Below are 71852 nucleotides of genomic sequence, written 5' to 3' on the forward strand. Positions count from 1 at the left end.
GTGCTAAGCAGCCAACTTTAGAAACCCATGGCTGAATCCAAAGACAGGAGGAGAAGAACCAACAAAAAATATCAAGCATGAAATGAAGCAACGGCCCAAGTTGAGTCCTTAGAGATACAGAAAGGACAAAGTGTGGGGAAAGCAGACCAGAAAGACATAAGTGGATATGTAAACGGGATCCCCAGTGGGGGCTAAAGGGACAGAGCCCCAGAAAGAACAAACTCCTTTCCTGTGACGGGAAACTAGGCACAATGGGCTTGCCTAAGAGACACACCTTGTCAAAACCAGCTCAACAAGAAAAACAGGGGCTAAGAGATGGTTCTGTCAGTTGTGTGACTGCTGTACATGCGGAGGACTTGAGTTCAGATCCCCAACACTACATTAAAACAAAACCAGACAAACAAAAATGCCAGGCACAGTTTTGTGCATCTGTAACCAGTACTGGCAAGAGTAGAGAGAGGAGACCCGGGGTCCCCTGGCCAGCTGGCTTACCTAGCCAAACTGGTGCACTCCATGTCCAGTGAGATGCTGCCTTTCAAAGAGTAAAGTGGTACTAGAGAGATGGCTCAGAGGTTAAGAGCACTGACTGGTCACTCAGAGGACCTGGGTTCGATTCCCAGCACCCACATGATGGCTCACAATCAACTGTAACTCCACTATCTATGGTACATAGACATACCACAGACAAAGCTATAATAATAGAATCATCATGGCACTAATGAAGGACAAACATGTAGAGCTATGGAAAAGAACAGAAACCTCAGACCTAAACCTACACTCATATGACAAAGTGGCCCTTGACAAAGACGCCGTGGATATCTAGTGGAGATGTATAGTCTCTGCTGGGGAGTGTCGTCCACAACCTGAAGAATAGAATGAGATCCCAAATTCTCAGTCTTTCTCTCTCTCTCTCATACATGTGTGTGTGTGTGTGTGTGTGTGTGTGAGTGTGTGTGTGCGTGAGTGTGTGTGTGTGTGTCTTTGAGTTTCATTGTCTCTCTCTGTCCCCCTCTCTGTGTCTCCCTGCCTCAATCTCTATCTCTATGTCTCTGTCTCTTTCTGTCTTAATCTCTGTATCTGTGTCTCTCAGTCTCTCTGTCTCTCTGTCTCTGCCCGTGCCCCCGTGTGTGTAAGACTTAATGGGTGAAAGGGGGACTAGCTGGGAAGAAGGGAGCTTCATCAGGAGTGAGAGGAGAAGAGAAGGCAATGAAGGTAAATGAAGAGAGGACATTATATACATGTATAAAATTTTCCCAAAAATAAAAATCAATTCAAAATGGCCTATAGACTTAATAGCACAACTTAAAATTATGAGACTACAGAAAGAAAATGTGTATGCCTCTCTGTGTGTGTGTGTGTGTGTGTGTGTGTATGTGTGTGTGCATGAGAGAGAGAGAGCGAGACAGACAGAGAGAGGGGGGGGATATGGGATATGGGTGTAGTGTCTTACATCTCTGCTCTGAGCAGCACTTGGGAAATGGTGGCAGGACATTCTGGAAGGCTAGCCTCAACTACATTCAAGTTCTAGGACAGACTGCACTACATGGGTAACAAACAAAAACACAGGAAGGATGACCCAAGACAATGATACAGGCAGAGGTAAGTCTTTAAGAGCACAGATGGCAAATGCAAATGTCTTTGCCAGTGTTCTACTTCTGTTAGGAGACATCATGACCATGGTAACTCTTTGTGGTAAGGAGCATGGTGGCACACAGTCCTGACGAAGTTGAGAGTTCTATATCAGGATCCACAAGCATCAGAGAGAGAGAGGGAGAGAGGGAGAAAGGGAGAGAGAGAGAGAGAGAGAGAGAGAGCGCTCCAGCCAGCCACTGGGCCTAACTTGGGCTTCTGAAACTTCGAGGCCAACCCCCAGTGACACACTTCCTCCAACAAGGCCACACCTACTCTCTAATAATTAGCATTCAAATATATTAGCCTATGAGGGCCATTCTTGGTCAAACCACTGTAGCAGACAAAGGAGAAAAGCTTTCACACAACATATGAAACAGCAAAAGAAAGGACAGTGGGGGTAGGAGAAAGCACCTATAATCTAGTCATTCAGTAAGGGGTTGATGCACGGGTGAAATCCTCCAGACAGATATTTTTCAAAAGAAGAAAGCATGAACAGCCAATGGCACCTGGAAAAGTGTTCAGTGTTAATCCGTAAAATGTAATCCCATGCTGGTGGTGTGGAGAGCTACCATGGAACATGTGTCAGCCCTTGGGCTTCACCGTCAGCACTGGACAAGGTGGGTATCAAAATGACAGTGGGGTATCATGTCACCCAAGTTAGAATGGCTGCTACAGAAAAGAGAAAACCAAATGCTGGCGAGCATGTGAGGAAAGCGAACTCACGTGTGTTGAGGGGGAATTAAATCAGTGCAGATATAATGGAAAAAGCAGATTCACTCAAAATACTTTAAATGGGACTGCCATATGCTTAGTAAAGCTGCTACTAGGTATGGAGCAAATTTAATAGCTCTACAGACACCCCATGTCTGTCCTAGAGCAATCCCCGATGATCCCGACCAACCACGTTATGAGGACACCCTAGTATGCACGCACAGTGTAATACCATCAGCTTTCAGAGGGAAAGAGACCCCATCCACGGCTGTGGAGATGCATGGCAGGAGCCATGTTCAGCAAGATAAGACCAGAACAAAGAGGGAAGTGCACAAGTGCACTGACTCCCTTGTGCGTGGACTCTGGAGCCATCGACCTGGCAGACGCAGAGCAGACCAGTGGCCACCAGGGACTGAGGAATTGGGGTGGGTCTCCCAAGGGGAGGGATGTTTTGAGGGGACAGGAGAGACGGGTACTGGAGTTCAGTTGAAAGTTGATGCTGATTGATTATTCATCCTCATTGCCAACTTGGCTAGATGAGGATCGCCATGGAAACACATCTCTGGACAATATCTGGTGTTTCCAGAAAGGTTTACCTAAGAAGGGAAGACAGAAACGAAAGTAATCCTCCATATGGGGAGTGCGTTTCAAAGCCTAGGGTTCTAGACTGGGCAAAAGGGAGAAAGCAGGCTCAGCACCCACCTTCCCCACCCCTGCTTCTGTGGACACAATGTGACCAGCCGCCTCACGCTCCGGCCACCATTCCTTCTCACAGTGATGGTCTGAGCCCTGGAATAGTACACCAGATAAACCATTCCTCCCTGAAGTTGCCTCTGTCGGGATTTTGATACAAGAGAACAACTGGTAAAGAGTACATTGTAAAGACCTCCTCAGCCCAGGGGTCCAGGCCACGAATGAGCTCAACTCAACTATTCCACCCTGCCCACCATTGTCACAAAGTAACTACAAACATGGAACTGGGTCTTTGACCCAAAAGAGTCAAGGTCCTGGGATGTTGCAAGGGAGCCACTGGGAGATGCCTCCTCACAGGAGGAGCCTTACGGGGAGAGAGAGATGTCAGGGGCAGAAGGTTAAGTCAAAGAAACAAAAGTGGAAGGCTCTTAGGTTCTGGAAGTAGGGAACTCCCAAATGAGGCAGGATCCCGGATCATTTGCAGACCCCGAGGCAGGACAAAAGGAAGGTGGTCCTCCCAGTCTTCGTCGACCCATGGAGATGCGTACTGAGATAGGGCCTGCTATGTGTGTACACACATCTCTCAGCCATTAAGGCATAAAAACCCAACAACCGGATTGTAAAGATGGGCAAAAGGCACGAACAGACTTTCCACAGCAAAGGAAACACAAATATAAACACATGAAAATTCTAGCCTCGTTAGTAATCAGAGAAATGCAAATTAAGACTACAATTAGATACTATTTTACACCCAGCAGATTGGCAAAAATTAAGGCGTCTGACAATATGGAATATTGGAGGAGTGGGAGCCGGTCAGAAGGATGAGCTCATACACTGGGAGGGGCTCGGGTGGGGGGACTCGGACCACCTTTGAATCATCCAGCCACCCACACACTCAAGACCCATGTCACAGGAAAGAGTGTATCTATTTACCAGGGCCCTGACCTCTGACCCCTGACCCCTGACCCCACCAGCAGCCAGCTAAGGAGTCCATGGCAGTGCTGTTCACAGCAGGAAAACTCTCGTCTAAATTAGGAAGCACTCACACTATGTAATGCCAAGCCTGGAGAGACTCCGAAGCTAGCTGCTTGCAGCACATGGCTGCAGCCCGGAAACAAAGCTGGATCTGGAAAAGCCAGTCTCAGAAGATGCAAATATTGTGGCATGAAGCAACACTAAACAATATATTGTTTTGCAGTAAACACATTTTACCAATATTGTCTGTGCAAAGTGATGCAAAACTGTCTGAAACCACACAAAAGCAAGGGGGTGACAGACATGAAATTGACGGGGCAGAAAGCAGGGTGGGGCTGGCAGCTCACAGCTGTGGGTGTCAGACACTCTAGGTCTTGGGTCAGGATATGGTTCACGGAAGGTTCCAGGACATCCTTACGTTTCGTATCTTAAATCTATGTCATGCACAGCCTTGTAAAGTTGTCAAATAGACTAGAGAAGCAAGCGGTCATGAGCTGCTGGGGCCTAGCTGGGCAGGGTTTATGAATGCTACCCCTAGCCATCACAGTGACCATGCCAGATGTGACTCCAAAATCCAAGGATGCTAGTTTGCTTCCTGTTGCTATGATAATACCATAACCAAAAGCAACTTGGAGAGAGTTTATGCTATCTTAAAGTATATAGTCAATTATGAAGGGAAGTCAGGGCAAGAACTCAAGGCTGGGACCTGGAGGCAGGACCTGATGCAGAGGCCATGGAAGGATGCTGCTGACTGACTTGCTCCCATGGCTTGCTCAGTCAGCTTTCTTATAGAACCCAGGACCACCAACCCAGGGGTGGCAACACCCACAGTAATGACAAAAGTGCCCTGGAGACTTACCTGTGTGCCAGTAAGAGGGAGGCACATTCTCAATTGAGGGTCCTCTTCTCAGGTGGATCTAGCCTACAACAACAACAAAAAAAATCAAACAAACAAACAAAACACCAAGTATGATGGGGAGGAGTCTTACTTGTATCATCATTCCAGTTGGCCCAAGAGACACTGCACATCTGAAAAGATGAGGATTCCCACATCACAACAGAAGCCTTCCTACCCTGGGGTCTCAAGGTCCTATGGAGGAGGAGGACCTGAAGGGTGTGTCTGCCTCCTCTCCACCAGTTCCAAAGTCTGGTTTCCCACTGAGGGGCCCAGCACAAATCTCTGAGCTCTGCTGATGAGCCACATTATGTGAGGTTCCTCCTCTATGTGAGCCTAACAGGGATGCTGATAAGCTCAGCTGCTGGGTGTCCCCGTCTGAGGAATCAATCAGCTGCCAAACTTCCGATTTGCCCTGCAGTGTGCTCTCCCCTCCCCTCCTGGGCATAGGTCTGGCTTCCTCATCCATTCATCACCGCAGCACCAGCATCCGCTCCCCTGGGTACATTGCAGACTGACACCCTGCATGCATCATCAACACGGGGTACCACCAGCTGGGTGACTCTCTTGAGAAAGACAGGTTGTGAGCTCACTAAGCAGGCAGTGCAGTGCCACGCCCGTCACCAGCTACCCTTCTGCCACAGAGCAGCAGAGGCAAAGCAGGTTCACCTGAGCAAAAGGAGAGGCACGAGCCAAGTCCAGAGGTCTCCTGCTGTAGCTAGAGAGGGCAAGAGCCTGACCTGACCCAGGGGCTGTGACAAGGCAGAGGGACAGGGATCCTCAACAGAACTGTACTTGGAGAGTTGAAGATGGTATGGAGATTTCCCAGACTCCCAAGGAAGACTGATCTAGGGGAGCAGGGTGGAGGAGGTATGAGAAGCCCAGAGGAAGGTGGTCCTAGGGAAGAGAGGAACGATTCTGTTGCGTGGTAAGCTGGATCAGTCACTAGGCCCCACTGTCTTTCTCAAGGGGCTTCAATATCTCCCTTCAAGATGGTGCCTGGTGACCCCCATGATGCGGCAGGAACGGCTTAGTAATAACTCACTTTGGTCAATACCAGGGAACAGGGATGACATCTGCCACTTGTAGGCTACACTAGGCTCCTCCACCATTCTCTCCTGTCATGATCTCTATGGTGTCAGAGAACAGCCCTTGCAGTCTGGGTCTCAGAGCAAAGAAGTTCAGGAGACCCACACTAAACCTATGGACCCAACACATAATCCAAACTTGGGGTCATTAGCTACTGCAGCAAGATGACCTGGGCTGGCATGGAGAAGGAAGCAAACACCACTAATCAGAAAGGGTCGTGGATGCTGATCTCAGGCAAACCTCCGTGTGTCTGGGTCTTCCCCCGCCAAAGCCAAAAGTGGATGGCCACAGACACATAAGATCTGTGGTATGGAGTTGGAAGCTCATGGAGTGTGCTTAAGTCATCATCCAGGGAGAGCTGAACTAGAGAAACCCACAGGCAGCCAGACATGCTTGGCTGTGCCCATGCATCTATCTTCCCACAGCAGCAAGAATATATGGAAGAAAATGCAGAGGGGGTGCATACTGGACATCCTGCCAGCCAGGAATGCTGTTCTAGAAATGTTTTCCTAGGAACAGCCACTAGACTGGGTTCCTTGGGGGAGTGCTGAGGTCTCAAGCCCAGAATGTCATATGACTCTGGTCTGGAAAGGACCCTCAGAAGCTCCAAATGGCATGGGCTGACAGAGCTCCAAGGTGAAGCTTCACAGAAGTCTGAGCACCCCTAGCCAGATACCCTCTGTGTCTGCTTTTCCTCCAATCCCTCTATCCACACTACTGACAGTGGGCATTGGTTACCAGAGCAGGCGACAAGTGCCGGGGCTCAGAGGATACCAAGACATGGTCCTAGAAACTTACGTACTTCGGTAGGATGCCGCAGCAACCTGCAGGCTGGACATACATGACGCAGGAAGTAACTGCTATGCCAGCTCAATTTCTCCACACACAGCTAGGGTGCCCCCATAGCAATGCCTGGAGGCTAACAGCAATCTGGGGTAGGACATTACACTCCCTGCTCCAACACACACAGACCCAAAACGCCCAAACTGTCTTCCTTCCTTGAAGGAAGAGAATGTGAAATAAGAAAAACACAGATCCTCAGACTCCCAGGTTAACAGCTAAGGCGGGAGCTGTCCACAGTGCTGAACCCAAGGCAGGAGACACATTCCACAGCCCAGTGCCCTAGCTGGGCTCATGGGACAGACACTTCATGCTGTAGAATGTTGCTGTTCAGAGTCTCACAGCAAGCAAGTGACACTGGGCTGAAGAGAGGTCCTTCCACACCTCCTTACCTTCCTCAAGCAGAACCAGCTGCTACCTCCTGAACCCCATGACCACAACCTCTCTCTGAGACTGTGACTCCCGTCAGCTAGGGCTTCAGTGGTGACCACAGAAGGAGAGTTGGCTCTTGCTGATGCTGAGGACAAGCTGGCAGGTAAAAAAGGTTAGGAGTGTGGTCTTACACCAACTTATATGTATATCCTGGGAACAGGGACCCTGGGGGAACGATCCTGCTTCCAATGGGAAAGTGGCACTTGTCTGCCCACTGTCGTGCACTGAGAAGAAATTCTACCTTCTAGGAGAACTAGCCAGGTCCTAGACCCTGCTCCTGGAACTGGCTATGGTGCCTCCAAGGACGCGGTATTCCCCGGGGTCTTACAGGGCTGGGCCCACACTTGTGCTTCTTTAACTGTAGCTCGGGTGTGAGCGAGAAAGCTTGTTTGCTGTCAGGGTGCTTTGGCATAGTTCTTGCTCTCACTGCCATGAGGTAAACAGACACATGGCCTGGCTTCTTCAGCAGGCCTGGACCCACAATGTGTTGGCAACACATGGGGGCATCAGGGCACGACCTGGCTATGTGGTCAGACCAAGTCGATGAACGCTGAAGCCACCTTAATGTTAAGATTATATCCCTGCTCTGGCTGACGTTTGAGGTGCTGCTGAAGGTGAGAGTATGGGTGGGTGTGGGCACGCTGGTAGCTGTCTGCAGGTGCCATCATCTTCCAAACTCAGTGAATGGAGGGAATGTCTTCCAGGTGAGGAAAGGACAGTTCACAGATGACCAAATGCCCAGCTCAGTGACATGCCTGGTGTCTTTGGGTTTCTATTGCTGTGAACACCATGAACAAAGAAACTTGGAGAGGAAAGGGGGTATCTGGTTTATACTTCTACATCATAGTCCATCACTGAAGGAAGTCAGGACAGGAACTCAAACAAGGCAGGAACCTAGAGACAGGAGCTAATATAGAGAGCATGGGATGCTGCTTACTGGCTTGCTCCTCATGGCTGTACTCACTATCTATCTATCTATCTATCTATCTATCTATCTATCTATCTATCTATCTATCTACCTACTACCTACCTACCTACCTACCTACCTACCTACCTAGCTAGCTAGCTACCTGCCTACATGTCTGTCTGTCTGTCTGTCTATCTATCTATCTATCTATCTATCTATCTATCTATCTATCTATCTAATCTAGGACCACCAGCCCCTGGTTGGCCCCACCCACAATGTGCTGGGCCCTCCCACGTAAATCACTAATTTAAAAATGCTCTATAGGGTTGACTACTGTCAGACCTTGCAAGGCATTTTCTCGGTCTAGATTTCCTCTCTGTAGCTTGTGTCAAGTTGACACAAAACTAGCCAGCACAGCAGGCCTCCTAGCAGTGCCGAGTAAGTTCCCAGGTAACACAATGAGAACCACCTACGACCATTCCTCTTCAGTGCATGGTGAGGTGATCACAGTGGGCACTTAAGCACTAGTTGCCTCCCTGGCCCATAGTTCCTCTGAACTGGTCCCTCAGCCAGTTTCTTTTATGCTTTCTCTGTGCCTTTCGCCCACCTCAAAAGATCCGTGGGAGGCCAGGAGGCTGGATGAATCCCAGTGTGGACACGCCTGCTCCCCGTCAGGTACCGCCCAGGGAAGGTGACACTCAGAACAGCATCTGCCTACTCCTGCTCCTGGCCCCATGCCTCAGACTGGGAGAGCATCCACCCTCTGGCACTAAAAAGGGTTCAGACAGACATAGCTTACACTTAGGTATAGGCTGCATTTTTTTTTTTCAACAGGACACAAACTACAGCTATCTGGGAAAGAGAGAACCTCAATTGAGAAAATGGACCCACCATATTGAGCTGTGGTTTTCTTGATGAATGACTGATATGGGAAATCTCATCCCTGGTCCTGTGGTCCTGGATGGTGCAAGGAAGAACGAGTCACGGGGATCAAGTCAGTAAGCAGCTTTCTCCATGATTTCTGCTTCAGGTCCTATGCTCGGGTTCCTGGCTTGAGCTCCTGCCCTGAGTTCCTTCAGGATGGACTATGAATTTTAAGATGAGATAAACCCTCTCACCCCCAAGTTGGTTATGGTCAGTGTTTCGTCACAGCAACAGAAAGCAAACTAGGACAGGGTAGCATTTGAGGAGGAACTGGGCGGGTAGTTGGACCTAGCGCAAACCAGGCTCAGTGTTGAGGACAAAGAGTTCTGAAGCCGGACCCCAGCCTGCCAGCACCAGAGTGCGACAACTCCTGTAAAGTGGCTACAGGGATGCTGGTAGCAAAAGAAACAGCAGCAGAGGGGATAGTGAAGACCATGCCTCCAGTCTGGGCATCCGGGCATCAGAGAACAGAGGCTCCTAGCTCACCCATCTGCTGAGGATGAGAATGATGTGGGAGAACACAGCCATAGTTCTCCTGGCTGGAGGTTGCCATGATCTCTCTTGGCTCTGTCGCAATCTGGGGCATGGTGGTCTGCACCAGCATGGCATCATTGTGACCACCCTCAATGCCATGGGCATGAGTGGCTTCCCAGAATCCTTGCCCCTTCCTAACCAAGCTACAGCATGGATGGCCTCCCTGATTCACAGCCAGGGCTCTCCTAGGGACTGGGGAGCAGCGTTTGCCTGCTGCCAGGACCTCGAACATGGCAGCTGTATCACTGTGGTAGTAGATTTCAGGGTATAGGAGGATGGAAAGGGGAGAAGTGGACATGGGACTCAAGCTGTCCCCCCTGATTGCCTCAGATCCCCCCTCCCCCAGACCCAAGCGGAGAATGGAAGGTTGACTGAGGGGCAGTACCGGGCTTATTCCAAAAGATGGGGTCACTTGTGCACAGATTCCTGGTGTTGCATTTAGGCTCCCTTGGCACAGTGCTGGGGCTCCAGGCTCCAGCCAGAGAGACAGCAGGGCAGAACTCTGGCTGGTGCTGAGGCTTTTTAATGAGACTGATCCATATCTGTGTGTGGCAGGCAGGGCTTTCGTGGCTGAACTCTGCTGTGTTTTCCAGGCACTGGAAGCAGCTGTTGGCTCCCCCAGAGCCTTGTGGGCTGGGATTCCAGGCAGGAGCCCCACCCCTGCCTCCTGCCACTGCCTCACCATACAGCCCGGAACAGCCACCTAGGAAAGCATAACCTGGCTGCCCCTACACATGGAAACACTTCCAGAAGGCTCCAAACCCTCCGTGCACAGCCAGCTTGGGGCAGGGACATATTGTTTCAGTTCTAGGGTTTCCCTGGGCTGTCCCGTTTCTTGCTCTTCCCATCTTGCTAGCCTTCTAGAACTTAAAAAAAAAAAAAAAAAAAAAAAAAGTAAAAGTCTATGGAGAAAATGTGGGTATCAGCAAGACCTGAACTCAAACACTCTAGACAGTGGCGGCACAAGCAGCCAAGTCCCACCCGACCAAGCAAACGTCAGTGTAACATTCACAGCCTCATGCCTTCCATTATCCAGCCCTGCCCCAAGAGAAGCTCTGAGGCTGAACCAGCTTCCCCCTGAAAAACCCTGGGCACACCCTCCAAGCGCAGCCCTGTGCTGAGAAGTCAGAGAGACTGGCCTGAGCTCACGCTGAGGAGTTTGGAGGCGGGGGGGGGCAGTCCCAAGCAAAGCTGAGAACTGTTTGTGTGAGAAGCCAGACAGATCCCGCAGAGAGGCCCCCAATGGCTAAGGGGTAATGAAACACACTGGGAGCCATGTTCCAACCTTGGAAAGCCTTTGAATAAGATATGAGCAGCTCAGAGACAGAGGGCTTATTTTTTTCTGTTCACCTGGGGCATTGTACAGTGCTTATAGGGAACCCTCTACTGTGGAAAGATCACTGTCATCAATAACCATCATCACTGCCATCACGATCATCACCACCAATACAAACCACCCCCCAGACATCAATACCATTACCATTTACTATCACCATCATCACCATCACCACTATCATCATTGCCAATAATTACCACTCATTATCAATCATTATCACCATCACCATCTCACCAATCATCATCACCACCATTATCATCACCACTATTATCATTACCAATCATTACCAATCATTACCAATCATTATCACCATCACCATCTCACCAGTCATCATCACCACCATCATCATCACCACCAGCCACCACTACTTCCTTTCTGACACCTCCATCACCACTGTCACCATTTTGTGCATTACTGCCCACACTAGAAGCACCACCTGCAGGTCTGTTCTACCATTTTCACTACCAGCACCTGCAGGAGTCAGCTTCACTTGTAGCCTGAGGCCTCTGTGGTGCTCTATTTCATAGCCCGGGGTCATGAGATAAAGAGGGGTTGAGCAGCATGCTCAGGGTCCCCGGCTTGGCTGGGGTTAGATCACCGTCCTGTGATTCAGGACAGCCCTCACTTATAAGGTAAACATCAACAGTTGCCTGGACTCCCCAAGATCTCTGAGGAAGTGTGCACGCTCCCATCTCTGGCCATCCTGAGTCCTTCTGAAACTCTCCTACAGGATCGGCCTCTGGTTCTGCTCACTGAAGGAGAACACGGTGCTAACCTGCCTCAGTGGCCCTTGCAGTTGCGCTGAGTTACAGGTACCGGCAAGCCAAGTCATTTGCATTCAATTTGCATACAGCTGCTGAAAAAAGCCAGACTCCCCACCACTTCAAAAGTGCATTGTTTCAGCCTTGAAAAGAGCCTTCCTACACACACACACACACCCCTCCCTCAATCTCCCTCAGGCAGAGACCCAGGCTGGGGCTCGTCCCTAATTCCCTGTGCCACCTCTTTGAAGAAAGGAGTTCCCACTCCTGGCTCAGCCCCAACCGCAGGGTTCACCTTGAACCGAAATCCCACTCAGTCTGGGCCGCTGCCTTCCCACCTGGGGCAGTCTTTGCCTAAGGTCACATGATGATGATAAGTGCTGGGCGGGCAAAGCTCTCCACCAGTGTGGACCTACCAGGACCTACCAGGAGTGCATCTCGCCAGCCCAGGGAGCGTCTGGGAGTCCTCTCTCCTCTAGAATGCCTTCCTCCCCAGCTGTCTCTCAACCACCCCTCCCACCCACCCATCCCATGTCTCTGTTCAGGATCTAGGCAGCTGCTACACAGTTGCAGGGTGTTGGCCTACGCACAAGAGACTGGAAAGGCTAGTCCTCTAGGTAGGGGTTTCAGAGGCTCTCTGCAGAGTGGGCCCCCCTCCCCGGAGGCTGATCTGATGAGTTCTAGGGATGGCTTAGGACTGGAGGTCTAGCCCTCAGGCACTCCACCTTCCTGCCCAACATATCCTTTCTACTTTCTGAGTGACTCCACCATTTCCTAGAGGAACCTTCTACCCTCCTGGCTGGCCCTGCTTATGTTTGCCTAAATCCTGCCCTATGAGTGAAAGCAGCCCATACACGAGTCTGCAAACACACATGGCCATCTACGACGCCCATGTTCTCATACACATGGCGCATATCTAAATACAGTCAGCTGCAGCGTGCTTACAAGCACATGTGACTGGACATGAAAACACACATGGGTGCACATGATACACACATGGGCACACACACAGGTCCCCATGCCAATCACACATAAGCCCACCATCATCCTACGCTCGCAGCCTGTACCTGTTCTCCAGGAGGTGAGGGGTGCCGCTGAGCATGCATTGTCTCAGAACCAGCCTCTACCTTTCTGGCCCCAGGGTCCACCCTGTGAGTTGGCTACTGTGGGGACAGAACAGGGTGGCAGTGACACTCATCAATGCTGGCCCTGTCAGGCCCTCAGGCTTTGGGGAGGAGGTAAGAGGCTACCTTCACCTTCCCACCCTGGAGGCCTTTGTGAATTGATTAGGCCATATTGACTTATCCTCCATCCTTCTGCTCCTGAGGCAAACATCTGTTTAGCCACTCTGTAGTGGTTTCTAGTAGGCATCAAGGACACATCTGATCCTGTCCACATAGCACAGAACACAGGAGCTGGGAACAAAGCATGCTCCCCAGCCAACCTCACTGAGCAGAAGGATGTCGGGATTGACGCCTAGGTACCAGTCCCTCACTCACCAACCAGTCTGCAGCGCACAAGCCACATGGCAAGCATAGGCAAGGCCTGGCTGACCCGTGCAATGGCTGTCAGCTCAGCATGGCGGGTGCTGACTGCTGACACCCCAGGTTCAGGAGCAACTGTGCCAGGCCCTTCTTGTCTGTGGTGCAGACCCACTCAGGCTAGGTTCACCCAGTCACGGCATTGTTGAAGACAACAGTCAGCCTCATACCAGTCTGTACACTCAGGAGCTCTGGATTGGAACTCTGTGTGAGGTGGGCGGGACAGAGCACAGGCAGGATTTGTCACATACAGTCTCAAGGGAGGGACCCAGGAGAGCAGAGCCCACTGAGATGGGACGACTCTCTTCCCCTGCACTGGGATTCTAATATTATTAAATACAGGATGACTGGTTCAAGTCTTTGCCTAGGGTTATTTTTCTGCTCAGCATTCTCCCAGGGAGGACAGATCGGGTGGGCCTCTCCTGGGACCTCTTCAAGACAGGAAAGGGTCCCAGCCTAAGATGGCTGAATTCAGACAGGTCGCCTCCCTGAACCCTGTGCCCACCCCCACAAGCTGTCTTTCGCAGCGCCTGGAGACACAATTCACATTTACATTTCTCAGCAGTCTGGGAGAGAATCTATAATAATCTGATCACCAAAATGAGATTCTCCAATGTTCTTTCTATACCCAGGGACACCGCACACCGCCCCGGCCTCAGCAAAATTCAGTTGCTGCTTATTTAACCTGCCTAGCCTCCAAATTAAAAGACGGCTTCCTAAGCCCTGAACACTTACACTCCCACCCTACCCCCATGGAGGTTACTACTCGGCTCCCAACTCTTCGAAGGGTCGACTGCCCGCAACCTCCCTGGGATGCCACCAGCCACCACTCCTGGATCCCAGAGTTCCAAGAGGGAATGCCAAGAGCGCCATGAAAGGAGTCAGGTAGAAGGAGGCCTCACCCCATACCCTCCAACCAAAGGGTTCCTGGGGAGAGGCCTGACCCAGGTGTTCCAAGCCCCAGTGACCTTTCCAACCAGCAGCCCAGGCACCCTCACTACAACAGCTCAGCCCCACAGGGCCTTTGTAGTACATGGTTTCCACATGCACACAGGGCTCCATTTTTCCAAGCTCCTGCCACTGAAGTACAGATTGGGCTGTTCCTTGTCCAGGAAACCTTCCCGGTTCCCAGAGCCAACAGAGAATTCCCTCCTTGGGCCTCTGTGCCATGAGCATCGGGCCCCACACTGAATGGCACCCAACAAAACTATGAGTCCTGTTGGGGCTTGTTTTATCTGGCTCTGAGAGGAAAATGGACACAGAGACAACTGTAGAATGATGTGCTCAGGGTAGACAGAAAGTGAGGCCAGAACTGGCTAAAATCTACAAGGCCACGGAACAGCACACAGTGCTCTCCACAGCTGCACAAAGAGGACAATGACAGTTCTCACCCTACTGGCAGGTCAAAGGTCAGGGGGTCATGACTCAGGCTGTCAGGAGCCAGCAGAGCTTCCTCCAATAGTACCCTGCAGAGCCACGTCAAGCAGTACCCTGTTCAGTACCCAGTGGTCTCCTCACAGTACCTAGCTTAGTATCCAGTAGAGACTCGTCAAACAGTACCCCATTCGGTACCCAGTGAACTCCTCAAACAGTACCATGCTCAGTACCCAGCACTCCCATACCAGCAGAGCCCGCTCACAGAGGCCCAAGTTCAGCAACCTGCCTTCCTGCACCTACTTTAGCCTTACCTCACTCTTCAGACTTTCTTTTGGAAGCAAATGGCCTTGAAGGACAGATTTGAAGGGTCCTACTTGCTACCACTTCTGCTGAACAGAGGTACCCAAAACTGATATCAGACACCGGCATTCATCTCTGGTAGCCATCCCTTCTCTCTCACTGTACCTGGGCCGGATGGCTCCCAGAAACCCTCACTACTCAGCCCATCTTCCAGGACACAAGGCCAGTTAGTTACCTGGTCAGCCTGTTAAGGACTGCAGGGGTCCCCCTCAGCCTGCAGGGTCTCAGCTTCCTGAGGTCAGGCGCCATGTTCCGATCTATGCTGATCTCAGGCCAAAGCTTAATACACAGTAAGGCTACACAAGTAACAGTTCTCACCTACTGGTATGTGGGAGGAAGGTCTTAGTACTTGATACCACTGTGTTTCAGTTCAGGGACGCCCCACTAGGCAACAAACTGGCGTACAAGTTTCCTTTCTCCTGTGAGTGTCATTGACTTTGACTTCCTGCTACTCAGTAAAAAAAAAAAAAAAAAAAAAAAAAAAAGCCCCCTCTCTTCCTGACTTCTAATAAAAAAAAAATTCTCAAAGTTGGCAGCTCACACTTGAAAGTCAGGCGTGCGCTTTTGAGATCACCCAGATCCAAGGCTCTCGTGGTAGGCGATGTGATTCCGACTGGCTCACCTTCCTTAGTGGGTTAGCAACTGTGGGAACTACCTCACCTCGAGGCAATGCTGCTAAGCTGCATTTGTAATGGAAGTCGTCCATTTCCCCTCAATTCCTCATGGTGTGGGGATGGTTATTCTTAGCATTCACTTGCTATCTTAGAAGGAATGCTCCCCAGTCTCCAGGATCAACTTTTCTAATCATTTGTCTTGTATGGTCTTCCCAAAGAAAAAAGTTTTGCTGGGCACAGCCTACTGTCAACTTGAATAAAGAAAAACCTGGAGGCCGCCCCTCCCCTTGTTAGAAGCTCCTAGTCCCTTTGGGTTCCGTTGGCCGTCTGTCCTTTCAAATTTAAAACTGTCTTCTTACTTAGCACGACCGTTCTCAGCTTTTTTTGTAGCACAAGTACTTAAGGTTATCGTCTTACTATGCGATACCCTGAGCGTCTTGCTGTGTGAACAGGCTGAGCCTCCCTAATTTGAAAATTGCAAACCCAAAACGCTCCAAATACTGTAACCTTCGGAGTGCTGGCACGATGCTCCGTTTGAAGGCTCTTCAGGTCTGCCTGCTTGGAGCCAATTCTGCAGCCCGGCTTTCTTTCGCCTGGCATTGGGCCTGCACATCTGTTCCCACTTCTTCACTCACAACATTTCCCGTTCTTTCGTTGTGTCGTACCTACCGATGACAAACAGCAAAGTTGTACTTCCCTCTCAGGTGTCACAGCTCTTGGCTGGGATTTTAGAAAACTCTACCTGCATTTATTTTGCTGCCTGGACAGCTCCGTAGCCTACCTACTGCAAAGGTTTATTTTCTATTTGTTCCCCCCATTTAAAAAAAATCTTATTTCTCTTCTCCTCCTTTATTTCCTTTCAGCTCAGTGAAGATGCTTGCTTCCTTCCCTGTACATTTCTACTGTCTTGGGAGTTCTGGGTTTTGACATCGTGTCAGCATCTGGCTTTGCCTTTAAGTTTTACTTCATTCTGCCTCTCCCATACTCCTCCTTCCTGTGTGCGCTTCTATGACATTTTGTCCCCTACATAATTTCGGTAATAATGGTCAAAATATAGGAGTGCCCGCAAGCACCACAGGTGCCCTCATGCAGCCCCTTCACAAGCTCCAACACCCCACCTCCCAAATGCTTCGAGGCCCGGTCCCCACCTCTACAATTTAATTGCCTGTTTGAGTCAAGACGGAGCAGGCTTCTGAGACCTGCGGTGTCTCCTTTGTCCTGAGTGAGATTCCATTCTATGGAAAGCACGCAGTCTGTGTATGTACCCACTGAAGGACATCCGCTTTGTTTCCGACTTGAGGCAATTACAAACGAAGGATGCTGTGTGCAAGTTTTTATGTTCTCTTGGAATTTACTTCTCTTGGATAAATGCCCTAGAGTGCAACTCTTGTCCTCTAACATCGGCTTTGCAAAGTGCTTTGCTATCTTGTCCCCCAGCAGCACCCCACTCCCCCATCTCTCCAGTCCTGTGCATCACGTGGTTGTTCTAGCCAGAGTGGCATGGGTCACTGTAGCTTCTGTTTGTGTCTCATGCTAGCTGGCAGTGCTGACCAGCTCTGCGTGTGCTCTGTCTGTCATCTTTGGCGAAGTGCTTGACTGAGGCTTTTGTGTATACTCTTTTGGTTTTATTCACTTCTTTGTTTAGCTTACTATTGAATCTAGAGAACTCTTTACATATTTGAGTTCAAGTTCTCTGCCAGATGTGTGATTTGTACATTAAAAGAAAATAAAGTCCGTGGCCTCTCTTTTCATCCTTTTAACTGGCTCTTATAGCTCTGAATTCTGAAAGAAGGGACCTTGGAGATTTTTTTTTCTAACCATGCAAGTTTATTAATGAAGGCTAATATTAATCAATATTTAATTTCTCTTCAAATCCATGGAGCTTGGGGTATTTAAAATTCTTCCCAATTAATATTCCACCACGGTTCTGTGGTTATTCTGTTCTTACACTATAATCCCACACATAGGCATTCTTGTCATCACCAGCTTTTCACTGTTTGATACATGAACCACCTCACACAGACCCCTGGGTGCTCTCTTTTGTACCCCAGCTCTTCCCTTTGGGGAGCCTCTGTTCATGCCAAAGTCCATCGTTTGGAAGAGGCCCTTTCAAAATGTCTCTTGACAGTAAGTGATCAGTTTTCTCTTTGAAATTTGAGTTTCGTCTTTGCCCTTGGAGACAAGCTTTGGGGGTGCAACTCTTAGGCTGTCAGGACTTCTGTCAGCGCTCCTGCAAGGCAGCTTCTTTCTGGTTCACACCACTCCTTGTCCTCTTCATCCTTTGGGCGCTTGGGATCACTGGGGCTCTCGATGCAGAGACGTGGTGTCTGCGGTTCTGGACCATGTCTGGCACCCCATCTTTACTGTTTCCATCCAATTTACTCTCTTCTCCAAGGATTCCCGTCAGGCAGATGTTCCTAACTCATCCCCACACCCTCCATCTCTGTCAGTTTCTGTCCCCCCTATGCCCCACCCCTTTCTGGAATTGTAACCCAGAACACCATCGTGTGTTAGACAAATAAATGGTCTAATATAGGGCCATCTCCACAGCCTGATTTACGTTTTGAGATACAGTCTCGCTCCATAGCCCAGGCTGGCTTTGAACTTGTGAGCCTCCAACCTCCCCCAAAGTAGCTGAGCTTACAGGCCTGCACCACCAGGCATAGAAGCTGTAAATTCTTTAGGAACCTTCCCATTGGCTTCTTGCTTATTCACACTGAGGTTAATTCACTTGCTATGGTTTGAGTAGAGAGAGCATCCCCCCAAGATTCATGTTCAAAACTTGGTGCCTAGGATGGTGCTTCAGTGTGTTCAGGATGTAAGGACAAGTGGGAGATCCTAATACACCTGGAACTGTGCTCCCAAGGGAGGGTGATCCCTCTTCTTCCCCATGGCTTCCTGGCTGATGAAGCAAGTGCTGTTGCTGTCACATATCCTGCTATGACATCTACCTTCACAGAGACCCTGAACCTCAGGATAACTGGATCTGACCAAAGCCAGAATAATCGCTCTTTGTAACAGGCATCCTGGGAACATCAATAGCAAGCTGCCCACATCCTTCACACCCCACCCATTCCGATCAAAGCCAGGCTGGCTTTCTGGACATACCTAGCTACTGACATCACCACCTACTGTGTAGCTGTTGTGATTCTATTTATTTATGTTTTGAAAATATTTCACAGAATTGTTACTGTCTGGATTAACCACAGGGGCGAAATTCTGGGACTAAATGGTCATTTATTTGCTTTTGCTGTTAGATCTTCCTCTGTATTTCCACCCAGTGACTTAGTCATCATGGGGGTCACTTGGGGCTCACAGAGCCCCTGCAGACCTACCCGTGTTTACCTTCACATGCTACCCATCAGCACTTCCGACAGGGAAAGAGAGAAGGATGGAGGTAAGGTCTGGGCTATCACGCTCACTGGCCCAGCTGAGAGGCCCTTCAGGCCCTCTGATGACATGCAGCAGGCCAGAGCACCCAAGCTCCTCCTTGATGACATGGGACATGGGACAGGGGAGTCTGCTCACCAGAGTCAGAAGGATGAAGACGATAGGAGATATCTCACGTACTTGGCCAGCCAGCATGGAGGCAAACATGGGCTTGGGACTCAGAAATCAAAGCTCTCTCAATTTTAGATGCCACCTCACCCTCTGTTCTGTCAAGAGGGATGCTTAGTGAGGTGATGGGATACCCTGGCTCTGAAGGAAAGCCTTCCAGTCAGCCTCTTCTGAAACACACTGCAGACCTTGTTAGGCCCTACGCAGACTGTTAGGAAGTGTCATCAGATAACAACATGCTCACTGACCCCTCTAGCTGTCCAAAATCAGGACGCTTTCTGTCTGTGTTCTACTGGGGCCTTCCTAAGGTACCTAAGGCTGCCAGGAACTCTCTAGGAACCCTTTAGTTAGTCTCCAGCTACTCCTTCAGGCTATTCCTCCTGTCCCTCCTGCCTTCTTTTGCTGACCACTTCTGTGCTCACTGACAGGTATTCAGAATCTGCCTGTACTCACTCCTTCCTCAGGGCCGACTCCCAAGAAGTCAACAGTAAGCAGCAAGCGAAGCAGACCCTCTTAACCTATGTGACATATGCTTACCTGGCCTCTCTAAGACGTCCTTGGCTCGCCTCAGCTAGCACTCCATCGGACAGCTAAGATACTCCATCCCATATTCCCTGAGAACACCTTCAAACACTCAGACTTGGTGACTCATTAGGCAGGCATGCCCGAGTGTGCCTGCGTGCACACACACACACACACACACACACACACACACACACACACACACACACACACACACAGCCACTGCCTTCTCTTTCCCAGCAAGTCTGGGCCAGGCCTCTCCACTCTCAGGAAGAGCAATATCCAGTCCAGGTCTGAGTCTGAAGACAGTGTCCCTGTACCCACTTGCTCTTCTCACCACAAATGTACCTGAGCTGGAGGTCAGGCCAAAGAACAGTTCCTCCGGTGCTGCCCAAGCTCTTGGCAACTACTGGAAGGAGCCCTGGCCAGAGGGCGGGCAGACATAGACCTTCTGCTTCTGCTCAGAGCCCGGCTCCCCAGCACTAGAACACACCTGAAGAGCCATTTTCCCAGCTCTCCCCTTGTTCCAGGTTGCTTCTGACTCCTCCTTCCCCATCATCTGCAGAAGTCACTAATTTTCTCCAAAATCCCTGGTCTGGCCTTGCTGAGCCATCTTCTCTCCAGGGAGGCGCACCCAACCCTCTAGACCACACGGGGCCCAGCTCTGTCAATTCCCCAAGTTTGGCAGATTGCTGGGCACCTAGCCCAGCATGTCTCTTTCCCTTTAGTAACAAAATCCCCACTGGGGGCTAAAAATATGAACTATTTCCCAGCTTCTGTGGCAGCTAAGTGTGAGCATCCAATTTGCAGCCAATTGGATTGAGAAGCAAACAGACATCCTTCTGGAGTGGGCATGCCTCTTCTTCGTGCCATCCCAGCTACTCGGAGCACCAGTGTGCTGAGGAGAGTCCTACAGACATCTTGGACCAACGAGAACTACAGTGGATGTCATAGCTGAAGCCACCTGAACCTCAGGCTTGCTGGCTTGCTGTCAGCTGTGACCCAGCCATCACGTTTCTTTCATGTAAAGGTCATCATGCCACCCTCGACGCAAACTGACTTTTCCGTCGAAAGCAGTTGGCTGTTTTACTGGCTAAGCGGTATTTACCGCATATGCACTTGCTTGCCTGGAATGCGTTTTCTGCAACATGCTGTGAACTCTGGGGGTAGAGTGGGGTGTTGGTCTGCTCTGCCCACCTGTGTCCTCAACACCTAGTAGACGGCACAGCACAGGGGATGCTCCCAAAGACAAAAGAACCAGCTCGGTGTAGGCTCCATGTGCTCAAGGACAGGGTTTTGTATGACCAGGATTGGGCTCAGAGTGAGCAGGTCAGTATGTGACCAAGCCCAGTATTGTATATGAGTGGAACTGGGCCTGTTTGATCAGTATGTGAGCAGGGTTAGGGCACATGGTCTGGTTGGAACCATAATTTAGTGTATAGTCATAGTGGGAGCAGCATCCAAACTCAGTATTGATAGGATTAGGGCTCAGCTGGAACTAGAGTGGGGACAAAATAAATGCCTAACACTGGACACTGTTATTTCAAGGCGGGGCAAATGTTAGCACACTGGTATTTTCAGGGGACCAGAACCTAAAATGGAGACCCCCTAGAGATTTCTCAGCGCTGGTGGCACTGAGAAAGACCTCTGGGATTCACAGGACAGGACAGCAGGCTCTCCCTCCTGAGAGGGGACTATAATTACAGATGGAACAACCATGTACCCCAGGGCAGGGGTGAGACAGGAAAGCCAGGCACTGCGTCAAGGGCAGCAGGATGTATGGCTGTAAAGTCTAAATGTTTCCTAGACAAAAATCATGGGCACTGCTCACCCATGTGACATGTAAATCAACAGAAAGCTTCCATCTATGTCAAGGCACCACCCTCTGTGCTAGCCTGCCCAGGTCAGCATGGCTTCTGACCTTCTCCATAGGGGTCAGGCTGGGGATCCAGGCAAACCACCATCTGGTGGCCAGACCTGGCTCCCAAAGGCTATGTAGCCTATAATGCTATGGCCTATGCCCCACCAACTGGAACAGGAAGCATGAAGCTTGGGGGAAACAGAGGAAGGTCTGGGACCAGAAGACCCAGCTACCCTGCTGGAAGACTAGAGGCAGAGACATTCATCACCCACCGAGGCAGGGGCCAGGCTCCAGGGGCTCGTTTCCTGACAGCATTGCTGTGGCTTCTGCCGCTGTTTTGCACTATTATGAGAATATATTTTGCAGGCAAAGTCAGGTACAAAATGGTAGCCCACGGCAAAGAGGGCTGAGAGCAGTGCACACAGGTGTCTATAATCAGAGCTGACAGAGAATAGAAGGTTCTAGAACTGTTGTACAAAAATCCAGGCCTCCTGGCTCACCCGAATATTGGGGTGAAGGTGTCAAGGAGGGCCATTTCACATCTACCGAGGTCTGCAGGGAAACGCCCTACAGCGGCTCAGGCCATTGGCACTGGCTGATTGGAACAGTGTGGGGCCAGGTTCACCATCCTTCTGCCTCCTCCATGAGGATCATCCCTGAGTACACCCTGGTGTTGCAGGCTTGTGTAAGCCTCTTTCCAGTAGAGGCAGGGGTGGAGGGTGGGGACGGAAAACCAGGACAGAAAGGCACTATGGGGAAGTGTCTCCTGTCAACCCCCAACCTTCCAGCCTCTAGGATCTCAGGTGTCCTGGCTCCCTAGGCGTCTGGTCATGTCAGCTTTTCCCAGCCAGGTGCTGAGGAGGGACTGGAGCTCCTCTTCCAACCCACATCTCCTCTTTCACCTTTAGGATCCGTGAGGAGACCTCCAGGCACAGGTGGGTCTTCCAGGGACACTGGGTGGGTCTCTGTGCTGTTCCACCACCTGGGACGTTGTATGGGACTGCAGATGAGGCTTCCTGGGCAAGGCAAGCTGCCACCAAGTGCTCAAGGGTTTTGGTTGAGAGCTTGACGCCATCAGCCAGCCACTGGCTTTGCTTGGTCAGCTGCTACAGCAGCTGGTTTTGCTGGGCCATCCGTGTGCTCTGTTGCTGGGACCAGCTGGCCAGGAGGGTGTCCTGCCGCTTGTGAAAGTCCAACAGCTGTTGCTCAAAGGTGGAGGGCTCAGCTGCTGTTTCTGGGGTCCTTCCAAAGGACAGAGAGGACAGGGAGGGGCCGAAGGTCTCCATGCATGTGGCTGTAGGGGATGCTGAGGATGGAGATGAGGTGGGGAGAACGAGGACATGGATGTCTGGAAGACTCCACAGAAGTCCCAGGGCTCGGATTCAGGTGGGCTGCACCATCCACAGTGTGTATAGGCTGGTAAGGTCCTCATCCTTCTGGTTGGCTGGAAGGTTGGCAGAAGGAGACAGAAGCATCAGACTATGTGAGCCACCGCTGGGGAATCCCAGTGGCAGCCTCATCATGTAAAGAACCTTGGCAATGCAGCCGTTAGGAGGATGAATAAACTGAGATCCTACGGGTGAAATGTTTGCTCAGACCACAGCTCCCCCCACATCTTAGATTCTCCTACCGGCTCCTCAGCTGCCTTTTGTCTACCTACCCTGTCCACTGATCTACCTGCTATCTTGTTTGTCTATCTCTCTGTAGACATCCACCCGCACCAAACCCCTCCTCCTGTTGGTGCACATGCCTCTGAGTTGACCTATGCTTCAGAGACTGAGGCAGGAGGGAACGGGAGTTGGATATTGCCCCCAGCACAGTGCCATCTCCATGCCAGGGGAGCTGAGCCTAGGAGCCCCTACCCTGTTGCCTGTTTCTAGGAGAAAGGAAAGAAGCCAGTGTTCCAAAGGCTCTGTACATAGGCTGCAGGCCATAGGCAGATAGCTGTGGCACACCCCACATTCAAACTTGGTACTTCTCTGGGGACACCAGACAGCCAGAGACCCAGCTCTAGAGCTAGCAGCCTCCCACGCAGCCCTGGAGGACACTGGTGGGCATGCTTTGCCCTGCCCCATGACAATGCTAGGTGTGCAAGAGGAGTGAGTTCATGCCCTAGATCTCTATGGGGACATGACTGGGTGACAGTCTCACAGCTGATCAGCCAGGACTTTCCCATCCCAGGCACAGGCTGCTTTCAAAGGCCTCAGGCAACTGTGCCCTAATGATGCATCATGGTTCTGAGACATACTTGGTCATTTGGGTCACAGGTTCCCAGACACGCGAAGACAGCAGGTGCTCTACTTGGCCACCTCAGGAAACATGTATCGCAGGAGACCCAGGTACTCTGCCAGCTCATGGCCTCAGTCTTCAGCCCTTAAAGCCTGGCTCTACCCAATTCCCAGGCTGGTGATAACCTTGAGGCTTATGGTTGGCACAGGCTATCTGGGCCTCTAATGTAATATCCCCATTCTATCACAGGGCTAGGAAACCATTTACTTCTTGCCTTCAACCCTCAGTCAGTAAATCAACAAATTCAGAAAGCTGTCAGCAATATGGAGGCCATTCCCATGAGGAGCCCAGGGCATTGGGGACCACCAGTTAGTTATATTCCCTGAGGGAGGGAGGTAAGGTCAGGGCACGAGGAAGCACCAGTGCCAATTGTGTTTCCAGAGAGAGATGAGCTAAGGGTTGTTAGGGCTTGAGAGTAGACTAACCTATCAGGAGTCAAGGAAGCCTGGGCTAGGCCTCATACCAGGAGATAGGAGCACTCCTGGGTTCTGGCTGTCTCTCTAGGTAGGAGGCCTGCAAAATGGGCCCGAGGCCCATCTAGAGCCATGCCATCTCCTGCACCCATGTGTAGTGGCAGCAGGCACCATGGAAGAGGAGTAGTGTCATGCCACAGCCACATTGTCATCAGAGCTGCCTGCCGGAGAAGCGAAACTGTCCTATGGTTTGCGAGATGTCAGAAAGAAGCTAGTCCATTTCCTAGGGCTTTATCTCAAATTCCTTCCAGCAGCTTCTTGGGACAGGACAGCCCATCAGGATTGGCTTCAAGGTGGGTAGTGAGAGAAGGAGGCAGCAGACACAAGAGCCAGCGTCATGAGGGGACCAGAGCACAAGTGACAAGGACAGTGGAAGACAGCACATTGCAGCTGAGAGCCCTAAGAGTCAGACAGGAAGAACCTATAGGAGAGGAGAGGGGTAGACCCCCTCCTACCTCAGGCCTGAGTATGAAAAAGAGGTGGGCATGGGCAGTAAAGCGTCAGCTTCCTCCTGGCTGCACCCCAACTCCACAGCCATGAGGACTGGTCAATAGGCTTCCTGTACCAGAAGGCACAGTGAGGGACACTGTGTGGCCTACCTCTCCAAGGCACCTTCACCCAGATACCCACCCTCCAGGTCTGGGATCAGCCTACAGGAAGAAGGAGGGAGAAGAATAGAGAAAAGCCTGATCTAATCACAGCCATGCTCTGAGCCTTGCACACCACGTTCATTCATGAGGGCACTAAGCGGGAGTCGAATGGTTACACTATAGCCTCCACTACATGCTAGATGTGATGTGAGACCGCACCCTAGACTAGACTGGGTGGTATACAGGTTGTACAGGACACACGGCTAGGGTGCTGACATCCTAGTGTCCTGCCTGGACAGCCTTGGTGGGACGCCCAGCATTTTTTGCACTCCTCGCCTGGGCACTGTGGGCCTGCAACTGAATTCTTGAGAGGCCTCCAGAGGCCTGCAGACTCCTGGCTACACCATGTCAAGACTAAAGTAAGGCCCTGAATTAAGGCTGAGAAGAAGTAGCTCCTGAGCTTCCCATCTAGGAGAAGGGCTCCCCACTCCTTCACAGAATCTCAAACTTGAGGTCCAAACACTGGAAGTAGCCAAGAAAGGAGTCTCTCAGTTGGCGAGATGTGTGGAAGGGCCCATTTACTTGTTGGGTGCTCCCCTGTTAAGGGATGGAAGTTGAGAAGATCTCAGCTACCGTATGTTCAATGGGAGCTAGGGCAAAGCCAGGGACAGAGCTCTTTCGCCCAGTTTCCTGTGCCCAGTACTACAAAGTTCCCTCCACTTGTTTGAGGTCATGCAGGTCACAGTGCCAGTAGTCCAGATAGTTCATGGTCTAATGGATCCTACTCCACACCTGATGCTTCTCTGCTCTTGGCCCCACAGTGTTCCAAAGAGCAGTGGTTAGTGGTATGATGCCCTGTGTGCCAGCACCTCCTACTCCTGAGGGCTGAAGTTGGGCTTGCGTGTATTGGTGCAGGGCTGAGAGACTGGTAGTTGGACTGCCTCTGCTGGCTCTGAGCTAGCTGTGCTCACCTGTGATCTTGTTGCTGGACTCAGAAGGTACTGGAAACTGAGTGGGATCCTCTGGTGCTAAGGTGGCCAATGCCTGCTTTGGGCCTGCAGCTTTCTCCACCTGCCTGGCCTTTAGCTATGGCTCCCTTTTTTCCATCAGCCCACTGGGATTGCGAGGCATCCGGGTAGGCAAGCTATTCTGTACTGTACATCTCCCAGCCATTATGATGGACTCAAAGTAGCAACGACTGGAACCATCACTCTGGAAGCCCAAAGTGGGCAAGGGAACAGGTCTTACCGTGGCCTTCCTCAACGCCTGTCAGGAAAGGGGGATGTTGAAAAGCTGGCAAACAGCTATCTCTCTGGCTAGCCAGTGGCTCAAGCAGAACAATATCCACAAATGGCATCTTATTCTAGCATCGCCAAGGCCAAGTCCTCCATGATCTGCTTCATATCCAGCAGGTTACTCTGTAAAAACAGGAAGGAACCCTGATAGAAGCAGGGATGCTATGGGAGCTTAGATCTACAATACAGAGCAAGCCCAGAGCCATCTAGCACCTAGAACTCAGGAAAAGGTCCACTTCCTATTAGGAATGCTTGAGGCCCAGAAGGGGTAGGTGGGCCAATGCCCACTTACTCAGATCCTGACCCATAGCTATTCACTGAGAATCACAAGCTTCCTCTAGGCATGCCGAGACCCTAGGGCCTACACAGCTCAGTTGTAGTTTAGAGAAGTGGTGACTTATCAAGGAGGCTAAAGGCTATACATGGTACAGAATGTCCATGTCACCTACAGAGCCAGCATTCTAAAGATGGCCCATCCCTTGTTGTTAGGGCCTCCCTGACAGAAGGCTCTACCTTCTCTCTGTGTAAAAATAAGGGTCACACTGGTGCTGCTGAGCCAATCTAAGAGATGGGGGACAGGAAGGTGTATGAAAGGTGGAAGGATGAACAGCCAGCAGGTAGAGGTGCACAGGTAGGTAGGAAGTATACGCAGGTAAGCCGGTGACGGTGGGGTGGGGGGTTAGGGGTGTGGGAGTGGCTGAAGAGTAAGCAGTGGGTGTTGGGTTAGGGATAGTGGCCCTACTTCTATGCAAGCACAGAGTAGTTCTATGAAGCTAGAGAACCATGTAAGGAACAGAAACCTGTGCCAGGAAGATTCTGGGTTCCTCATGCCAACTTGCCATCTGGTCTCTCCCATCCTCCACATCGCTAAACTTTATCTTAACTCTTTGTCCACTTCAGCAGCCAAGATGCCCACGAGGGATATGCTCACACTGCGGAGGACTACACAGGGGCTGTTCCGGTGGCCCGGCACACAGCCACCCCTACTCCTTAAGGGGTAGGAGGGTTCAAGAGGTCCTGTGATCTCTCCAGCCTTCCAGGGAGGGGAAGAGTAGGTTTCGTACCTGTGCCCATTGCCTGGATGCCCACCTTGCCCTAGTGCCACACTGACACCGTGAGACCCTGGACAAGCCAGTCTCCTGGGAGTCATGTGTGCTCCCTAATCTGGATAATGGCTGGGGACACTCCTTACACCTGCTGAGGCAGGCACAGAGGAGTGCAGGTGGCCCCTGCCCCTGCACTCATAACTCATCATGGAGTGAGGATTGATTTCCACAAGGGTCATTTCACCCCACCGCAAATATTACAGGGAAATTCATTTTCTTTTTAGGAGTGTTCTGGGAAATGAAGCAATTAGCATGATCTTAAACCGGCATGTACTATCAATTGCAATTCAATTACTGGGCTTAAATATGGTCCAGGGCGGGCGGCTGCTCTCTGGAAACAAGCCACGGACAGGAAGGTAGTGAGGAACTTGGGGTTGGGTCTCAGCTCTGGTCAGCTCCCACTTATCCATGGTAGCAGGAGGGGGCAACGCCCGATGGGACGACTTGAGTGCTGGTTGGTTGGCTTCTAGGTCCTTCTCAACCCCTGCATGCTCTGAGTGGGATCCCAGCTTAGTACTGCCATGAACTGATTGCTCCTAGCTCAGCTGGCCATGGACTGGCAGGTCCTAACTCCATGGGCTCTAAGGTTACTGGTCCAACCCTGTCAGAGGCCAGGCATTGATTCTCCATACCAGCCTTGGCCCTGGCTGCTGTCAGCCCAGTTCCAGAACACTATACCCAGGGGCTCACTCGCTCCTTACACTGTGCTGCTCAGTACTGCTTCACTCTACAGATGGACAGGATTACTCAGGAGAGATCATGCCAACACATACAGCTATGCAATGTTGGAGACAGGACCCGAACCCAAGTTGAGGCTAACTACACCCCCCAGTCACTACAGGCAATGGAGTGACCTTGACCCAGTGATAGTGATCTCCCCTAGGATAGAAACCCCAGGGCGGGTGCTCATGGATGGAGTCAGTATGTACACTGCATCACGCCCTGCTTGTCTGGCAGCAGAGGGACACTGATCTGTGTTGCCTTGATGGATGGAATGGCTCTACCACAGCTTGGCAAGAGGGCAGGAAGGCACCACTGGCATGACCAAGAAGGGGTCCAGGTTGGAGATCCCTGTGGACCCTATGTATCCCCACAGTTTAGTTTAGTGCAAAGGGTACTACATGGGAATCCTTAGCTTGGGGCAGTGTTGACTCCTATAACCTGAGTTAGGCACTATTCCCAGGTCAAAATCAGATACATCAATGGAGTATGAATGGCTTCTGTTCTAGGCTTTGGGTGAGACATTTTGGACACCGAGGGGTTCTAAATTCACTGCAGTCCAATCATGGCCTCAGAGGGTTTCGGGAAGCCTGGGTCCTGGCTCCCTCTAACTGTGGCTAGCCTGGAGGCATGGCTATCCGTCATGGGCTGCGGGTACCATATCTAACTTCTGATATCCCAGTCAATTATACAGTGATGTGTGTCAGAACCACAAGGACAGGGGAGCTAGGGATGGCTGTCCCAGGTAGTGAGACTGAAGAGGCAAGTGGTGCATCAGAGGGGGACACAGACTTCCAGGGTCTCTTGCAGTGAGGCCATTGCAAAGAGGCAGAACTTCCTTACAGGTATCAGGGCCCGTGCTTAGCAAAAGGGAGGCCAGAGCTACATGCAAATACGGTTTCACTCCCTGGCTCTTGGAATTCAAGTAGATTTTGTGCAGACACCTCCCTGTCCTAGACGCCTCTCTTTATAACATCTGGTTCACACCAGCCACCCCACAGCACCACATGGCATATGGCTTGGCTGCAAGTACTGGAACAACCCAAGCCCCATAGCCTCTGGCCCTGGCCCTGGCCCTAATCCCTGTCTGTCTGATGGTACCTCTGCAGGTCTCACTGACTAGTGAGCCGTACCCATTTTGGGTAAAGAGAAACCACAGCTTGAATAAAAGCAACCCCTGACCTGATACTGGGAGAGAAGGTGGCTCACTGTAACCAACCTTCCTTTCCATGGATCCTAAACCTTTCCTTCCCATAGACTCACCTGCACCACAGACAGGACCCCTTCCTCTTGTGATCAAAGGCCCTCCCAGTGCTATTCAGAGAAAAGTGTTTGCTCTGTACAAGCTAGGTCATTTCACAGTCCAAAGGCTGGGACCGAGTGGGCACCCTTTCTCTGAAAACTGCCTTGGTAAAACTGGGCACCAGAAGATGGGCCAGTGTGGCAGGCAGTAGCATGCTCTGCAGTTGCCGTGAAGGAGCGGTGACACCTGCACCTTTGTACCCCTCTTTGACAGCCATCATTTGGGAAGGATGCAGAGCAGGAAACAGTCTCACAGTGGCAGAATTAGGCAGGTACAGCAAGGCTGGGACACTACTGGGCCTGTCACTGACGGTGAACATCAAACTCTGACAGGGCTCTGGGGTAGGGCAGCTGGCACAGACCAGCATCTCTCCCGTCACTGGCTACTGGGGAGACCTCAGTTTCTGGTAGGACCTGACTCCCAGGCGCACTGGGATATGTGCCAGACATCTAGACTTCACTCTCCACCTCTCTGCAGGAGTTAGGCAAGAAGCCAATTCCAGGCAGAAGTTGACCTACTGTCCTTTGTGAAAGATAAGGCCAGGCCTGGGCAGAGAGGGAGTCTACAAGCCCTGGAGCCCTCTACCCAGATCCCAGCTACCTAGGCCAGAGCAGCCCTAGATGGTGTGCTGAAAAGTGCAGACAGCACAGCTTCTTCCCCCAGCATGGGCAACAGAGAGTAGAAGCAAGGGACACTGGGAAATACCCCAACTTAGTTAGTGTTTAAGTCGTGCAATTATTCCTTTTGATTGCTTCTAAAGCTAGAACTCATTGTAAGCTCACAGAACCTTCTTTCTCTTCTGGCACCGAGGAACTACTTCACAGAAGACATAATAAAATCTCTTTCTCAATGTGTGTGTGTATGTGTGTGTGTTCATGCAATGTATTCTCTTCACTTTAAGAAAAAGAAGGGAAAAAAAAAATTCCACTACATTTTTCTGTCACAGAACTCCTCTGCTAATTAGGAGGCTGGCAACTGTCTACCTGCAAAGGCAACCGCTCCAGTTCACAGAATAGCCAGCTTCTGTTTATTTATGCATTTATTTATCTGTTTATCTGTGATTAGCATAGGCAGGATCAGCCTTACCTGTGCAAGGCTGTCTGTGCATGCCAAGTACTGGGAAGGGTGGTGTATGTTCTACCTGGGGCCTCCGGGGTCTTTCCCTTCTTGTATCTTCTCACTCAGTCCTCAGCCCTCCCAGGTCTATCACGTAGCCATGGCAACAGAGCAGCTAGTATTCTCAGAGCCTGCACCTAGATCAGGTGACAACTGTTGGGACCTCCATCAGGTGAGGGCTTGCTGTGGGGAGCTTGGCACCCACAAGAGCTGGCTCCGGTTGCCGTAGTGTGTGGCAGCATTCCGGCAGCAGCTTAGGGTGTGTCCATCTTAGCTCTCAGATCAGGACGCACCATCCGGAGTCGGGAGGGCATACCTGGATCAGGACTCACTGGGTGCTGTGCTTTGTGGAATAGCCATTAGCATTTGGCTTCTGGAGAGATGCTCTTCTGAGGCTGGACTAACCAAGATGCTCTGAGAACATAGCAGCTGAGATGGGCCTATCTTGCAGTCAGGCAGTCTGTGCTGGGCCCCAGTCTCACCAGCTGTGACCTGGACTAGGCAACAGGACATTTCTATCTTACCTTGATAGTGTCAACACTTTGAGTGCTTACTCTCTTGGGGTCCTGGTGCGAGCTGAGGTACACATAAACATTGGCTGCGAAGCCCTTTACTAAAGCAGCTCTTCCCAGAGTCACGTCACGTAAAGCCACATTCCCGCCTCCACTCATGGTCACTAGCTAACCACAGAGCCAGGAATGCAGCAACAGCCAGAACGGACCACACCGCTGCCTCCAGCTGGCTGCCTGACACATTCTAGGGGAGAGAGATGACTAGCAGGAAGGTATTAAACTGGGTACCATAGAAGGCACAGAAGGGACTGTCTGAAGGGAGTGTTCAGACAGGGCACATATTGCTCCAGGATGGGACAGGAAGTCTGCAGGCAGAGGGTCGTGTGGTTGGGCAGGTAAACAGGCTGTAAGGCAGGCACTCAGGCTGTGAGGAAGTGATGGTGGCCCCAATAAACACCTTTCTCCAATGGCTGATTCGGCTGTTCCTGTTTGCTGTAGTCACAATTTCTCAACATCACGCTGGAGCATTTTCCTGCCTTTTAATTCTTTAACTGGCAGAGAAAGCAAACCCCATCAAGACCCCTCGACAGTAATTCGCCCTATAAATGATGACGCCACAGTGCGGGGAGGCACAGCACAGGCAGCATGTGCCTCGGGTATCAAGCCCTGGGTTCCTCACAGTCTTGCTGCTGGGCCTAAGGCCCTCCCTGTCAGCCAGGGAAGTTTTGGTTGCTGTACCAACAAAGCAGAAGGAAAAGAGTCATGATGAGCTTTGAGGCCCTGGAGTTCTGAGAGCCAAGGTTGAAGGTGTGAACAAGCCTGAGCCACTGGAAGCAGCCAGGGGGAGTCAACCAAAGGGGAGTCCTCGTCAGCCCGTGTGTCGTCCCAGTCCAGGTACTAGATGCAGAGTAAGTAAGATTCAGCGTGGCTCCGGCCTCTCCCTATGTGCACCACTCTTGGTCACACAGGTCTGACAGCAGCCATCCCTGCAGAGCTCTACCCAAAGGCCTGCTGTGGAAATCCATGGCTCTCCCTAATGCCCCTGAGTTTGGGGACAGCACATAATGCATGGCAGCTCACGGCCTCCGAAGCCCTGGCTGTTTCTCTCTCAGTATGTGGTTGTTACAGGTAATGCTAAGCTCAAACACAGTATGACTGGTCCCATCTCTAAGAAGTACTCTGTACAGGGGCTGGAACTAGGGAAGGGGAGGCAGGTGGGCTGCACGGGTGAGGGGAGGCAGCAAAAGAGGGGAGGGCAAGGGACACACCAATGGTAGCCACTAGCTGATGGATGTGGCAGAGGGGTGGAGTTTGGGGTGCCCTGACCTAAGCTAAGGTGGGAAGGGGAGGTGGAAGGGCAGTGGGGTTTGAACCATCTGGGGTGCTGGGATTCAGGAGAGTTCAGGTTTTTAGGGGCCTCTGAGAAAGTCCCTGCATGTATTCAAGGCCATGAGACTGGCCAGATCACAAGAAAGAAGAGCAGGAGAGAAAGGCTCTTGATGAAATTGCCAGGGAAGCTCTGGGCAGAAGGAGGACTGCCTGAGCACCATGGAGGAGTCTCTGCAGGAAAAAAAGAGAGTGTCTTACATACAACAGGGACAGAGGCCAGGGGCCTCATGGTACAACAGGGACCAGAGATTCATGGCAGCTTGGGGTAGCTCCCAGAAGAGCCTTTCTGGGGAAGTAATGGGAGACCAGAAAGAGGCACTGGAAATGTTGGTTCAGGGTGCTGTGTCCTTTTGCAAGGCAACTTTTAGGATACAATGACTACAATCTGGCCTGCTTGACAGAAGTGGGAATGAGGGAGAAAGTGAGTGCTCCAGGGGGATTGAGAGGGAGCACAGGCTGGGACAGGAGGAGCTGCTGTGCACCCCCCACCCAGAATTGTCCTCATGCAAAGCAGGTGGACGTGAGCAAGGTTACTAGTGAGAAGGGCTGAGTGCCAAGATAAAAGAGAGAATGGGAAGACTTTCAAGCCCATCTATCATATGGGCTCAGCTGTTTGAATCCTAACACATGGGCATGGAGTCCATAGCCTGGCAGTGTCGGATCTAGCAAGAACCCTGAAGGCTCCTGTCCTAACCCAGACCATCACGGCACAGAACATGTGTGCCCATACTCTCAGACAAAAGGTACAGCTACCACCCAGGGTTCTGCACAGGTACTAAGTACATATGTCCCTGGACGGGAAACACAGAATTCAGGGTATGCTGAGCTCTGTAAAATGGGAATCTCTTTGACTTCCCCATCCTAAGAAGCTCTAGGACCCTCACAGCAGAGGCCCCAGATCTACTTTAGAAAGTGTTGGGCTCAGATAAGAAGCCCTAGCCTTCTCCTGTAGGCCAGAGGGCTCCCCATCCCAGGATCCCTCACGGACACAAGTCCTTTCAGGGACAGTAGCCTCTGCTGTCAGCAGCCCCAGCCCCTGATCTGCTGGGGCTCGATGGGTGTTAGTGTCAGGAACCTGCAAAGCTAGCAGGTGCCAGGCCAGTCCTCTGACATCTAGGCCTGGCTCTCACCTAGGAGGTATTCTCAGGGGAGCTACAGTGGGGCTAGAAGGTAAGGAGGTCCCAGTAGAAGAGGGCTCCCCCACAGCCCACACTTCCCACAATGGATCTTTTTAGGTGACTTTTTTTTTTTTAAACCAGACATGTGATGGCCAAAGCATTTTTTACCTTTTGGTTGACAAAATGTCCTCTCAGTAGGCAGGTTTGTCCATACAGGTTATAAACTGAGAGAAGCTGTTTAGATGGCAGTGTGTGACTGGGCCTGGGACCTGAATCAGACCTCCACTTCCTCTATGCAGGCAGGAAATAACAGAGCCCTGTCAGGTCCCCTCCCCAGGGACAAGGAACACTTCCTGGGATCCTACATGGTGAGGGCCTGAAGCAAGGGCTGCACTCCCCTGTGACTCAGGGGTAACAAGCCACACCAGCTCCAGGGTCCTATTAGTATCCAAATATTACTAGTTGCCTCTGCCCTGGCTATCAATATACTCATGAAGACAAGACAACAGAGTCCTGTGGGTTTCTGGGTAAGCAGGGGTGGAGATGGGGGGCTCCCCTTAAAGAACAGTCTCCCTACCCCTTCTTCCAACCAGGCTTGGTTGCCTTGCCCCTACACCCCTCTGTCTGCAGCACGCGTGCACTCCTGGGGTGGGTTCCACTCAGTGTCCAGGGCTTTCCACTAATATGTGCGGTGTAGCTGGCAACTTAGGTGTGCACTGCAATTTGACGGCTTTGCACACTTCCCAGTAAGAGCTCCAGGCTCGGAATCCAAAGCTGCACACGTGCTGCCTCGCTTCAGCCGCTCCAGGCACCTTGGTGCAAGCCCCTGTGACCCAGCAACTCTTGGCATTCTGCTTGTCGACCATACCCATGTCGTATGGATGACACACCACATTCTGTGCCAGCTTAAGATGTATCCTGGCCCCCCCTGGACCACAGACACAGAAGCCATTTATTTGTCTTATGAGATGACTCTGGAGAGCCAAGGATGGAAGGGACGTTAGGTGCAGACAGGGTTCCCACAAGACCCCATGCACTCAGATCCGCACAGCCCCTCAGGGCACCCAGCCCATTAACACCTAGGGAACCTGGGCTTATATGGCCACCCACTCCAAGTGCCTCTCATGCCCCCAGGGAGCCTTGGGATCTGCATGGTTTTACGTCTTCAGAAGTCACCCAAGTAAAACTAGGACACCAGAGCCCTTTGTCATCTGTCGTGTAGACTTGCCTCACAGCAAGGAAAGCAGATAGAAAGAGGGCCAGCCTTGTTGGCTGCTGTGACATTCACCCCCAACCTGTCTCATAATCACCCAATAGGCAGTTCTCTCTGCACTGGACACCTGCAGGGTCACTCCCAATCCCAAAGACATGAATCCCTCGCTCCTCTCTCTCCGATCCCAGAGAGCTAAGTCACCAGGACTTGCTACAAACCAGAGGGAGACAACAAGGCATTTGTGCCTTTTTTTTTCCATTTTCAAAGACCAGGAGCAGTGTGTGATGTGGGGAAGGTGTCACCCATGACAGATGTCTCCTTCCATTAGGCATCTGGGGAGTACTGCAATGAGAGTCTATGCCTTATGTAGGGCCACCTCAGATAAGGAACCCATGCTGGAAAAGAGGAGCTACCTACAGTCCACTTAAGGAACTCACCAAGCCTCAGAACTATAGAGGCCTGAGTGGGCTATCAGGCAAACCGAGGCCTGGTTTCCTGGTCTGCAGCCAGATCTACAAGCTATGCACCATACAGAAGCAGAGAGCATGGCACAGCCCCAGGCTGCCCAGGAGGTAGGAAGTGTTCCCACCAATGAGAGACTGGAAACGTAGGCTGTCCAGACCTTTAGCTGTAGAACCTCATCCTCGAATCCTTGCTATACTATGAGATCTGGCATCAACTCTCTTGGGACCTGTGGATGGCCAGAGGGACAGCTTCTAAGGTGTTCAGACAGTGCTGGGTTCTGAGAAATAAGCATTCTCTGCCAAGCTGAAATAGGAGACAGAACAGAGGCACAGCAGAGGTGAGCCCGAAGTAAGGGCACAAGATAGAGGGGCTTGAGCCTGGCCTTTCCAGGAAAGTGGAGACATGATGGTCCTTGGCTGGGGCCTTAGGCTTAGGGGAGTTGTCTAGGTCCCTTCTTCAAGGATCATTACTGGTAGACCCTGGTGCTCCTGAGAAGGTTCCTGAAGCAGAGATGGTCCAGAAGGCGGAAAGTCTCAGAACTATAGCCAACAGAGTCAGGACGCCGTCAGCCCAGCTCCTGTGTTCTACCCTTCCTCATGGAGTGGGGCACACTTAAACTCACACACCCGTACTGTGCACCTCTCCATAGATCATAAACTCAGCAGCTGCACAGATTTTCTGTGGACTCTGCTGAGACAGGCTGCCAGCAGGTACCACATAAGCAAATCTTATGCAATTAGAACATGCAGCATGGTCTCACGCCCACAGGCCACACAGACAGCTAACCTGCCACCTACTGGCAGCACCCTCTAATTGCAGGGTCAGTTCTGAGACCTGAAGTCTACCCACTGAGAACTATGTCAGGCTCCTCCTACTCCCTTAGTGGCCCAGGTTGAACAGAGCACCTTGTCCTATCACAAATGTCAAGAAGTCACACAGGATCCCAAGACTCTCTTCCATGTCCCAAAAACCAAATCAGGACTGCAAGGCCAGATGCAACTCCAGTCCCCAGGGAAAGGGTAGGAGCTAACAACAGGCTGACTCCTTGAGCTCCAGAGTTCTTGGTAGCTCCCGTGGTAGAGAGTTGAGAGTCACCACATGCAGGTCTCACCATCATCTGTAGGATGTCTTCCCTGTGCAGTCAGATGGCCTCTCAAGTCCTCCATAGTCAAGCATAGACGTGACAACGGCTCCTGACCTTGCTGCACACCATCACTTCCTTCTGACCATCAGCCAGGCCTTCAAATTACCATCCCATACCGTGGATGTTTTCTTCCCTAGTCCCAGTCAGGTCAGCTCTGTCCTGGGGCCTTGCCCTGGGATGTTGAGAGCCTGGGAGTTGACAGGTGATTAGCTAAGATCTTAGCTCAGGAGCTAAGGAAGAAGAGGCTACAGGTTGCTAGGTAAGGTAGGCAGGAGTAAGGGATAATGGTCCCTGGTCACCTGTCCTGTGATTGTGTTCATATCCCTTTCCCAGACATGAGGAGAGTACAACGGGTTTACACTACATGCTTGTATACAAACTTGCCAGTTGCTGGGCCATAGCAAGTCTAGGGGTACAGTCCTGATCCCCAAGAGCACATATTCTTTGTGCCCAGCTTTTATGGGTCATAGGCCTCTTTGTGAGCTACCAAGGACATGCCCGTGAAAGGAACCAAAGTCCACTGTCTCACTGAAGCTGCAGACGCATCGCAAGCCCAGCTACAGGCAGACTCTGTGAAGCCAGACTCCAAGAGAAATGGCCGCCTGATACTATGAAGTCAAGGCCCAAACACCTCCCCAGGGAGCCTGCTCCTGCTGAATGGACTAGGATGGGGAACCTGGGGAGGGGGGTGTTCAATTTAATTTTTCCTTGATTTCTTTAATTCACCAAATGTTTTAATACAATAAATGATATTTCTCTAATTAACCCCATTTGCTCTCTGATCAGACAAACTGGGCCCATTTCCAGAGCCTTCTGTGACAGTGGCTCTAGAGAGACAGTCACCAAGCTTCCATCTGGTCCCCAAGCACTGGTCAACCTGGGAGGAGTTTCAGAATGAGGGACTCCACTCCCACACTGAGAACCAGCTCAGCCCCAGCACCATCTGCCCCATCGTCTCCAAGGACCCTGGACTCAGCCTCTCTAGTCCTCTACAGAAGGCATGGTCAAGGTCCTCTCTCCAGTTCTGGAGCCTCTTTAAAGCACATGACCCAGCCAGCTCGTCCCTCTCCCTTGGCACCAGAGCCCTCAAGCAGCAGTGTAACTGAAACATGGCTGGGCTGTCTGGGCCCTGGCTTGAGAGATGGCAGAACCTTGTCTCCAGCGTCAGGGTCTAAGGGACAGAGATAGAGCAATGAATGGGTCCGAGCTAGGACAGATGGCACGGGAGAGTCTGGGTATTACTGGACTCCAGCTGTGCCCAGCTTATTTGGGGTAGAATCCACCCTGGTTAGGCACATGGAGCTAGGACAGCTAGGTCCTGCAACTATATCCAGGGGCAGACATTGGCATACCTTGGCTCTGCCTGGGGGAGTTGGTGATAATGGAGCTAGAATCGCTCCTTTTGAAGGGGAAAGGCAAGAGGCCAGGTGCTTTTCCTCAGGACCCACCAAGTAGGCACAGCCAATGCCACTTACAGTAACGGTGAAGCCACCCTCACCCTGGTCTCCTTCCCAAGCCAACGTCCTTCCCACGCATCATGGGAACACAAGGAAGTCAGCAGAGGCCTTTAAATAAACAAATATGTGGATAGATGAATGCAAAATAAAAGATCTAAAAATCTGTTGACAAGTGCTCTCATCCAAGGCAGTAATTATCACCTCCCTTCCCTGTGGGTGGGAGGAAGTGAGCAGGGCCTGAGGGTGGGGGAGGCTCGGGCCCTGTGCCAGGCTTCAGTCTATCCCCCCCACCCCCAACGCCTCCTGCTCTGCAGTCTCCTGAGCTTCCAGGCTCACGGAAAGAACTCTGGCAAGGGTCCTGGCCTAGCACAGCACTTGTAAGATGCAAGCACGGCACCCACATTCTCTGGGCCTCAGTGTACCCATCTGTTGACTGGGAACGGTGCTGTACTGCAATGACTCGGTCCGTGATTTGAGCTCAGCAAGCGTCTTCATTCTGTGGCCCTGCCGGCCTGCAGAATGCTGGGGATTCTATGTCTTGCAACTTGGCCAGGGGGCCTGCATGCCTAAGACGAGGCTTCCCACTGTGTGGCCAGAGAACGTTTGCGTCTGAGACATGGAGCTGCTGTAAACAGGATGCCTAACCAGGGGCCAGTGCACAGCGAAGATGGTGGACTGAGGAATATCAGTACCAATTCCAAGAGAGGACACTAGAATGACCGGCCCCCTGTAAGCCATGGGATCTCACTAAAATACCAGGCCCTGAAAACAGCCATGCAGTGCCCTGTTCCATCTGCTTCTGCATCCCTGGCCTGACACGTCTTGCCAGGCTTGTGGCACTTCCTCAAGAGCCTGTGGGTAACCTGCAGCTGTTGTAACAGCTGGCCCATCCCAGAAGAGAGAACTGGAAAAAATTGGGTCCGATCTCATGACCAGATGCCATGGAGCGGTTAACATCGAGCCAGACCTGCTAGGGAAAGAATTCCAGAGAACACTCAGTGTGATGTAACCTGGAGGTTGAGTCTCAAAGGGCAGCTCCCTGCAAGCTGAAGGCATGGAGGGGGCTGGGGGCAGAGTACCCATGTATGCTACAAGGAGCCCAAGCCTTTGAGGGGCTGCCTCTGAGGGCACAGAGAAGGGGATGGGGGCTGGCAGTTCAACCGTGCCAGGGAGGGCCCTGTGAGGACTTCCTTCCTCTCCCTACAGGTCCACCTTCCCTAGCACACACGGCAAAGAACAGGCCTGAAGAAGCGGTTGAGCGGCTTTCCCAGCCTCCTGAAAGGGAGACAAAGCTCTTCTTTATGCTGCCTACAAAGGCTTAATTTGGGTCTTTAGCTCTGATGCCCAGATTAAGGATTTGCTTGCCAGGTGCTGGGGTGCAGAGGGGGGCCTGTGATGGGTTTCCAGCTAGAGAAAGGCTGACAAAGGCAGCTTCTCACCCCTAGCCACGGCTTGAACACACACAGACTTAGGCATAAACAAATCCTGCCGTGGGACCACCGGAGGAAGGGCTTGGTTTCCCATGAGAAGACACAAAGTTGGGACGGGCATCTTTGGAGACAATGGTACTGGCTGACCCTGCCCTCCTCCTGCCAAGGGAGTAGGAGCCGGAAGGTTCAGACCTAGGCAGTGTCTGGGGCTCGGGCTCTGGGAAATTGGGCATTTTCTCACGCACTCCAATCCCAGCTAAGAGGAGGGATCAGGTGGTGCTGCTTCCTCACTTGGGAAAGGAGCCAACATCTGCTCCTCAACTTCTCCAAATGGCACGGGCCAAGGGACAAAGGATAAGTGTACCCTGTGCTCTAAATATGATAGCATAACAACTGACTTCTAGCTAACCTGTGGGAAGGAAGATGCATGGTCCTTATGGTCTAGGCACACATACAAACAGGAAGGAAGGAAGGAAGGAAGGAAGGAAGGAAGGAAGGAAGGAAGGAAGGAAAGAGGGAGGGAGGGAGGGAGGAAGAAAGGAAGGAAAAAGGAAAAAGGAAATAAAACAACCATTTGGCTCTGTCGGTCAGTGGTGGTACAAAGGCAGACAGCATGCACCCTGAGGCTTGTCCCCAATAGCAAACTATCAGCGCTGCCTGGGGCCAGACTGTCCAGACCAACCAGGGGCCACTGATTGTCTGAGACGGCATGGGGGCCCCAGCAGCCATGCCTCATCCTCAAGACTAGACTGCTGTGCATCTCCCTATTGCCTGAAGCCAGCATGAATGACGGCTCTGCCTCACGGTGGCAGGGCCTGATCACACCACGCCTTCAAGTGAACGGCACACACGTCTTCTCAGGGCCACAGTCAGCCCTGCTCAACCTCGGATGACACTCCTAGGCCTCCACGAGTACAAATTCACCCCCTGTTCCCGCTGCCTCTCTCCACATCTACCAGACAGAGCATCAAACTGTAGTCCAGGCTAGCCTAAAAACTATGTAACATAGAGTGGTCTTGAATTCATGGCTATCCTCCTGCCTCAGCCTCCTGAATGCTAGGGTTATAGGTATGTGCAGCGACACCCAGCTACCTTTATTTTTCCCAGTAGCCACTTTGGTTGAGTACATGTTCACTATTCATTATTTATTTGGAAATAATCTTTGATAACATTTGCACATTGATTTGCAAGAGACCTTCATGAACATTGGCAGGGAACTTTTCAGCACCACACTATGCAAAAGCTCTCTAACTCTGGGCAGCTTCTGCTCTCTCACTGCTGTGGATAAAGTCATCAATCTTCATCTCTGTGGTCAGTGCCCTGCCACTGTGGAGTTGGGAAGTACTTCCTGCTCCTAGGGGTGTCTCTTTTGGCTCTCCCAGGACAGCTAGGGTTTAGAATGGACTGTTTATATGCATAAGAGATCTTTGTCCCTGGTTCAGATTCAACTAAGCTAGCATCGAACACTGAGTAAACATCAAGTTCTTTGTTGCAGGGCAGCCACCTTCTCAGGCCACCTCCACCACCCACTCATGAGCCAGCACACTCCTGGGCTGCATTGGGACTGCCCCAAACCAACCTGTGCAACTCACAAACACCACACAACTAGTTTGTTTGGTGTCTGTGGTATGAACAAGTTCTTCAGTTCTGCAAAATTATCTTCGATACTCTGTCTTCTATTTACACAGATACTCACAGATACAGACACACACAGACACATGTGCACGTGCACGCGCGCGCACACACACACACACACACACACACACACTCACTCCTTACATCTTCTCTCCTTTCCTGGTAGGTGGGGTTCCTCCTACAGGCTGGAAGCAGCCATGCTGAACTCTTCCTTCATTTGATGCCATGCTAATACAGTCAGTTCTTCTTTTCAAGGTGTCTCCATGCTACCCTCCATGGCCATCCTTGGGCACTAGGACCACAGGCACATGCTGCCACACCAGTTCCTACACACCATTTCTAAGCTCACTGTCCTCTTTGCTGACCTGGGAAAGTGACCTTGTTTGGAGGCATATTGTCAGCTCTAATGTCCCTGTGGTGCCGCTCAGTGTCAGCGACACGACCAGGCTATCTCTGATCCCACCTTTGGTCTCCTTTTCATACCTGTTGCAAAGACCCATGAGGCGGCAAAGGAGGAGACAAGACCCCATGCTCTGCCCTCGGCCTCAGGAGACTGTTTCCCTGGCATCTGTGGTATCTGATGAACGCTTCCAAGGACACCTTTGTAGGCCAAGGTCATTCCCTTTAGGGGGCTGAACTTTACCCTGAGTTTTCTCCTCTATCTGTGGTGAGGACCTAGCAGGTTTCTTCACATTACACTGACTGCCTCTGAGTGCAAACTAACCTTGCCTTTTGTGTCCTCTATCATAATGCCTTTTGCAAAGAGAACCTTATCAGAGGCCATTCCACTCTGGACCTTCAGCCTCCAAAACTGGGCTAAATGTTACTGCTTCTCCATATAAGGTATCGAGCCTTTGGAGAGCAGGTTAAGACTACCTGAACGCCAATCAGTCTTGCACAGCACACAGACCCAACAATGGCTATCACTTGGATGCTTCACTGTGCACCATGGTCCAGCAGAGCTTTGAAAGTTATCAGCCAGGCCTAACCACCATGCAGCTCCTACCTCAGCCCTTCCTGCCCTTTCCCACAGCATAAACAACAGCAGGTTCTGAATTGTCCCCAGGGTTCCAGATGCAATCAAAACTTGGTGCTTACTGGCTTGCTGCCCCGCTGCATGCTGGGAAGCAGTGCTTTGGACTTTTCTGCAACCCTCTGTTGGAGAAAAGTACAGAATGGGAAATATGGAGGAATATAAAAGGAGAGAAAGATGACCTGGCACCAAGCAGCCACCAGTGTACACTTAGGCTGTCGGCTCCTGAGAACAGGTTGCCTCTGTTGGTACCTAGTGGGTATCCCCCACTAATCCACATCATCTCCCTGGGTCTGTTTCCCTGCTGTTCAGCACTGATAATCTCTGCCCTTCCAGATTTCTAAGAGGCACTGAGAGGCCACCTCTGGGAAGCACTTCTGAGCACAAACCCTTCCAAGAACACACTCTGAAGAGACGTAATGAGCCCCTGACACCTGTTACAGTGCTCCCAAGGAATGCTGCTCTTCTGCTCTGGTGGGGAGGCTACGTCAAACAAACCCGGGGAAAGACAGCTAGTGAGGGGAGTTCTAGGAAGGAGTAGTAACTAGCTGGACAGCAGCCCTCTCAGCCTCTCAGCCTCTGCACACTCCATAGCTGAAGGGCATGTGAGAGTCCGGTTTTCGGCTGCTACAGCTGACGGTGCTCCTGCTGCAAACAGAGGATGCTCTCACAGCGCATTTGTCTGGTCTGGCCCCAGACCCAGGCTCTTGATCCCCAGAGATCCCTGTGCCCACTTCATCCCCTACAGGGTTATACCCCCTTCTCCATGTCCTCACGCCCTTCACCCTAAGCACTCGGTACAGCATCATTTATATCTTCCTTCAGCATCCCTTTGGACGCTGCCACCACAGGAGCTCTCTCTAGTATGCTTGGCATAGCTCGTGGGCGTCAGGAGCATCTCTGCCAAGCCACGAGGACTTAAACCCTTGGAAATCCAACTGAGAAGAATAATGGGCCCATTTCACAGGTCAGAAGGCTGTGGCCAAGTCCCGGGCGGCTGCTCACACAGGCAATGAGGCTAAGTCACGCTTCAATTTGCCAACAGCTCCTCACTCGATTTCTTGCATCGCCTCTGTTGAAATGTTTTCTGCCATCCTTCCAATGCCCAGGGGAATCCAGCTGCAATGCTAGTGTGTTCCAAGAGAAATGCTCTGTGCCTTAGTGCTGTCGGCTCAGGCTCGCTGTGTGCAGCACCAGCTGGTGAGGCCGCCCTCTCGCCTTTGGCCAGGCAGAATCTGCGCCACGGAAACCAGCCGGTTCTCGGAAATCTTGATCAAGTGAGTCTGAAGTCACACCCACGCAGCCTAACACCCTTCTGAGTGGTTCTGGCTGACCAGATTCCTCCACACCCTAGCATACCGACCACTATGCCTACCCAGCACTCACGATGACAATCCTATGTAAGCAGGCCGCTCGTCGGGGTGTGTACCACAGTCCCTTGGTGTACAGCCCACCCTTCGCCTAGCAGTTTTGCGAGACTTGTTTTGGTTTTAGTGTCAGGGGAAGTTATAGTTACTGGCCCGTGTGAAAACCCAAGACAACAAGGAGGCAGAGAGCAAAGCCCTGGCCACTCTAGTCGGTAGCCTGTCGCTCGGTGGGATCGGCCTACACATTACTTTTCCAGAGAGCCCTACTGGACTCACGTCCATGACCGTGCTTCTGGGCGGCTACTCTACCACCTGAGGCCACACCGCTCACCAAAACCTTGCTCAGAAAGGAAACGGGCCTGAGTACAAAGTCACGGTGACTCTTAGACTCCTGAGTCTGAGAACAAGGACCCCACCCTCAGGCGACGGCAAGCTCAACAGTGGCCAGTCTGCCAGGAGTTATCACTAGTGATGGCAGTGGTTTCAACCATTACTGCCACCTCTGCCTTCCCCAAAGACAGGATGCGGGAGCCACTCCCTCCTGCGCCCTAAAACTGTGTATGCGAGACTTGAGGTTACTGCTGAACCAAAGGAGGAGGAGCCTGGCTCTCAGTCCCTGCCCCAGTCTTGGCTGCCTTAGTCAGTGCTGGCAGCCCCATTTCTCACCTACCTGCTGTGGCCTGGCCTCACTCCTCCTCATCCTGCAGTCACATGTGACTGTGGACATACGGGATCGCTGAGGAGGATCCCCTGCAAGGACAAAAGGCTCAGGCCCCACGCCACAGCTCAATGGCTCCTGTTTAGGTTAAGAACCGAATGCAGGAAGACCTGAGTCCATGGCCAGTTAGAGCTGCTATGCACTTGGAGGGACCCTCACCTCTGAAGAGTGAGTCAGACCAACAGCTACGCTGCCAGAAGAGAGGGTCACAAAACCAGCACAGGACCTAGGGATCAATTTACCTGAGACCCGGGGGTCTCCATGGCCTTCGCTTGGACCACGCATCCTATCGAAGTATTATATCAAAGATATGTGGACCCATGTCTCCGTCGGTCCACTCAACTGGACAGAATACATCACTAGCCTCTCCAGAAGATGACTGGTTTGGACTATGCCATTCTAGCTCTAGTAAAACACTTCCTGCAACATAGGGCCTGGTCATTTGGGGCCGGGCCCCTGTGTCACGTAAGAGACTCTTCATGGCAGTATGTGAAGAATGAATGTGTACACAGAGGAAAACACACATGTACACAGGGATTAGAACAATGCGACAGTGACATGGACATAGGTGTACCACTTGGTGTCACTTATGAAGAATGAACATCTCACCAAAGATTCAGAGTGAAGCACCACCTTGCCATACGAACCACTGCAGTTGTTATTCTAAAATGCTGTGCACAGCAGCTGCTGGCCACCCAATCCAAGGACAAAGAGCTTTCACAGCCGGATCTCTGGAATGTTCTAGTCACTAGACCAACGGTTCCACCTCTACAGCTCCTTCTGTTAGTTTAAGTCAATATTCAGAACTGGGATGTCTTCACCAACTGTGGCTCAGTACTAAACGGATGCACATGGAAAGTTAGCATAGTCCCAGTGCCCTCACAATGCAGCTAGACCCTGCTTGCACCAGTCCCTGCAGCCACCAGTCCATGTTCTGTCTCCATGACCCATACTGTCAGGACATCCCCTCAGGCGCATACCCACATTTGCAAGCTCTGTCCTTATTCCAGACTGAGCCACTCCCACATAGGCAGGTCTCCTTATTTCACCCCCTCCTGTTGCTGCTGCTGCTGCTACTGCTGCTGCTGCTGCTGCTGCTGCTGCTGCTGACAGTCCCTGCAAGTGTGGGCCACACCAGTCTCAGCTCGACAGAACACGGGTGGCAGACATTTCCCATCAAAGGCAGATGCTTGGCATTCTAGGCTTTGCAGGCAGTCTGCCACAGATACGCAGTAGCAGAGGACAGTGGAACCAGCCAGGGAGGCTGAGCATGGTAAGCTTCATGGGGCAGGCAGGGGCTAGCAGGGGATGGCAGGGGCTGGCAGGGGCTGGCAGGGCCTGGCAGGTGCTGGCAGGGGCTGGCAGGGGATGGCAGCGGATGGCAGGGGCTGGCAGGCAGCAGTCTATTGCTCCACAGACTGTAGACTTGGTTACAGCAGTTACTTGCATGTCCTGGGCACTCTCCTGTCTATGGGAACTCAGGAAGGGTATGGCTAACAAATGGAATGAGTGGACATGCGTGGGTGGAGGGTGCTGGAAGGGACAGCAGTAGAACCATCATGGGCTCAGAGCAGTGTAACGGAGCTGCCCTCATGCCCACTGCACTGCGGGCTCCAGAAGAGCAGGGCCTCTCAGTAAGTGTGTTGACCACAGACTGAGCCCAGGATGAGCTCAGCTGTTCTGAGTGTCCCTCTGCACACATCAGTCCAGCGTCTTGCCCCTACCAGGTCTGTACCCCACCACAGGTACCAGGGCACCCTCTCCTCCTCCCTCCGGCTACCACCTTTGCCAAGCCTAAGTCCTCTAAGGAAACATACCAGGCAGAAGCCCCGCAGCTTTGACGCCTGCTTGATGGCACTGGAACTGGCAGCCATGGTTTTGTTGGTGTCCTGTTGGACTTTATGCCTGGAGCAGAGAGGCGGGGTTGGCAGGAAGCTCTGGGATAGCCCAGAGTTGGGGAGAACAGCAGGGAGGTTGAGGAAGGGAGATGGGGCAGAAGCGGGTGGACGGAGTGAGGGGAGATGAAGGGTGTGAGGCACCAAGGACAGCCGGGAGCAGAAAGGCAAGGCACAGGAGTGAGGGGTGCTACAGGGTGGGTGGTGAAAACCACTGAAGGACAAAATAGCAGACAGAGGCAAGGACAGCGACCTAGAGGAACAGGCAGAGAATGCACAAAAAGACAAGAGAGGGTGGGGGAGGTAGACGGATGGGGTATGCAGAACAGTTGGGTAAAGCACACAGTTGGCTGTGGGATGTGGAAGCCACTGACCCACCACGGCTCCAACGCCTTCCTAGACAAATGACCAGACTTTCTGGTCCCATTGAGGCCAGTGTCTGTCATGCAGAGAGGCCCACAGTACCACTCTCCCGGCCTTGTGCTAAGCTAAACCTGGCATAGTAGGGGCCTCTTCCATGAGGACTCAGGTTCTTCCAGCCAAAAGACTTACCTACAATGTCATGCAGCCCACTGTCTCCAAATACCATGAGTCCAATGCTTAGGGATGACCCTACACACCTTACCCACAGTGCCACCCAGGGCAACCCTGTCCCAGCCTGTCCCCAACACACACATAGCCCAACAGAGAAGGTCTGACCTGGCAGGAACCACAGCCCTGGGTGTGGCCACCAACTGCAATGCTTTGGACCATAGAGCAGCCTGCCTGAGACCACCGATCACTGCAGATCCAGCAAATAAGGCCCTGCCTCCCAGGGGACACAGTCCTGGCAGCCTGCATGGGAAAGGGAAACAAACAGGGAATGAGTGCAGAGAAGCATAGGCTAAGGACACTATGACAGATTACAGAGGAGTGGGGTTTAGCAAAGGCTTTCCAGTCATATGTACTACTGCCATGGCTCAAGGTTATCTGCTTACCTGGCCAACCTCAAAACATCAGAGCACAGACTTCCCCAGGATCATGTCACTAGCCATGCCCTACGAGAACTACCTGATGATCTCTAGACTTGACACCATCTGAATGTCACTAGCCCACGTTCTGACCTCAGCTGGCTCTGAACGCCAAGCTAGCCTCTATGACCGCCCATTTGGCAGCTCTGCCCAGATATCACATTGGCCCCCCTTACCCACCTCAGCCTCTGCAGGCCCCATCCTTCCAGTCCCTGAAGCAAAGCTCTGCTCCATGCAGCCCACTACACAGCACATCAGCCAGCTCTGCTACAATGTGTTTAGGGAAATGAGTATCCCCACATTTCCCTCATCCTTCTCCCCATGTCTCCAGACTGCTATAGTGTCTTCTGGTCATCTACTGTCACTACCTTGCATGCCATCACAGGTGTGGCAGCTTGAGGCATGCCTCTTAGAGATCAGTTCATACCCCTCCGGCACATAACAGCACATAACAGCAATTCAGTTTCATTCCTAGCAAAGCCAAATCCCTAACTATGACCCAGCACCACCCGGGGCACTGAACAGCTAGGACAGCAGCCCCTGGACAGCCAGGGAGGATAGCAGCAGCTCAGCTGCCATCTGACATTCCATTCTTCAGATACAGAGCAGTGGGCAAAGCCACAGTGCAAGGGTTAGGAGCCACGCTAGCGTCTTCCGGTAAGACTCTCTCTACCCTCAGATTCTGTCCTGAGCAATGGCAGAGGGGCTGCTGGTGTAGCTCTCATCTTTCTGGCATCCCCGCAAGACTAGAAGCAGTCTACTTCTGTGTCCCTTCCAGGCTGTGTCTCCTCTCCATCTCTCAGAGACCGTGGTCATCTCATAACAGAAAACCAAACCAGCCTCCTTACCCAGCTTGGCATCTTTCATGCATTAGGTCACTCTGCCATGGCCTTGGCTGACAGCAGCTAAACAGCCAGTGAACCCAAGAAACAGCACACAGAGAGGAAAGGAATGCAAACCACCAGTTATTCCAGCAGCCAGCGAGAGCATTTACAGATTCCTCCTCTACAAGGACGCTCAACGGTATTGACATGCCCAACCCAGGGACTATGCACAGCTGTGGCCCAGATCAGCCCGTCTGCCGACCCATCTACCATCAGAAGCAGGAAGCAGAGCTATGAGGATATGCAGCAGAGAGAATCACAATGTAGCAGGGACAGCACAGAGCAGAAGTTAGCACTTGGGGCTCCAGTATGGAAAAGACAGGAGGATGGAATGGGTATCCTGGAAGTCCACATCAGGGCTGTGTCTTGGGTCTGTCACCTGCAGAGAGTCCGGAGGAAGCCAAAGGAAACCTCCAAGAATAAACGAGAAAAATCTCAGGTGCCACAGGGTAGCAGTGTACGAACACCAGCCATGTTTCTGAACTGTGGCTAAAACCGGAAAGTGAAATTTAAACAATGGCGTTTGTGACGGTATAGAAACCATGAGAACATTCAGGGGGAACTGAACACATGTTACAGCATGAACAAGGCATGTCACTGATAACTACAAGGAACTGCCTGAAGGGAGAACAAATAGAAGAAAACGTGGTTTTGTGAGATGGAAGGCAAGATCACGGAGATGTTAATTCTCCAAAGCCTTCACAATCAAAAGTTTTTAAAATAGAACTTAACAAGCTGATGCTGAGTTCAACTGAAACACAAAAGGTCGGGGCACCCAGAAGAGCTTCAGAACAGCCAGCAGCGGAGAGCCCACACCTGAATTCAAGAATCACCGGCCCAGGATGTACCACAGCAGCAGGCTCTGGCAGCCTTCCAAAAGGGCACCAACATAGTCAACAGGAAGAAAATAAACAAACTTATTTAAAAAAAAAAAACTTTTTTAATGAGCTCAGCCTTATGTCACCTCATACACAAAAATAAATTCCAAGCGTGTCAGGCCCAAATGTGAGAGCTGGAAATATGAAAACCGTAAGACTGCAAATACATGAGCCATTAATACGTCGGTGCATTACTGTAACGAAATGCCTGAGGCAGGCCACCTAATAAAGAAAAGAAATCTCAACAACATGGCACAGGCCCTCATGAGGGCCTTCCAGGCTTCACGACACAATCACATGTGTACTTCTCGGGTCTCCTTTCCTAAACCATCAGAATTCTATCCCGGGCCTCTGTCCTGGTGTCCTGTATTTAACCATCTCCCAAAGGCCTCCCCGTGCACCAAAGCTGGGACGAGATGTTCGCCTTCCTCATGGTGTCTGAGTGAGGGGTAAGGCACAAATCATGTTCACACCACAGCAGTGGATGGGACACTCTGGGGACCTCAACAACGTTAGCAATAAGATACTCTTATAAAAGACACGCCTGGGGCAGGGACGTCTCCCCTCAGCGCCTGACACAGGACTTGTGTTGAGAACATAAGAGCTCTGACAACCGCACACTCACAAGGCAAGAACAAGAAATGATAAGGACAGGCAAGAGACTGAGATGCACCCAGAGGAGGACACACCACACAGTAGCCACTGAAATACACACAGAAGCCACACGTGCCCACACCTGCGGCCAGCTCTGGAGGGAACACAGTCCTGTAAATGTCAGCTGCTCTGGAAAGCTGGACAGGTTCACCTCGAGTTAACATACACCTTGTTATTTGATCTATAACTTTGCTTAGGGAAACTCGCCCAGAAGCGAAACACACAAAACCCTGCAGAGACAGCGCAGCCTTAGCACTGGAGTGAGCCTTGGGTGCCTCTGAGGTGCTGGGTGAAGAGAAAGAGATGAAGCTCCTACTTAGCAACGGAAAGGAAAGGACTCAGCGTGGCTGCCATGCATGAGACATGGCATGGAATACAAGGACAGCCCCCATGACTGTGCATGCATGGACTTCACACCTACATGCTTGTAGTTCACAACAGACTAGAAAATGGGCATAGGTCTCAGGTGGGAAGGTCCCAGAGGGAGTTTCTGAGAGGAAATAAATACTCAGCATTCACCCTGTGACTCAAGGGAATTCACAGTCTCAGGCTTACTGAATGCACGCTAACCGGGGGTACAGCTATCAGTGGAGCTGACCTACACTCACAGTCATACACACCCCAACCCCCCACACACACACACACATGCACAAACATGTCCCTGTGACAGTGGACATGTTGACAGACCTCTGCCTGTCACGGACACCATTCCAAGACTAAAAGAAGACATATCGGACTGGGTATGCCCTCTCCCGCCTCAGCATGGGTAAGGATGCCAGGTGCAGTAGTTTCATCTGGCCAGGCCCTCTGATGCCTGTAAAGAGTGGCACCAAAAGTGCCTGAGGGTGGTGACAAGACCCAGGGTTACCCTACTGTCACACCAAACAAGGCCTGACACCCTAAGTGACACACCTCTGAAACACGCGTCTCCACAGACGAAGGCACAGGGCTGAGATCAGAGTATGGGCTATAGGTGGGGCTTTCACAGCAGCCCTGGGTTTGTGCAGAGTCTCCCATGCCCAAGAAAACACGTGGGTGCCATCCCTGCTGCGGAAAAGCTCTATTATCAGCTCTGTTCACATTCTGTAGATCGAGGAAACATCCTCCCTCAGGGCCTGTTTTTCCATGTGGAGTGAGAAGCCCTGTCTGTATCTGTGAGCCTCTGGCCCCAAGAGTGCCTCTAAAAGTAAGTCTGTGTCTTCCCACAGCCACAGCTAAATCAACCTCAGACCATTCCCAGCAGCACCTGAGAGGACTGGCTTGCCCCTGCACCTGAGCTGTCAGGTCTCTGTGTATAGGCGTGCTCCGGAGCAGGCTAGGATATGACGCTCTTAGGCTGTGGTCCTGATTAGTAGTTGATGGGAGAGGGCCCAGCCTACTGTGAATGGTACCCTCTCTGTGCTGGTGGTCCTGGGTTCCATGAGAATGTCAGTAAGCAGCCCCCATCCATGGCCCCTGTATCAGCTCCTGCCTCCAGGTTCCTGCCCTGTTTGAGTTCCTGTCCTGACTTCCTTCAGTGATGGACAATGATGTGGAAATGTAAGCCAAATAAACCCTTCCTCCCCAACTTGCTTTTGGTCATGGTGTTTCACCATAGCAACAGTAATCCTAAGCCACCTGGCCACCTGTGAGCCTGACACAGAGGGATCCTCTCCACTGCCCAGAGAGAGGTTGGCACATATACCCTGACCCAGGCTGACCAACAGCCTGGTGTGGATCTAGTCAAGCCAATGTCAGACACAGAGAGCAGCGCCTGGCCCACTGTACTAAACACTGAGATCTGGGTTCTAGGATCACAGCGCATTCATCCAGCCAAGTACCTGGGATTCCAACAGCACCCTGGGATGACACTAGCCACCCACAGCTAGACAGATATTGTCCCTGCCACCACTAAGCCATCAAATTATTGATACAAGTCTCGTGCTTAAGTTTGGGGGCCTATGACATGGAGGCCTAGGCTGGACCCTGTGGGGCAGATATCAAAGCAGCACTGCCTGGTACAGGGTGAGGCTGAAAGGTTCAGTATGTGTGACCCAGGTGAGTCTGATCTACTCAGTGCCCGCCCCTCGGAGGTCACTCCTGCCACTGCACAACTGAAATACCATTTTTCCCCTTGAAGTGTACAGTAGATGGTGAGCTTACTCAGCTCATACACAAGGTAGTAGGCGTTGGGCTCTGCCAGCAAGACGGCTGAGTAGGTAAAGGTGCCCATTTCACAAGCCTAGGGAGCTGAGTTAGATCCCAAGAACCCTTTACAGGTTCAAAGACCAACTATACAAAGTCATCTGAACTTCACAAGTGTCCTAGGACATGCATACACAGATAGACACACACACACACACACTAATAATAATAATAATAATAATAATAATAATAATAATAATAATAATTTTAAAGTAAGAAGCTCTATCAACATAGAGAAAAGGATGTGACAATCCTGTGCTTATCTCGAAATTTTAAATGCTAACAGCATTTGTATGATATGCATTCACCGGGTGGGGTCACATAAGACCCCAGAAAGCCATGACAAGCAGATTAGGCCTGCTAATATGCAGGGAGTGTCAGGAAGCATGAGAGGGACCTGGGAGGCTACTGTTGGGCCCTCAATCTCAGACCAGAGCTGTGAGCAATGGTCACTGTAGGCCAGACCCTGTATTTGGGGGCCTCTAGTCAACTCGGCTGGGAACCTGCTACTGTCCAAGGGGCCAAGGTCCTTTAAATGGCCACTTGCCTAACCACTGAGACAAAAAAGAGAGAGTGACATCATGATAGACAATGTACTGTCACTGAACCATGCAGAGCTCTAAGACCCTAACCATAACCCTAGTACCACATGCAGGCAGTGACCGCTCAGCTGACAGCCACCGGAAAGCACGCTGATGAGGGCTCCCAGGCATTTGGACTGGGAAAGATGTTTTTATCATACTGGTCACTTCAATCTGCACAGAGGAGGCAGAGTTGTGAAGACAGCCCAGAGATGCCACATGTAAACAGCAGCCTCCAGAAAGCTCATGTGTCTAGACTCCCTAAAGTCAGATAGGTGTGTGTGTGGGAATATTTGCAGAGTTCTAAACAAGAAACCTAACTGAGGGGTGATTGCCATGTGCTCTCTGTGCCAGGGCTGGGAACTTACCAAGGATGCCAAGAGCAGGGCTGGTGTGAGGACAAGACGACATGGAGCAGATAAAAAGGGAGGGCATAAGAACCAAACACCTCAGCACAGTGGCCAGTGCGGAGCCAACAGCCTGGAGATAGTGAGTCCTCAGATCAACCATGCCAGAGAATCTAGACAGGGAGTGGAGCCGTGCCTGCAGCACAGCCTGGGTGGGTGGGTAAAAGCATCAGGCTCCCCAGTGCCCCTCAGGCCCGCAAGCCCACATGTGAAGCTATGCTGCTGAGAGGCAGGCCTACACTGCCCACAAGGGGTCTCTTTCTCTACCCAACCCTCAGGACTTAGCTTCACAGATAGGACCTTTCTCTTGGGACCCAGACTTCGGCCCAGTCCAGCTCACGACAGGCCAGCAGGACTTTCTTGGAAGATTGGAGTCCCATAGGGCACCACCAAACCTACAAACTTTCTCTACTCCAGCCTGTGTCCATGGAGACATCTAAGTCTGCCATTGAGTCTGGGGTACAACAGAGACATGGTTGAGAACGCTGGTGGACACAACACAAGGTGACGTGTACCCGCCCTTAGTGCATCCATGCATGTGTCTCAGCAGGAGGTCACAGATGCGCTTACTCCTACAGTCAGGAGCGGGGTGTACCTGTGTGTGCCACAGAGAGGTGAGCTATCTTGGCCTCAGGTGCTGAGCTCAGAATGACTCACCTACAAGTGTGCAAGTGTGCAAGTAGCACCGTGCACAAGTGCAGAGATGTAATGGCCACACACACAGGTTGCCCTGAAGCTCCTGTGTGTTACTTAGTTCCCCCAAGGACTGGAAGCTCTGTTCCAAGGACATCACTGCCCAAGAGGAAAGGGTCAGGATAAGCAAAGGGACTCTTTCCCCCATGGGTGCATCCCCAGTGTGCAGTCACCATGGCAGAAATTGAGCGAAGGAGGCCTGGACAAAGGACAGTGCCAATCACCTATGTGCCCTGAACACTAGGCCACTCCCGCCCAGCACAGGTCCACCTGGACAGGCCCCAGGCCCACACACCACAAATCTAGGGAAGGCTTCTCCCCTCTCCCTGACATGGGGTTTGGCTCTCATCCCTCATACTGCCCGCCCTGAACATCAAAGGGAACCTGGGATACACTCCTTCCAAAGCCTCATGTCATCACACTGAGGATGTGGAGGAAACTGGAAGAAAAAAGAAGTGTGGGAAGAGCAGTCATGAATAGCTGATAATGGGATACAGGGTAGCCAAGGAGCTTGTCTCATGCTGGGAGAGGATACCTGAAAAGTTGGGGTTAGGCTGTATGGTGGTCATAATACAGCAAGGCCTCCACTGTCACCTCAGTGACCCAGGGCAGCTGGATGGAGAATGGGCCCAGGCCAGAACTCACCATGGGAGTGGATTTGAAAGATATTGGTCACTGTAACATGGCCCAACTCCTGGATGTCAAGAGCATCACCCTGGGTGGCTAGAGGAAGAAGGAGTGAGAAGACAGCTGATGGTGCTGCCTGCAGGATCATTATCACCAGATGCTTGGGTTGTTCTCACAGTGGGGAGCCCCAGGACAGGTGCTCTTACCACAGGGCTGCCTTCCAGTTCAGCATGCAGTCAGAGAGTCAGGAAGGGACGTCCACACCTGCCCTCCTACCACTCAGGCTGCAAAGAGAAGGGGGTCTCTGTCTTAGTTTATTTTCTGTTGTTGTAATAAAATCTCAGACAAAAGCAACTTAAGGGAGAAAGGGTGCATTGGACTCACAGTTCCAGGTCATTATCATCATGGCAGGGAGGTTACAGAAGCAGGCATTTAAGAAAACTGGTCATACTCTGTCTACATTCCAGAGCAGAGACCACTGGATTAACACATACATGCTAGTTCTACATTCACATTTTCCACCCTTAAAAAATCCAGGATACCACGCCTAGGGAATGGTGCCACCCACAGTGGGCAGGTCTTCCCACTTCAACTTAATTCAGGCAATCCTTCACTGACATTCATTCCCAAAGGCTAATCTTAACCCAGACAATCCCTCAAAGGTGTTCCCAGAAGCCTGCCTCATAGGTATCTGATTGACAATGCTAACCTCACCAAAGAGAACACCTAGTCCCTGTGCCCTGCAATCCCATTACTGTGCACAGGCACAATTCTACCTCAAAGTACACATGCCAAGAACAGTGAGGACTTCTGTCCACACAAAAGTACTCCGAGTAGCACTGTGTCCTGGGGAGAAGTAGAGGCCACCAACATGCCCGACAACAGAAAAGCTATAACCTGGCCACACCAAGGAACCGAAGTGACAGAGGAGGGTTCTGACTGACACACATGTGTGATACACCAGCACCTGTGCTCAGCAACAAGCCAGGAGCTGCATGACTCCATCTAGACAACACTCCTAGAAATGGCAGGTCTGCAGAGTTGGAACAGATAAAGCTACAGTCAGACTGAAGGTAAGAACAGTGGCTGGGGACCTCTCTGAGATGACAGAATATTTGGGAGTTAGAAGGTGATGAGAGTTGGCCAAACCAGTTGTGCTGGTTGGTTAAAATGACATGACAACATGACGTCACTTACAGTCACCTGAGGGGTGATTCTCAGTGAGGGCCTGTCTAGCTCAGGGAGGCTGTGGGAATGTCTGTTGGGAAATGTCTTGACTGCTTTGCTCAGTGTGAAAAGACACAGCCTGAATGTGGGTGACACCACTCCAGGAAAAGGACTTCGGTATTGCCAGGAGTCTGGTCTGTGAAAGAAACACATTCTAAAAGCATCCTGACCCTTGGTACACTAAGGGTAGAAGGAAACGGTCTGTACGATGGGCACTTATAACTCAAGAAATAGAATGTACTGTGTTGAGATGCAAAGGCTTCCTCTGCTCAAGTGTATTTCTTGTCCACACTTGTCTTCGTTCTCACTGATGATCTGTTAAAAAAAGAAAAACCCTCTATTCCTTGTAAACGTGGTTCAATGATTGCATGGTATCTGCACACACAGAATCTGCACACACAGTATCTGCGCACACAGAATCTGCACACATAGTATCTGCACACACACACCATATCTGCACACACAGTATCTGCACACACAGTATCTGCACACACAGTATCTGCACACACAGTATCTGCACACACAGAATCTGCACACACAGTATCTGTGCACATAGTATCTGCACACACACACACCATATCTTCACACACAGTATCAGTGCACATAGTATCTGAACACAGTGTTGGTCTTAACAAAAGTTCAGCAAGAAACATATTCTAGGTCCTTGAAGTTTCATGTATGCTCCTTGGCCCCCAGCCTCCCTGATGAAAATTCACATTCCAGATTCTGTATCCATAGCACCTCAAAGCAGGAGCAGAGAAAGTTAGCTGAGCCGTAAGCATGCATACCTCCCCATCTCTTCTCTACTGTTGACTGTGATGTAACTGACTGCTTCAAGTTCCTGCCACCCTGCCTTTGCTGCAGCATCGACTACAACCTGACATTGTGAGTGAAAATAAACCTTTTTACTCCTAAGTTGTTTTTTTTTCTTGGGGGGTATATTTAACAGTAACAAAAATAAGATCAGGATACGCTAAAAACACTGATATATCATCAACATGGCTGAACTGATGACTTCAGTGCTAGAAAAAAATCTATACCAATTTAACAAAACCCTAAGAACACTACAGCAGCATAAAAAATTACTCTGCAGTAAGAAAAAAAGTGACAAGGCTCCTTGCAATGACGATGTGCAGGCTGGGTATAGGCCTATCATGACCTGAGGAAATGACAGTGGCCAGGAGACCAGGAAGCCGGACAGACACAAGTGCCCAACAGTAAGCAGCAGGTGACACAGAAGGATGGACAGGCACGAAGTGTCCAACAGTCGGCAGCAGGTGACAGAGGAGGGTGGGCAGACATGAGTGTCCAACAGACAGAAGCAGGTGATACGAGAGTGCAGAGGTACAGGAATTTGTCAGGATGCCCAGAACAGAGGCCTGGGGATTTATTTAGCTTAAAGGCTGCTTGGCTACTATGACAGGAGTTGAGTTCAATCCCGGGTACCATTAAAAAAAAAAAAAAAGGTAAAATTCCCAGAATGCACACTTGATCTCTGAGCAATTCATCATGTGTAAATGGGAACTCAAAAGAAAGGGCCAGGTAGCTGGGCATGATGAAAACACAACCATCTAGGTGTGAGAGGCTGCCCCTGCCACTGCCATGGGCATAGTGACCAGCTGCATCACCATGAGAGCAAGTGGGCTCCAAGTGCACACTGTCCCCCACCCCCATGTGCTGCCCAGGCACTTGAATGATGCTCTCACAGGGACTTTAGCTGCAGGGAGGGAGGCAATAGCTGCCATACATGGAACCATCTCCTGGAGATACCAACCCAGTGTGGACACCTTCTTTACCATGTCCGAGAGGCCTAACGCTTCAGGGAGCAGGCTCACTGGTGGGCACTCCTGACCACCAGCCACACTACTGCTAGCCATCACCCTGCATAGCAACTGCCAAGCCTCAGGCTGTGCCCTGTTCCCCAGGCTGCCTACAGGCCCAATGAGGGTGTTGCAGCCAAGTGACGAACATTTGTTTCGAGGACGGTGCTCAGACAAAGGAGCTAGATTGAACCAGGAGTGGAGTCAGAATGTGACAGAGAACTAGAGCTGGGCTAGCGCTGCTGCACAGGGCTGACTGCAGTACCACAGTCTGCTTTCCTCTCAGAAGGTAAGAAGGCCTGTGAGCCTTCGGTATTCACACTAGAACTGCCAAAGAGTCCTAGGGTTTGACCTCCTGCTGAGATACCGACTGTTCACAGGCTGCCCCCTTCTGCCCAGTCTATTCCAGCTGCTTCCTCTCTGTGTCAAGACATGGGCCACCCAGTCCTTTGCCTATTCTGATGGCAAAAGCCCAATGCCCATGGCCCACCTAGAAAAGGCAAGGCTTTCTCTGACAGCGAAAGAAAGAGGCTGCAGGGACTCAAGCTTCTGCATGGGGAAATTACGTGGGTAGCTCTCACCATAATAGCTTGGGTTAAACTAGTTTCTCTACTTCCAGCCTCCAGAAACTACCAGGGTTTCCTCTTCCAGAGCCCGAAAAAAACATCCCAGTATACCTCATGCTCTGCTCTGCTATGCTACATGTGATGTCTCCTAACCAGCCTGCAAGGTCCCGACATGTATGCCATGGCCAGTGCAGTACCAACAGAGACAAATGGCAGGCCAACACTGAACTGAGGGAAGGAGCACGGATTCTGCAGGGCCAGTTCTGGATGCTGGGAAGGCAGAATTGCAGCTGGGCACTGGGAAGCGGAAGGGAGGGGCCTGGCTCTTGTCCTTTGTGGCTGTCAGGTGTGATAGTCACATCTCGGCAGCACTCAGAAGCAGAAGCAGGATGGAGAGTTCCAGACCAGCCAGGGCTACATAGACACCTAGGCAAAACTAAGCAAAGCCCCACTGTTTGATGTGTAGCCTGGAGCTTGTCTGTCTCAGACTGGCCTGAGTTTCCCCCTCTATTGCTGTACAGTGCTGGAATTCTGAGAGGAGGAGAAAAACGAGCTGTTCACATGAGCCTGCTGAGCAAGGAGGGGCCCTGGGAAGGTTCAACTGCTTCCGAGGTTTACAAAGTCAACCCTAGAAGCGATGAGGCAGAGCCGCTGCAAGCGAGGCCAGCACAGCCAGTGAGAGGGGCGCACTCTGGAGCTCTGCCCCGGGCACCCTCCTCCAGCCGGACACTGATTTGTGCCTATACAAGCCAAAGCCCTGTGAAGCCGAGGAAAGAGCAACTTCAGGGGAGCAAGGATCCCAGGGAGCTGTAAGCCCACTGAGAGCTGAAATGTGTGTATGAAGAGAATGCAGGTCAGTGGCAATGGCCTGAGTCCAGTCCTCAGCACCAGGGAGGGGTGAGGTAGCGGGAATACTGCAAGTAACTGCCCACAGCTAGGGAGCAATCGTGGCGTAAAATAAGAGGGCTAGTGGGCAGGAAAAATAACAGGAGAAACTAAACCAAAAGAAAAAAGACCGAGGAAAGTGAAAAGAGGTCCAGGATCCCTGGCCATACCCCAAAGTCCAGGGCACACATGGAAAGGGGGGTGCATAAACACATAAGCGAGCAATCAAAAGAGACTTCAAAAGCATCTAAATTCTACAAAACCATAAACTGCAGCAACTAAATGTCAATAAACCCCAAGCAATGAGCCACATCCGAGGCAAGAAGCCACTGGAAAGCAGACAGCGTCCAAGGGCAGAGGAGGACCCTCCCCTCTCCCAGAGCACACAGGGCCTAGGGTGGGTGGGAGGGAGATGGTGAAGTATAGCACCTTTAAATACAGAAAGAAGAAGAACTTCCAGCTGAACTCTATACTCACTGCAAATATATCTCAAAAATAGATGTGGAGTAGATATTTATTTTCTACAAATAAAGAGTGAGAGCCTGTTCCCACCAAATGTGCACCACAGAATGTGTTGAAGTAAGTTATTCAGGTCAGAAGCACCAAGCAAAGGAAATCTCAGTCTAAATAAAGAGCTGAAGAGAGCCGGGATGGTGTAGAGGGAGAGGGATTTAAACAGGCCTCTTCTCACGTCTGTGTATCTAAAGGAAAACTGACTGTTAAGTAAAATCAGTAATAACATGTCGTTAATGATAGCTGTTAGCATACTGTGGGGGGATGAACAAAATACTTATGAATGAACAAGGGCAGTAAGAACTATGCAGGCAGAGGGCTGTAGGTTTCAAGGCAGGCCTAAGAGATAAAGATACACACTGTGAACTAGAAAGCAACCACTAAGATGGCCCGTAGAAATTGTCACTAAGCCCTAACAATGGTAAAAAATGGATACTAATCAGTTGTTCAATTGCTCCAAGAAAAGGAGGGTCCAGAAAAGAAAAACAACCGTAGAAAAATACTGAAAATACATTTCAAAAATGGGCGCCGAGTAGATATTTATTTCCTACAAATGAAAGGAGAGAGCCTGTTCCAAGCAAACGCTGGAAGCATGCATCAAGTGGGCAGAGTGAAGGAAACCTCTGGCATTTGCAGCATGGATGAAAGGCTGGACAGGAGGAGGCCAGGCCAGCCACTCCTCGCCAGGCGGAGTCTGAATGTAAACTTTCATTATGAACTGAAATTAAATAAAATGATTCATTCTTAAGCTGCACATTTTAAATGTCCCTGTACTACTTCCTAGTAGAGAAGGTGGGACAGGAAGCTTTCCAGTTTCCACAGGCTGCGTCCAACAGCACCGACTCACTCACAGAGCAGAGGCTGCCAACTGAGGTGGCGAGAAGCAAGAACTCACACAGAATATGCATAAATCTACTACAGAACAGATATGGCTAGGTAAGAGGGATGGAAAATACACCGTGGGCAAACCGACAGCAGACAGCAGAATTCAGAACCATTACAACCAGGGACAAGAGAAGGACGATTGCACGAGGTTGAATGGCAAATGGGACACACTCAATAACCCAGCTTGAGCATACATGAAGGCAAACAGACAAGGCTGGGAAGGGACACTGCAAACCCACAACCAAGGGTTAAGTCACAGCGGACAACAGAGCAAGCGGGCAGAAGTCAGTGAGGAGACAGAGACCTGAACACAGCACCAGTCAATGCCACAGAAGCTAAGCCCACGCTCCTGACAGAACATGAGGATGATCATCCGGATGTGTCACGTTTCAGACCATAAACCAAGTCTCTACGTGTTTATGACAGCCGTTACCATACAAAACACACATTCTCTGACCAGAAGAGACCTAAAAATCAACAGCACAAAGACGCCTGTGGATATTCGTAGGTACCTGAAATTAGGCAGCATGCTCTCAATAAGTAAGGAAGATAAGAAATTATAAGGAAAATCCAAAAATATTAACTGCGTAAACTGGGAATGACATGTTTAATGTATACAAGTAAAACAACACATAAAGAAAAACTTATATCAACAAACAGTTATCAGAAAAAAAGAATCATCTCAGATGATGACCTAAAAAATAACAAAAGGGTATCTGACCCAAAGGAAGCAGAAGGGAGAACACAAAGATGGCGAGATAAAAAAAATAAAAGTCAACCAATATTAGAGAAAAGTCAATGCGACCAGAGCCTGCTTCTTAGAAACAGTGAGATCGATAACTTTACATTAGTTGCATTAACTTCAATTCTATCTTAGATTATCTAAAACAATAAAGTTATACCGGACGATCAAAACAAAAGAGTAAGCCTGGGTGCCGTGGCATACACCCGGAACCCTGGAATCCCAGCACCTGCAAGGCAGATAGCCAAAGATAACCCTTAAGTTCCAGGCCAGCATGCTCTACATAACAAGCTTATGTAGATGTCAGCCAGGACTCTACAGCCAGACTCTACACACACACACACACACACACACACACACACACAGACCAGCAACACCAGCCACGGAGGAGGAGACACCACTGCACATCCCATAGACAGGAGGAGGACACACAGTGTCCTACTGTTCTGACAGTTTAGTTGAAATGGGTAAGGCCTTTAAAAATCAGGTCACTTGAGAAGCAGCAGACACCGTGGGCACCACTGCAGCCTGAAGGAGAATGAAGTACAGTTCAGTGTCTCTCAGTGGAAACTCCAGACTCAGAAGGCTTCCCTGGCAAATTCTGCCAAATATTCACAGGAAAGATCACATGGATTCTGCATAAACTCCTCAGAAAATGGAGGGATCGTTTCCCAGCTTATTCCAAGACGCATTTTACAGACAAACACCCACTGAACTGAAGGAGACAAGAGCTAAGTGATCCACGGAGAAGGAAGCACCTCTCATCCACCAAGGCCTCAAATTCCCACACACAGAGAGCACCATGCGTCACAGACATACATGTTGGAGCCCCAACATCTAAGTGAAGTAAGAAGACGATACTCTGTAACCTACCCTGTGCTGGTCAACGTCTTCTCCGGCAGAGCAACAAACAGAAAAGCCATCAAAGAAATGGTCCAAACAACAAAGGGCATGACCTTCAAAAAAAAAGCCATAGTTAAGTAAAACAAGCCATAGTCTACAAGAAAATATTCAATTACAGGCATCTGACAAAGCCCTTGTGTACAGAAGAGGCAAACTCACAACATGACAACCCAAGAGAACACCAACAATGGAGCTAAACAGGCGGACACAGAGAGAGTACAGACGGCCAATGCCCGTGAGCTCTCAGTAACTGGAGGGTGCAGACTAAAAGCCACGTGCAATGAGTGAAACCCGAGCAGTCGACACGGGCCTGTGAGGGTGGAGAGCCAATGAGCACCTGATGCTCAGAGGCTTTCGCAAAACACCATTTCTCTCAAAGTCTCCCCAAGGACATAACCAGCAGCTCCTCCCTTGGACATCGACACTCCTGGAAAAAGTAGGATCTGCATATCTGCTGGGGCAGCCAGAAGGGAGGAAGACAGCCTAGCGCCTGGTCCAGTACCACCGGCCCTGGGAGGCCAGAAGAGAGACACCCAAGGGCCTACTGCAGGTGCCACTGCAATGGCCGAATGTGTGATGGAATGTGTGATGGGAAAGATGGAGCATGTGACAAACAGGTAGAAGAGAAAGTGAGTCTGAGGGCTCCTACACTGTGGAGAAAGCAGAACTGGCTGTGAGAAGCAGGCAGCTATGAGGAGGCCATGGTGAGGTTCTGGCCTGGGCTGCCACCAATGGCAGTGTCTGGGTCCATGGTCCTATTGCAGCTGGGGTCTGTGTCAGTGTCTGTGGCCTGTGTTGACACTGGACACCCTGTAGATATCTGGGAGCTGTGCTGTCAAGTGGGGACATGCTAATCTGAATGGACTGCTCTGCCACCTGAGGCCATGGGGACATCCAGGCCCAGGCTGCTGCCGGGGCCATATCTATGTATGTATGTAGTCCTTTGGCAGCCAGGGTCGGTGTTGACGTCCCAGCCCCTGTTACTACCAAGGGCCATGCAGATGTCCCCAGTCTAGACTGCTGCCTGAGGCACTGTACTGATATGGTACCGCCCATTGATGGCCACCACATTTGGGAGAGCTGGCCTGCCCCTCAGCTGGAGAAGACAGTAGAACTGGCGGTGATGGCAGGAGAGTGGGGGAGTCAGCTTTCAGGGCATGAACATGGGAGAGCTGACCCCACCCCTAGTCAGCCATGGGGTGGCTTGGGTAAAAGATGGCTTCCCTGTCCTGGCCCCTCACTGCCTTGGGCAGGTGGGAGAGGTAGCCCTGAGGTCATGAGAACTGGAGAACTTGGGACAGTGGGTCCTGCACTTCACCTGAGCAGCACAGCCCTGCTAACCAAGGTGGCTGGCAGGGGTATGGGTGAGCCGGCCCTGTGGGTGTGAGTGAAGGAGAGCTAGCCCTGCCCCTTGATGCACCATTGGGTGAGCTAGCTGGGGCATTATAGGAGAGCTTGCCCTGGTGAGGTGAACACTGGCAAAATGGCACACTGACCAACTCAGCTATCACCCAGACACAAATCCAGGGCCTTGAGTTGGCCCACCCCATCTACCCCATCTATAAACTGCTGGAGCAGGTGAAGGGTCTCTCCTGCAGATTGAAAGCTGCAGGATCTCCAAGACACAGGGCAACAACAGGATATCCCTGTGAGGACCCAATATTGATAGTGTAGCAGAAGATAGAAGCCTGGAAAGGCACCAATGACTCACTGTAATGAACATTTGCAAGTAAAGAAGTGTGGACAAAAACAGTATACTGTGTGACACACTGTATCACACTACAGCTTCCATGGCAGGTTTTTTTTCATTCTATCTTCTTTTCCTTTAAGAGGGAGGTTGCAAGGGTAGAGGGCAGATGCAAAGGGACAGGAGGTGAGTGGGATTGGGGGAGGTGAGTAGGATTGGGGTGCATGATGTGAACTTCACAAAGAATCAGTAAAAAGTTGTTTTAAAAAAATAAACAAAGCATTAAAAAAAAAGAAGAAGAAGAAAGAAAGAAACCTTTGCCGTACGAAGTTTCCAGATGCTGGGAACAAAGTACATCAGGAGGATGGGACCCAGAGATGAAGCCAATCTAAACTGTGCTCCTCCCCAGCAGGAGGGAAGGGCAGGGGCAGAGCCGGGAGTGAGGAGCTGGAGACTGCCAAGAGTAAGGTAGGTAGCCATGTCTTAGATTCTGTGAGACCAGGGAGAAGCCAAAGTTAGTCTTGCAACATGGGGAGTCCTCTCCCTCTGTTGAGCAGACGTGACACGGTGATGGTGCCTGGCAGGTGTCACAGAGCTGACAGGAGGACATGTGGTTATGCATCTGCAGACAGATGGATGAAGCAGACCATGTGCAGGGTAATGCACCTCTATTCCCCATCAGAGCCGCCATGCCCGCTTCTGCCCTGCCCCACTTCCCACGCCCAGCCCAAGACCCGCCTAGCCCAGCAAGCCCAGCGGGCCAAGGCCTCTGGACAAACAAAGCTCTACCCCCCAAACGCCATCTCCCTATAGGCAAGAGAGGACCATTCTGCCCGCTCAGCCCCAAGCTCCGCGACTGGAGTCTGGCACAATTACATGCCCCAGAGATGACTGCTGAGATCAGTATAAACTACAGCTCAGGACACACCCTAAGGACACCAGGTAACCATGAACACCTGGCAGTGTGGCTCCATAAAGCCACCATACCCCTGGGGCACAGCCTCCTGGCTAAAGCCCAGCACACGTATCTTACATTATCTCATCCCACCCGGTCAGGGCCCTGCAGGGTTCAGGAGGTGCAACAGAAACACGTGTGCAGCGTGACCTCAGATTAGCATATGCAGATCAGAAGTGAACCATGACAAGTCTGTCTCCTGAGGCTTCAAGAACTCTTTGCCGGCAGTCATTGTCCAGGAGGCCTGGCTTCCACAAAACCAGAAGGGAGTCAACCATAGCTCTGCCCGTCCTCAAGGGAAGACCAGAGAGGGGACCCTGTGCCTTGGTTCTTCCCAGAAGAAAAAGGAAACATGGGCTTAGGGATGCCACCTTTGCTCTACCTGGGTACTGACTGCCCACTCAGTAAAATATAAAATAAAATGTTAGCCATGCCCCTTGAAGCTTTCCTCCTTCCTCTGTGTTTTACTCTGATTTTTGCTGTGAGGGGCACAATCAATATCCTGAGAACTAGGAGGGGGGTGTCCCTGACCTGTGTCCCTTCCATCCTAGTTAGGGTTAGCATTGCTCTGATGAAACAGCTTGACCAAAGCAACTTGGGGAGGAGAGGATTTATTTGGCTTATACATCCACGTCACTGTTCATCGCTGAAGGAAGTCGGGACAGGATTCAAACAGGGCAAGATCCTGGAGGCAGGAGCTGATGCAGAGGCCATGGAGGGGTGCTGCTTATTGGCTTTCTCCCTCTGGCTTGCTTAGAACCCAGGGCCACCAGCTGGGGGTGACATCACCCACAATGGGCTGGGCCCTCCCCATCATTCACTAACTAAGAAGCCTGCAGCCTGATCTCAAGAGGTTCCCTCCTCTCAGATGACTTTAGTTTAAGTCAAGCAGACATAAAACTATCCAGCAAACCCTCACAAGTCTTGCAACAGTGTACGTCATGGTCCACCTGCAGCAGGAAAGGGATACAGATTGACACATGGCGACTGAGATCCCGAAGACTGCCCCTACCCCTGCTGCTGCATGCAGCTCTTCTCCTTTCCATGTTTCAAGGCAAACCCAAGGCCTTGGTGAACAGCTGTGGGAGGCTCTCCCCAGAGGCAGAGGACAAAGTCCGACCTCCAAAAGGCATAAAAAACTTCACTAAGGATTGGCACCAAAGGTTGTTCCTGGCTCTCAGTGGTACTTGCCCAGGTGATTGCTGGCATGGCCTCTATGTAAGCAAGAAGAGGGAAGATTCCTAGTGAGAGCCAAGCTGAGAAGCCTCATACACATGCATCAAAGGTGAAAAACTATCATGGATCCCTGAGGAGGAAGGGTAGTACTCAAAGGCTCCTGGACAAGACTCGGGAGTCTATGCAATCAAAAACTGATCCAAGGGAGATCTGCTAAGAAGAAAAGCCAAAAATGAGAATGTCACGGGGTAGGGTCTCAGGCTACATGGGCTCATGCACTGACATGAGACTGGGTGCCTCACTAGCCGGAAGTACCAAACGCTGTCCTTCCAAGCTCTGTTTATCCCTGTGATCTAACACACCATTGCACCCTGACATTTATGTCCCTAGCAGGCATGATGAGAGCCTGGCCCCCAAAGCATGCTAACCTGAGATCCAAAGAAGGCTGGGGACAGCTTACCAAGTAGAATAAGCACTGAGACTGGTGAGGTGGCATGAGTCAGCTTACGCCACAGGAGTGCCAAGGCATGTGACCAGTACCAGACCCAGGCTGTGGCCAGGTTAGGACTAAGCCTGTGCCCAGGCTCAGCACAATGCACCCCAGGAAAGCAGACAGCTCTTAGGGAAGATGTGGGCAGGAAGGTGCAGGGATAACACTGAGATCAAGCAAGCTCTCAAGTCTAGAAGGAAGGAGACTGAGTCGAGTCAGCGTGAGGAAGGCGCCACCACAGAGCTTGTGGCGCACTGATTCCTAAGACCAGGGTAGACAAACCTCCATCCACAGTGGAGACAAGTAAAGTTCCAAGCTGCAGAGAAGACGCGGTGGGAATGCAGTATTCAGAGAAACTACCAGGGGCAAAGACAAGGCAGATAGACCTTGGGCTATCAAGAGCTAGAACAGAGGATGGGACTATCATCAGCTACCAAGGGTACAGAGTACCTGGGGATCACGGGGCTGCACTGGAGATAGATGGGGTAACAGACATGCAAAGGAAAAGAAATGCTGAAAACCATGAAACTTGCATTTGGAGAAGGGGGAGAGGGCTGGAGGGATAGCCCAGGGTACAGCAGGTGCCTAGCATGTGCAGGACTGGAGGGAAGAAAAGTGGGGGAGCGGGGATAAAATGGCGAATTTCAACACGAGTGTTATCTCAATAAAGGAATGCTGTAAGGAGCTAGAGACACAGATCTGTGGGTAAAGCACTCACTGTGCAATCACAAGGGCTGTGAGCTCCGGTCCCAAAACCACATAAAAGGCCAGGTACAGAGGGGCACTTGTGATCCAAGCACTGGGGAGGTAGAGACAGATGGGTTCACTGACCAGCTGGCCAGCCTAATCGCAAGCTCCAGGCCAAATGAGAGTCCTTGTCTCAAAACCAAGGTGACTGGCTCCTGAGGAACGCCACCCCTAGGTTGACCTCATACCTCTACATGCACATGAACACACACACACACACACACACACACACACACACACACACACACACACACACACACAGAAAAGAGAGAGGCAGGGAAGGAGAAAAGAAGTGGTAGGGAAGAGAGGGGGGGAGAAGGGAGGGGAGAAGGGAGAAAGGGAGGGAATATAAAACAGTCTGCTACAGCACTTGCAAAGGAGCCAGTCTCAAGCTCTGCCCAGACCCCCTTTCAAATACTGCCAGATTTGCTACAACCACAGGCATGGGATATCTCAGTCTTCTCTGAGCTTCTCTGAGCAGCGTGTGGGAGCATAAATCTGAGCAGGTATCCTAAGCTAGCCCTGAGCTCTGGGAACCAGTCTAGCCCCAGTGCTGTGACCTGTCACGCGCACCGTGAACCCCACACAGGGATCTGACCTCCTGCCCAGCTCACCTATTGATGACAGCCCTGGCACCATTCATTCCACACATCAGCCTGGCTCCCCCAGTGCCTGTGCCCCACACCTAATATGCTCCTGGGCTTTGAGTCTGCACTAACCTCTGTTGGCCTCCTCAACCTGCCAGGTGCCGAACAGAGCCCAGGCCGAAAGACTAAGACTGGCTCCAGGTAGACTCCACCTTCCAGGTCCCAGTTGAACTCACCCAATGCTGTAGTGCTGGATCTGCCAGTAAGGACACCTCTGTTGGAGATGATAAGCCAGAAAGACCAGAACAGTATCTCTCACACCTGATCCTCCCATTCCTAGTGGCTGCAGAGAAAGGGTCACCAGAACCCAGGAGTTTGGGCCAGCCTGGAGCACGCAGTGAGGCCTCATCTCTTTTTTTAAAAAGAAACCCACAGCACAGCATGTTTCACACCACAGCAAGTTATTGAGCATTCCTGGAACAGTATCGGCACCTCAGACGGGGCTAGAATGTCAGAGCCCCGTTTGAAGGGGCTGTGCCCTAGCTATGTGCCAGCGTGTAACATATCATAGTCCGAGTGACTGAGATCCTAGCAAGGAAGTCTGTCTCAGCTCAGTTCTGCCCAGACCTGGGTCAGGAAGAGCTGAAAGCTAGCCAGGCGGTCACAAGTGTCACAGATCTTGAAAGTATTGTGAGCAGATGGATGGACCGGTGAGCAAGTGACTGGAGCAGAAAATGATGGAATAAGAACATTCCAGATGGTTACAGTGGTAGTGGGGACAATGAGGAGACAGAGCAAGAACAGGTCACCTAGAAGGAAGGTACAGCGAGGCAGTGAAGGTGGGGCCACCTTTCTACAGGACAGAAGTGGTGGCCTGGCAGGCGAGCTGCTTGTGGGCAGTCGCAGGCTGAAACCCTCAGGGAGCACGGCCTGGCACAGAAGGATCTTAACTACCACCTGCTCCGTGGGTGTGAGCGCCAGGGCCTGCAGCTTACCAGAGCCAGGGCTGTAGCCAGAGCCTGGGCTGAGGCACTTTTCTGGAGTTCACCCAGTTTGTGCCACACAACAGCAAACGGGTCTACCCACGTGCGCTTCAGGTCCCACCACATCCTGGTGGCAGTATCCAAGTGCATTCAGTGCCGTAGGATCCGGCTCCATATGTGGTACCTGTGGGTGGGCTCAGCCTTCAGCAGCCCTGGCTCAGACAGCAGCTGGTGACGCTTGATGGCTGTGGACACCAGCACCTTAGTCTTCTGAAGGCAGAGGTTGGGCTTCCTCTTTTCTGCACGAGTGGTGCTAGATCCTACCGTCCATCCATGGAGCCCAGTGGCAGAGTCTTTTTTTGGGCTCGTGGAAGGCAAGCTGAGCTCTAGTATCTGGCTGCCTTCAGGGGAGCCCCCTGGCCCTGGAAAGACACCAAAATGTGGGTGTTTGTGGCCTGAGAAGTGGGGAGCTCATGGAGAGCCTCTTCTGCATCTTCTAGGTCAGGACACAGTTACCCATTCCTGCTCACAACCCCTCCCCACCCCTGTCTAGGGAGCTGGGTATAAGACCTTCTAGCTAAGTGACACAAGATGCTTTACGTCTAAGCCATGGTGTTGAGTTGTCATTGTTCCAGCCTGCCCTTCATAGTGACCATCGGAGTAGACTGCCAGGAACAGACCTGCCATCCTACAAGGGCTGCCTGCTACATGTCGAGTGTCTGTTGGGCAGTGCTGTGGTTCCTCTCTGGCTCTTAGGTGCAGGGCAGACAGATGGGGGGGGCAATGTGGGTGCAGCACACCATAGCTCACTGCTACTCAGGACCCATAGCCTGCCCACTCACAGAACGTGGGTCCAGGCTGGACTCGCTGTTGCCCCGTAGTAGCTTCCTCTCTAACGACATACCATGTCTTTCTGGAGACAGGGGATCCACTACCAAGGGATGGCTTGGAAAAGACAAAGGTTTCCCAAAGGCAGGAGTAGAGCCCTCCCATGCCCAAACTGAAAGACCCCTAAGTAAAGCAGAGGTACCTTGGAGCCCCACTGGGAAGAAGCCAGTCCTTCCTGTGGGTCAGTGTCCCTGGGGGCACCTAGACTAGCCTTCTTTAGTAGGCAGGATGCTCATCCAGACCACCTCTACAGGTCTCACTGCACCTGTACCTCCTCAATCACACAGCAACAACCAAGCCCCCGCACTAGCCCACTCTACGGGTTCTGGAGTGAAAGAGCCCGGGCACGTGCCAGGACCAACTCCTACAGGAAGCCCTCCCTGACCACCCTGCCTCCCATCCTTACTGGGCTCAAAGCTAGCACTGAGTTCAGAATGTCCCATGCTCCAGACTATTCTCTGAACCACAATTCTTCTGAAAGCTGGCCCCAGGCTGGAAAAAAACTTTATATCAAGACCCTTAAATGTGGCCCAAGCACAAAGCTTGGGACAGGTGCCATCAGTCTGAGAAAAACAGAGAAATTGAGAAGAGTATCCAATGGTAACCCATACCACCACAACACCCCAGCACAGACTTACACATTCTATAGATCCATGCTCTAAAACCTCACTTTTCCAAACAGCAGGGGTGAGGAGCGCCAGTGCAGAGGAGCGGCCACTCTCCCCAGCTCCAGTCCCAGTAGGCCCAACACAGATCTGGGCCACATAGAGAATACGTCTTAATTTCCATGTACTGTAATGTTTGTAGACGTAGGCACTGGTGCCCTTGAGTCCTCAAATATACCTGGTTTAGCTTTACCTTCTCTAAACCAGAGACCTGCCTTTCAGTCCATTCCAGCTAACAGGAGTGGTGCATGCTGGGACAAAGCCACTTCGTTTTGACTACAAGCACCTGTCTTCAGCCTGCTGTCTGAGGGGGTGCCACTTGAGAACTGGGGGTGGGCATGGAGAGAGGATGCTGAGGTAATCCGTGACTGTGCATGAAGGGACCGCAGTGTCAGCAGGGAACGGAGCTGCTCTCCCTTCCAGAGCCATGCATGTATTCTCGCCTTCTGGCCTAGAAGGCCTTCCCAGCTGTAGGGCCAGTCCTACAGGTACCTCCCCAGGCCACCCAGGACAGAAGGTAGCACAGGAAGGCAGGCCCAGGAACACCCGATCCCCAGCAACCCCGACATGAGAACTCCCAACTCTGCATGGCAGGCGCTTGCTGAAGGAATCCCGGCCAGGCTCGTTTGCTTAAAAATCACTTTTAAAAGACATCTGAGAAGACAAACACTCTTAGAAATGATGAAATCCACTTCAAAATAATTCCCGGGTCAAAGAGGAAAAGCACAATGGGAATCAAGAAATATCTATTACCGAACAAAGATGCAGTATGTTACCTGTTTTTAAAATGTGTGATATCCAACTAAAGCAGAGAGTCTTTGAAAATTTATAGCTTTAAACACTTTTCTTAATGGAGAACAAAAAGCAAGCATTGAATATGCATAAGGCAGACACATCCAATCTGAGAGTCCGGAGACAAAGAGCAGCAGGGAGGAGGGAAGGTTAAGAAACATAAGCTGAGACCAACAAAAACGTCAGCTCCGACTCAGGAAGAAAGCTGGGAGGAGCAGTGACCTTAGAAGCCAACAGTAACAAGCACACAGTCCCAGGGCGGGAGGAAAGGGCTGAAACCCTCTGTGGACCATGTTCTAACAACAACAGAACACCAGCAGAAGACCCGTTCTCCCCAGCCCAGGCCGCTGCTGCTTAGAGGAGAGCAATCACCCAGCCCTGCAAGGCCTCAGGGATGGGGTCTACCCGGTCCCACCTTTAGGTGAAACCAAGATGCCCAGAGGCACAGCAGAGGCACCGGGGTCAGAACAGGGCTATACACTTGCTCTCTGCAGTGCTGACCTCTGGACACTGGCAAGGAGAGGCACAGGGTACAATTTTTACTTCAATAAACCTGAATGGGTGAAACAGACACATTTCAAAACTGCCCCAAGAAGGAACAAAAATACAAAAATGGCTTTTCGCAGCTTGGAAGACTGACTGAAGTCAAAATGCTCCCATATACAAAACCATTATGCAGCAAAATCTCAGGAAGGTTCAAGGAGCACACATCTGTTCCTTTACAAATTCAGAGGAGAGACAGTCCCCAACAGGTGTCTGTGCTACAATAGTGACATGTCTATAAGAAAAGATGACATGTCTCATGGGGCCCTTATAGCTGAAACACGTATCCATGGTAGAGCTTTACCCATGTACTTGGTATTTTGAATGATGGCTTTTCCTAGGCTGCTAATGCGTGGCACAATCCCCCGGTAGCACGCACCAGGTGGCTCCAGCATGCCTCGCCAGGGCAACTGGCAGAGCCAATGTCTGTAACTTTGCACTCCTCCATGTCTACACAAGCGAGGTGTGCACAGGACAGATGGGTACAGTGTTAGACAGCTTACACATATCTACTGTCCGGTGAGGACTTGGGGTACCTCCGGCTATGCTGTGGGGTTCGATGAGACTGATCACTACCCACTCACTGTGACTTCCTGCCTTACTGAGGAGCACATGAGGTCCCTGTGTCAGTCCAGTAGCTTAAAACAGTCTCCAGTCAGCTCAGGGAGAGGGGAAAACATGAGCAGGTGAAACTGCTGGAAGGGAAAACTGCACTGTTCACAAACCATGCCCAGAGCAAACTCAAAAGATCTCAGAGACAAATTACTGCAATTCATAAGAAAGACTTCAGCAAAATGACTGGGATGAACTCAATTACACTCCACAGGAAAAGCAGGCTCCTTCAACAAATAAACTTCAAGGGCAAAAGGAAAAAGGATGGAGGGGAGTGTGGAGATGTGGAAGGACCCAGAAGGCTCAAAGATGTGTGGTCTGCCAGGCCTGTCTCCCACGGCAATCCTGAGAGCTCAGCTCCTGCCTCAGCACTCGACCACTGAGTACTGACTTCATAGAGACAGAGATGTTAGCAGACGAGACACGAGAAAGAAGGAT

At 51.3% G+C, this 71852-nt stretch overlaps 1 protein-coding gene and 1 long non-coding RNA gene across 3 annotated transcripts; both read right to left on the reverse strand.

Moving 5' to 3' along the window:
* Nucleotides 1–2827: 2827 nt before the first annotated feature.
* Nucleotides 2828–46662, reverse strand: LOC116912490. Of its 2 annotated transcripts, XR_004389464.1 has the most exons (4): nucleotides 46530–46662; nucleotides 45753–45840; nucleotides 4871–4933; nucleotides 2828–2939 (listed from the first exon to the last, which is right to left on the reverse strand). It is a non-coding gene; the product is annotated as an uncharacterized LOC116912490 (long non-coding RNA). The 2 variants fall into 2 exon arrangements; XR_004389463.1 differs by lacking the exons at nucleotides 45753–45840; nucleotides 46530–46662 and adding an exon at nucleotides 22465–23001.
* A 20875-nt stretch (nucleotides 46663–67537) lies between these two features.
* Nucleotides 67538–68434, reverse strand: Tsnare1 (t-SNARE domain containing 1). Its single transcript, XM_032890742.1, is given in 5 exon segments — nucleotides 67538–67948; nucleotides 67951–68031; nucleotides 68033–68073; nucleotides 68076–68336; nucleotides 68431–68434. Coding segments are annotated over 5 exon segments (798 nt in total).
* Between the last annotated feature and the right edge of the window lie 3418 nt (nucleotides 68435–71852).

The sequence above is a fragment of the Rattus rattus genome, chromosome 1 (genome assembly GCF_011064425.1).
Source record: "Rattus rattus isolate New Zealand chromosome 1, Rrattus_CSIRO_v1, whole genome shotgun sequence".
NCBI lineage: Eukaryota > Metazoa > Chordata > Mammalia > Rodentia > Muridae > Rattus > Rattus rattus.